A 70,358-nucleotide genomic window follows, 5' to 3' on the forward strand; every position below is an offset into this window, starting at 1 on the left:
AGAGCTGACCTTGGTGGACTGAGGAGGGAAATCTTTCCTCCCGCCCCAGCTAGCACGTTGGATCCTCATCAGTAATCAGGGACTGTCAGGAAAGCAGCCTCCTTGCTCATTGTTAATTATCCTTTTTAATTATACTGAGAAGGGCCTTTCCTCCGTGATTTACTCTTCAGCAGCACCAGAGGCCTGGGAAGACGCTGGACACACCTGTTGGCGTTCTGTGTTCTCCGGAAGCCCCACAGCGGCCCCTCCTGGAGAGCCGCAGAGTCCCAAGAGCAGACGGGGCAAGCCTGTCAAACGGTCTCGTCCACCCCCTTGGGTCTCACCGCACAGCGCTGTTTGAGGGAGCCTGTCTCAAAGGAAGTTCCCAACTCCCCAGGAAAGCAAACCCACATGGCCTCTTCCTCTTGTGTTGGCCAGGCTACCCCTTGGTGAGAGTTTGAATCACCACAGTCTGGGTCTCACCTCCCAGACTACCTCTCCCCAGGCACGCAGTTCCCACTGCTTCTCGCTTCTCTGCCGCAGGTGGGCCTCCTGAGTTTTAGCCTTGGAGTCCAGAGCTCTAAGGCTCCACACACATACCGCTCTCAGTTGGAGCTGGGGTGGAAGCGCCTTTTCTTGGTCTCCAGAACCTTGAACATACCATGGCAGCACCTCTAGGGTCCATCTGTCTTGTCAGATTTCCCTGAAACTCTGAGCGCATCACAGGGAGGGACCACATTTCTCTCTTCCTCTATGATTTCAGAAAAGGTAGTGATGCGCAAATGAATGAATGAGTGAATGGATTCTTTACGAGACTGGGTCTATCAGATGCAGGGCTATCCCTGCCACATACATCTCCACGTGATGGATTAAGGTTAAACCCTGTCTATAGAGTCATTGGTGGATGGGACTAATCAGAGGAACGTTCCCCCTGAAACACTGGGACAAGCCTACCCAGGTCGCTTCCTGATCACCCCAAGCCACAGACTGACCAGTGTGTACAGAACAAGAGTGTCCAAGGCTTACACATATCTTAACCCAGCAACACCTTCTGGTCTTGTGATCACTCTGGAAGTGACCATGGTGTGGACATTCACTGGGTTGACTCCATTCCCCCTTCTCCTAGGAAGTGATACCCATTTTTGGTTCATATGCCCACCCTCCTCTAACCCAGGCCAGCAAATCACCCAACTGCACAGGCCTTCATTTCCTCATCTGTGAGATGGGGTCTCAGCACCTGCCTCCAAGGTCCCACAGGCACGAATTGTCCCCCATGGTGACTGGTGATTCACAGAGCGTGTCCTCCCTCCCCGTCCCCCAGTCCATCACCTGCATCCCAACCAACCACCAGCAAAAAATGCCAGTCAGAAGGTTGAAACCACGGGTTGGGCCCGGGCCCAGTTAAAATTTAAAAGGAAGTGGTGGTCAGCAGGAAGTGGCCGGGCTGAGGGCCCATAGGGTGTAGGCTGTCTCAGCAGAAAAGTCAGACAATCTTGGCTCCATGACTTTGCAGACAGAAATGGAGGAAGACAAAAATAAACATAAACACACACACACACACACACACACACAGACACACTTCTGAGTGTTTTTGTCAACTTTTTGTTGGTTTCATTTAGTTTTGAACACTAGGATTTATTTTTCAAACAGCACACAGATGGGTCTGCCGGGCAGGGCCTGGCCAGGCTGGTGTCTGGGCCCGGAGGTCTCTGGACAGACACTGGCCCCCACCCACAGCAGCTGCCAGGAAAAGAGGCTCCTTGCCCGGGTGTCGTGGCCAAAGCTTCAGGCAAGCATGGTGGCTCAGCAGCCCCAGGCCCCGCCCCGCGGTCGGGCACACATGCGGCTGTCACCCGGCGGGGGGTGCGGGCAGGGCGGGACAGCCAGGAACTCAACTAGGGGACACAGCAGCTTTAGGGACACCGGCGACGCCACCGGAGGGGCAGAACCAGGCTCTTTGGAAACACCACTGAATCTGTAGGAGAACGCCTCTCAGCTTAGGTCTCGCCTCTCCATTTCCCTTTGCTCTTCAGAAGTTTAAAAACAAAAACAAATGAAAGGGAAAAAAAAAGAAAAAAAAAAAAGAAACACACATTTTTCGGGAGAAGTTGTTCTTCACGTGCCCGGAGGGCTGCCATCACTGCACCCGCTCAGTGAAGTTCTCAGGGAAGACGCCCCGGCATTTCTCCAGCTCCTTGTGCTGGTTCCAGTCGCTCTCCTTCACGCCCATGAGCCAGCCTTCATCCTGGGAAGGACAGAGGCACAGGCCTGTCAAGTTCCCCTTGAAGAACACTTCCTCCAGGCAGCCTTCCCAGCTGATACTCACGGCGGACCTAAGCCACGAACCTAAGAATATTCATCCCCAATGGTGTGCAGGTCTCATCACCTCCCCCTGCCCCAGGTCACAGGGCTTCTTTCCCACTGTTCCGGGGCCAGAGAAGAAGCTGCTGTGAGGCGACCCTCAGCCAGGCCTTCCACCTAAGTGCTCAGGACAGCCATGCCCATTCACTGTTTCTAGAGTGACCTAGGCTCTCCGCAACTCCCTCACTCTTCTCCCCTTTTATTTTTTAAAATTTTATTTTTATAAATTTGTTCACAATAATTTGTTACACTCAATATTCCAACACCAATCCCACCGTTACACCTTCCCACCACCATTACATCAAATTTTCCCATCACTACCCAAGCCTGCTCCAAAGACAGATGCCAAATAATTTATTTTGTATTGCTTGTTATGATTGATCCACTAAAGTAATTCAAAAAGGCTTCCTCAGAGGAAAGTGTCTCAAAATTGTTGGATCTCACCTTGAAACCCTGTATAAGAGATCACTGTTACAGGTTGAGCTTTGTGTGCTAATAATATACATACATACATACATCTAGATAGGACTGGAGCAATAGCACAGCGGGTAGGTCATTTGCCGTGCATGCAGCTGACCCGAGTTCGATTCCTCTGTCCCTCTCGTAGAGCCCGGAAAGCTACCAAGAATATCTCGCCTGCACAACAGAGCCTGGCAAGCTACCTGTGGCGTATTCGATATGACAAAAACAGTAACAAGTCTCACAATGGAGACGTTACTGGTGCCCCCTTGAGCAAATCAATGAACAACGGGGGACGACAGTGCTACAGTGCTATAGATAGATAGATAGATAGATAGATAGATAGATAGATAGATAGGTAGGTAGGTAGATAGGTAGATAGATAGATAGTGGCTGAGCACTGCAGGAATTCTAAAATTTTAAATAAGGTGCTAGAACTGAAGTTAAATTTTTAACTGGCTGGTGATTTGGAGATCGGAAGGCATCTCTGCAGCATGTTACTCCTTCCAAAATTTATTTGTGAGTCTCTGGAGAACAGCTCTTATTGAGCTATGTGGCGCCCAGAGGCAGGTCATGGGCACAACTGCGAGGCTCCCAGAAGCACGGGGAGAAGGGGGAGGTCACCCATTCCTGACTGTGAGTTTGGGAGGTTCAGTCACAAAACCCGCATACCTGAACTCTCTCACACTAACATGACTTTTGCTGATGACCCATCATGGGGGTCATGTACTCCATCCCTAACGATGTCTGCTCCTAGCCTCATGCACCTGTGCTAGCCACACTCCCTGCCCCTGCCATGGTGAAGCCCCCACGGCCTGAATGGCGGGCAGGCGGGCCTTGTTACTGTTACTTCCTCCTGCACTTTACCTCCTCCAGCCTGTCTGACCTGACAGCCCCCTGTGCCCACTGGAAACAACTCCGGTTGCTGGTACTGAATAACTAACTCCCCACACACACCGCCTGCCAAGGGCCAACTGACAGGATGACCTGGGGGTGGAAAAAAATGAGCTAGAGCTCAAATCGGGTGCCACTGCAGTCCCAGTCAGTCGCTGGGACCCCTAAGCTCCTGCCTAGGACCCCCATCCACATAAGCCTTATTCTGAGCCCAGAACACGCCCCCTTTCCCATGCACAGTGGCCCTGATGCTTAAGTCACGCACACTGGAGACTCAGTGGGTTCTCCAGAATCAGAAAGAATGCCACAGATCCTGAGCACGAGGCACACAATCCCCCCACACCCCAACCCTCCACCCCCAACCTCACAGAAGCAGTTTAGCCCTGCTCCATGCCAGCCGGGCTCAGGGAGCCCACACTGAGGAGTCACTTGCAGTCCTGCTGGGGGGCTGGGAAGCAAACTGGAGGGGCTTCATGAAGGGGCAAAGGGAGCCTGACAGGAGGCTGTGGAGGGGGCAGTGGCCAGCAGCTAGATTAGCAGGAGGGCAGCCAGAGTTCCCATCCCGGAGGAGGCAGAAGTAAGGGAGACGCTGAGAGAAGAGCCTAAGGAAAGGAAGATGCAGAGAGAGGGAAAGCAGAATTCAAGAGGAGAGAAAAGAAGGGAGAGCGGGGTCGTCCCCATGACAGGAGAACCAGAGCAGCAGAAAAAGCAAAGAGAGAGAGAGAGAGAGAGAGAGAGAGAGAGAGAGAGAGAGAGAGAGAGAGAAGGAGGTGAGCTGGCAGGTCTCTGCTGCCCCCTGCTGGCCACCGCTGCATGCACAGCCGGCCGCGCGGCCTCACCCAAGCTCACGCACCTGCTCCTCTGGGTTCTGGAAAGGGATCACCAGCACCACGTCCCCGGCCTTGAGCTGCAGCTCATCGGTGTCGGTGGCTGTGTAGTCGTGCTGGGCCTGCACCTGCGGGGGAAGAGGCAGAGCTAAACACCCCGCCCCGGTGGCCCCAAGCTCAGATGCCACATGCAGGTTGGGGCATCAAGGTGGGATGCCTGGGGGGTCTCATCCTTGGGCCGGCCAGCCTTGAGCTCACCTTGAACATGAAGCCCGGGGGCAGGTCCAGGCGGCCCGGCCCACTGCTGCCCTCCACAGTGCCGTTCACAGTCGCTGGGAAAGTCTCCACCACCACAGCCGGGAGGGAGCTCTGCAGAGGGGGGTGGGGGGGACACACGGTCAGCCCGGAGTGGAGAAGGAGGGAGGGGCTGGCAGGGCAGGAGAAGGGGGTGTCTGTGCCTGCTGCCACGTCCGCCTGGCCCTGGGGTTCCTCCACAGGAACTCGGTATAAACCTGGACCAGCACAGAGCAAGGAACACAGGCAAGAGACAGGGCTGGGCAGCCGCGGGCTGGCGGCAAACGGACAGATGGACAGATGGACAGACAGACAGCAGGGAAGAAAAGACAGGGCCGTGGTCCTGTGGTCTTACGGAGGCTGCTTCACTGGCTGCCGTCTCCCCGGGCTCCTGGGCTCCGGTCGCAGCTTGGGTGGCCCCCGCCACCTCCGCGGCCTCTGTGGGCTGCAATATAAACGCCGCATGGGGTCAGACAAGTGGCCAGGGCAAGGAGGAGGACCCAGCCTGTGTCTCTCCGTCTCTCTCTGCACGGCGTAGGGAGCCCTGGGGGGAAGGCGGGCCCTGAAAACAGGAAGCAGCTGGGGAAGCAGGAGGAGAAGGAGGAGGAGGAGGAGGCCTCGAGAGGGGCTCTGAGGAGCCGGGCACAGGCCTCGGGATGCCACCGGCCTCTCCGCACAGCCCGGACCTCCAAGCCCGAAATCAGGCCAGGCGGCTGCTGCTCACCACCCCCGGGGTCGGCCCGGGGCCTTGCCATGGTGGCTACACATGCGGGTGCCCCCAGCACCACTCAACTCAGGGCTGGCACCTGCTCCCCCCAGCAGAAAGCAGCAGAGCCCCGGGAAGCGGGTGGAGGTCGAGACTGGGCCCCCACGGCACCACCTGGCTGCCCCAAGCTGGGCCGACCCAGAACTCTGGGAGCTGCTACTTGGCCTCTGCGGCCTCTGTGTTCTTGTCTGGAGAGGAGGGAGTCCTAGGTCGGGGTGAGAGCTGTGCAGGGAGGGCCCAGGACACACCAGCCCGTGCTCCTCCTCCAGGCCTGGCCTGAGCCGGGGGGGCCTGGGAGGGGGCGGAGTGTGAGAGGGTGGCAGATGCCACCTCAGATACCCTAGCCAGTGACAGGCCCCATCCTGGCACTGCCCTGGGGCTGGTGGTCTCAGCCTCACCCTCAGGCCCACGGTGGCCTGGTCCATCCATCCTGTGCCCCTGCCTCTGGGCTCTTCATCGGATGCCCCCAGACACCGAGGACAGACGTGGGCGCTGGCGGGCGGGCACTTACTTGGGCAGGCCCCGGCTCGGCTGTCTGGCTGGGCCAGGCCACAGCAAAGGTGCCCTCGGCAGCGCTGGGCTCCCCGGAAGGCAGGCTGCCGGCTGAGGTCTCTGTGGACTAGGGGCGGGCCAGGGGGAGCAACGGGGCGGGAGGGCGGGCCGGGGAAAGGCGTTGGGCAGAGGCACAGACAAGAGAAGACAGCGTGAGCGGGCGCAGGGCTGAGGCAGGCTGGTGCGGGCCTGCGCGGGCGCCCTGCAGAGAAGATGGCTCCGCCTTGCTGCCGGGAGACTAGTCTGAGGATGGCAGCGGAAACCTCTCAGCGGGGGGCTCTGTGCACCCACCCTTTGACCGGGACCCCCGCCCACATCCGGGTGCCTGACCTCGCCAGCCCTTTCCTCGGCTTCTCAATTCACTCCTCTCTGCCCTACAGCTCCGGACGCCACTGCCCGGGTCGGGGAGGGGGTCACCACAAAAACACCAATTGCCCCCGCTTCCCATGAGCACGGTCCTGAGGCTGGCCAGACAGCCGTGAGGACAGCTGTGTCTCCTGGGCATCAGCTGGGCCCTGTTCTGGGTCAGCAGAAGGCCTGACCTCTGGGCGGCCCCCTAGAGACCCATCTCAGGCCAAACTGAGGGGCCCCAGTCCCCTGGGGTCAGGCAGAAGGGAAGGTGTCTCCTCAGAGGGGCAGTGGCCCAACAGCTGGATGCAAAGGCACAACCTGTGCGGTCGCTGGGCTGTGCGTGTGTGCATGTATGTGTGCGTGCATGTGTGTGTGTGTGTGTGTGGCCCCTGAGCACACAGGTGTGGGCAGGAGGCAAAGGCCCAACAGGACAGCGTGGCGCCCCCAGACGCCCCCCTCCCCCATACACAGCTTACCTCCCAGAGGTCCCATGGAATTGACTGAGGCAGCAGAGGGGGGAGAAGGACAGTGTTAGCGCAGTGGTTAGAGACAAGAGCGTGCAAGCGTCCCCTGGGATGCCCACCCTGATGCCCACCCCCATGAGTCCTAGGGACCGCCCCAGGGCTTGGAGGCAGGAGCAGGGCAGAAGTTGCCTCCTCCTGAGGAAGTCTCCCAGGCTTGCGTCCCAGTGGCAGAAGGCGAGACCAGATGCAGGGCCACGGGACACCAGGGCCACGACGGTCAGTGGGGAAGAACCTGCGGGGCCTGGACAAGCTCACAGGCCAGGCCAGGACGGGCAGGGCAGGGTGGGAGCCGGGCCTGGAGCCCTGGGCGGAGGTGGGCTCAGACCAACCTGACCGGAGGGCGTGGGCGCCTTCACGGGGCTGGCCACAGGCGGCAGGGGGTCAAAGTCCAGGTCCAGCAGGCTGGCCTGCTCCGAGAAAGGCCCTGGCGCCTCAAACTGGGCGGCGGCAGCGGAGGAGGAGGAAGGCAGTTAGTGAGGGAGAAGCGGTCACCAGGGGGCTCGGACCCGCGCCCCGCAGCACAGCCTGAGACATGGGCACCCACCTCCAGCACCACCCACCGGCCCAGCTTCATACCCACGGCTGCTTCCCACATCCAGGCCTCGTCTGACTCCCGTGACCACGAGTTCCTCAACACCCCCCAGCCCCGACCTGTGCCCCCAAAGTAGCACAGGCTGGACCCACCAGCTTGGCCCCCCTGCCCAGGAAGATACCTGCCACCCCCCCCCACCACCACCACTACCCAGACACTGCCCTCCCATGTTGACCTCTGGTGACAGGCCAGTCAGCTCCAGGCAGTGAAGACAGACAAGGCTGGGCCCAGGCACGCTGCTCAGGACCCCAGACAGGATGGAGGGGGCCCCGACACCTGTGTCTGCACGGTGAGGCGGGAGGGGGCAGCCCCTCCCCAAGTCCTTGGGAATGTGCAGGAGACAGAGCGGCCCCAAGTGATGTGGGTGCAGGTGCTTCATCCAACCATGCGGCCCCACCATGATGCAACAGACTGAGGTGGGGGCGGGGGAGGGGGAGCTGAGCCCACCCTCGGCCTCCTACAAGGGTACCAGGCCTCAGACCCGGGGCCTCCAGTCTCCTGTAGGGCTATGAGAGGGACCCCGTCAACGCAGGCAGGCTCGAGCTGTGGCTGGCACGGGACCTGCGTTCCTTGGGTGGGGTGACAGGGGGCATCATCCCAGAGTTGAGTCCATCAACAAGAGGAGAGCCCAGGCTACGTGGGCTAAGCGGATGTACATCCTGGAATGGAGGCCCCCAGGCCCTGCACCCCAGCCCTCCAGCCCTGCCTTCTTTATTGGCCGGGCCATGCCTGATGTGCATGGCAGAGGCGGGGGAGGTCACTGTGCCCCCCCCACAGTGAAGGACCATGCACGAACCAACGCAGGTCAATGCCCAGAACCACCAAGGTGCCCCCGCCCTTCTCAGAAGTCAGCCCCATCCGGATAGCTGCCAGACCCCTGCAGCTCTGAGGCCAAAGGGTGGCCTCGCCCATTCCTCATGCAGCGACACAGCCCGCACGGCAGTCCCGTCAGCACGGCCTCGGGAACGGGCTGGCCAGTCCCAGCCACAGGCAAGAGCACCCAGTGTCCGTCCCTGGCCCTCCCACACTCCCCAGGGCACATCCTGCTCCTTCAGGGGCAGACAGTGACAGGGAGGCATGCAGAGAGCAGAAGGCCACCCTGGTGCGTGCGGGCAGCTTGACCGGAGATGACACTTCGGCCTGGAGAGCAGCTAAAGAGAACAAGGGCCGGTGGTAGGCAGGCGCCTGGTGCCGCCCCGGGTCCCCTCATGCATGGGCATGCTCGAGCCTGGCCTGTCCCAGCAGCAGCTGCCCTGACGCTGTGCTACCGCTCATTTGCTCATTTCCAAGCTGCTCTGCCCGGGGCACCCACGGGCCACCCCGGTTACCTTCTCCAGAGAGCTCCTCCACACAGCACCCGAGCTGGAGCCAGGGCAAAACCCACTGGCTCACCTCGCATCAAAGGTCCCTGGTTCTAACCCCACACCCATCCCTCCCATCAGAGGACCCCTCACAACACGATTCAGCAGGGGGGACTGGGAAGATAAGTGCTCTGTGATGTCCACCGGCAGATCCCGGAGGGTGCCAAGGCCTCCGGTGGCTGTGCAGGGCCTGCTCGGGCCACCTCGTGTCCATCTGTGGGTGAGCGTGTTATGGCCTCCCCTGCTGAGACACGGTACAGCACTTGCCTTGCATGCGGCTGACCCAGGTCAATGCCCAGAACCACCAAGAGTGATTCCTGAGCACAGAGCCAGAAGGAAGCCCCGAGCACCACCAGGCTCAAAACAGCAGAGGAGTGAAAGAACAACAGCTCTGCTCTGAGGCCAGCACCGCTCCACCTCAGTGGCTGTCTCAGCTCTTCAAGCTAAAACCCAAGGCGCCTCACTGAGACATTCTCCAGGGCTCCTGTCGTCTCTTCACCTCCCCTCGGTGGCCGAAGTTCTCAACCCATCTTGCACCCTTCCTCCACCCAAACATTATCACAGTCCTGGCCAAAGTGCTGATGTCTGCTTGATGCTCCCAGGCAAATAAAGCCTCCTCCAGGATGCCTACCCGGACTGGCCCAAGCCCTGCATGTTCCGCAGTATTTGGGGCACAGGACTGATGGAACCTCAAGGCCACTGCTGCATAGGACCATTCTCTGGGGTCCCATCATCTGACCAGAAGACATGCTCCAAGATGCATAAAGGATGATGGATGGAGGGGGTGGATGGATGGATGAGCAAGAAGAAGGTTCAAGGGCCAATCACTCCTGCCAGGTTCCTGGCTCTCAATGCCCAGGGTGTGGGATGGAGGGAGAAGGCCATGCACGCCTGGGAGAGAGCAAGAAGAGGGAGAGAGAGCTGGGCCGCGGAGGCTGCGGCTGACCTGGGAGGGGGTGGTGACGCTGATCTCGGGGACAAACGTGTCATCAAACAGGCTGAGGATCTGCTCCTGCTTGATCTCCTTGGACGGAGTGTGTTTGGGAGGCGGAGGGACGGGTGGGCCTTTCCGGAGCTGTGGGTCGGCAGCGGGTGAGAGGGCCCCCGCGGGGAGGCACAGCAGAGCATGGGTGTAAGGGAAGACAGAGACAAAGCCACGGTTAGTCACACCCGGGCCGCCAAGAGGCTCGAAGGCACAGAAGCCCCACACCCCGGGACATAGACCGCGGGAACCTGGAGGGGTCCAGAGACATGCGCGGAGCGGAAGGCAGAGAAGAGAGAAAAGCGGAGAAGGGCAGGGCAGCTGGGGGCCCCCTTGCAGGGGGGACGGGACATCGGGGCTCTCGCCCCCACTGCGAGAAGCGAAAAGAGAAGCAGTGGCTGTGACAGACAGCCGAGGCCCCTCACACTCCCCGCCTCTGCTCTGCACCCCGGGGCACCCCATGTCAGCCCAGTCTGTCTCCCGTGGAGGCCGGAGGAGGCAGCAGTGTCCAGAGGCAGCCACACACCTGCCCTCTTGGGGACACTCAGGCCAGGCAGAAAGAGCCTCATCCCAGCAGCCTGACTATCGAGTTGGGCAAAGGGCGAAGGCACCTTCCAGAAGGCGGATGGATGAGAGCGGCAATCGGCCCGAGGAAGGGGCAGACGTGCGACCCGCCGTCCATGTGGCCGCAGGGCGACAGCCAGACACCAGAGCGCGGCCGGCAGGGGCCCACACGGGGCTGACATACGATGTGTGATGATGGAGCCTCCGGCTCTTCCAGCCCCACCCACCAACTCCACAGACCCTGGGGCGAGCCGGAGAAGCCCGGCAGTGTGTGTGGGGACACCCCCTTGGCTACCCCCAGCCCCTTCCTAGAGCCCCATCTGTAAAAGCTCTGCACTGCCCCATCTGGGGAAGGTGAGGAGAGCAGGGGAGCGGCGGCCGCCTCGGCATCCGGGATGCTCTGGGAGCAAAGGGAAACAGAGAAAGTCGAGCTGCGCAGAGGGATGGAGGAGGGAACACACAGTCGCAGACGCCTCTGAACGCCCCCCCCCCACCAGAGAGGGACAGCAGGGGCAGGGGAGGGGCCTCCAGCTGCAAACCTGTCCAGGCACCCCAGGGGAGTCAAGAGAACCAGCGGCGAGAAGGCAGGACAGCAGGAGCCAGAGGAGGAGGGCAGGAGGCGGCCCCTAGCCGCGGCGCCTACCTGAGACGGGGACTTGGGGAGGGCCGCCCCGGGCGTGGTGGCCGGCTCGGGCTCGTGGTTGACTCTGATCTCGGGGGTGGCGGCCGGGGAGCCATCTGGAGGCGGTGAAGGGCTGTTCCCTTTGGCAGGGGCGTTGTCGCTGTAGGGGTAAGAAGAGAGGGAGTGGGCAGAGCGGAAGGACAGGAGTAAGGCCCTGGTGCACGGCTGAACCCAGGCTGGTCCCCGGCCAGGAGTGAGCACTGGGCGCAGAGTCCCAGGAAGCCCTTGGCACCGCCGGGTGGGGCCCAGAAATCACAAAAGCGAAAAACGAGAGAGGAGAGCCAGCGGAGTGGGTGCGGGGGAGATGTGTGGAGGGGCCCCTATGTGTGCACGTGTGTGTAAGCCATGTGAGTAGTGTTTGTGTGTGTGTGTGTGTGTGTGCGTGTGCGCGTATGTGTGTGTATGTGTCCACAGAGATCCATTGCTAGCATGTGATGTCCCCGTGTGTGTGGGCCCTTGTGTGAACCCACGTGTGCCTGAGCATGAGAAGGGGCAGAAAGGGAGGAAAGGGACATGCGGGTGTCGCGGAGACAGGGACACCTCTGCGGTGTGGGCGGGCAGGTGCCCAGGGGACACTGTCGGAGGCGAGCAAACCGCCACAGGCCTCCGCAGGGCCCAAACCCTTGTCTGAAAGGCTCATCTCACACCACAAAGAAGCCAAACATCTGAAGAGGCGAAGTGAGTCACTCCAAAGTCACACGGCAGCCCCGGGGCTCGCAGGAAACCCCGTTCTTTGCCCTGCTAGACCCCCGAGGCCTTTCAGCTGGCCTCCACCCATTCACAGCAGAAGGCTAGCCACAGCACCCCTCCTGGGCCACACACGCCCTCTCCACACCACATGCACAGACGGGACAGCTCTGCCTTCCCCCAGCCCCTCCGGAGGGCAGAGAAGCGCACCCCGGCCAGGGCCTGCCCCGTGCGGGCGCAGGCAGGGTGCAAAGGTGAGGGCTCTATGCCACACTGTTCAGAGCCTGAAACACACTCAAGGGTGCTCCGAACACACACCTTGGGTGCCAAAGGGGCAGAGAGTAAGTGCCGGTATCTGTATGAAGAAACCCCACCTTCCCTTGCACCAAGACCGGCCCGGCCCGTAGCCGCGGGTGGCTGAATTAAGATTTAAACGAAACATAATGCGAAATGCAGCTCCCCGGGGTCAGCGGCAACTGTGGGAGTCTGGAGGTGCCCGGGGAAGCAGCACCTGGGGTGCCTGGAGAACAAAGGCCCCAGGCACCTGGGGGTGTCTGTGTTTCTCAACCAGGACCAACATGCCCCCACCACGGGCCCCCAAATATTCCAGTGAAAATGTCATAAGCGGGGCGGCACGGCATGAGAACTAGGGGCCAGCCGGTGGTCAGGGGCCTCGGGAAGGAAACAGAGTTTGGGAAAAGGTTACAACTGGCTCTTGGAGAGCACGAGACAAGGCTGGTGCCTCTGATCTCAGAGGCCATGTGTACAGGGACACACACACACACACACACACACACACACACTCACTCACACACTCACACAGAGCCTTCTCCGTTATTGGCCTCGCTCCTTCCATACGTGCTAATGCCTCGCTTCCGGCTGCTTCCGGGATGTGCACGATGCTGTGGGGCCTATTCTGGCTCTGCCCGGTCCTGCTCGCTCGCACCCCGTCACCCCTGTTGGTCTGCCACACAGCACACACACGCACGCACACACGCACACCCCCCAGCGCGGCGCGATGGACCCCTCCCAACAGCAGCCCCACACGCGGTCAGTCGGGTTAGGGTTAGTGGCGCCCTGGGAGCAGGGCACGAGGCGCATGCACGGGGTGGCCGGTGCCACCCCGAGGCCCCACACTGCAGCACTCACTGCCGGTACCTGCTCTTCTTCCTGCGCAGCCGCGAGAACAGTTTAGTTTTCTTTCTGCAGGGGACGGACGAGGAGGCCTTCATGCCGGCCCGCCCCCCTCCCCAGACCCAGGAGGAGGGCAGAGGCAGGGCAGAGCCCCCCCTGCCCCCCTGAAGGCCCGGCCTGCTGCTGAGCGCTCTGGGCTGGAGCGGACACAATGGACAGGAGAGGGGCCGCCCAAGCATGGCTGCAGGAGGCAGGACACGCAGCTTCCGAAGTCCACTAGCTACCCAGCTTCTGGGGGCAGCCAAGGGGGGGCCCTGGGAGAGGGGCCCAGTCTCTCCCCCGCAGGCCTGGCCCTTTCCCACACTGCCCTCCCTCCTCACTCCTCTGGGCCACACAGCTGGGATGCGAGTGGGGGACAGTCCTCCAGCAGGGAACCCCCCTCATCTCCACACCCTGGGGAATTCTGTAGTCACACAGATTTGATTTTCAGAAGAACAGAGAGGCAATAATTCTCAGCACATTATTTTCTTGAACCCCAGGCCAAGTGCCAGTTATCCCAAGAAGCAGATACGACTTTCTGAGACCAGAAAGGTCCATGGGACCCCATGTGCTGCTCTGCAATGTGCATCTATGCACAGGTGTACACACATATAGACAAGCACACGAGCACACACACATATAGACGTGTGCACGTAAGCTCGCTCACGTGCACATTCATACTGACATGTACACACAGATGCCCACATATTCATACTTGTGCACACACTCACAAAGACATCTCTGATACCGTAACTCACAAACACACACCCTCACATGCACACACATGCACACTCAAGCGCACAGACACACACAAACACACAGAAAAGCGGGGAGATCCCAGCTGCCTGCTGTTCCCCGGGACTTACACACAGCCCGAGAGGCGGGGTCTCCCACCTCTTTCCAAAGGGTGGGAGGTGGCCCAAGGTGCCAGGAATGTGGAACAAGGATGTCTGTGTGGGAACACAGAATACACCACCCAGGGAACTCCTTTCCCAGGAGAAGCCGGCCAGAGGACGGCCGGCCCTGCTCTGGCAGGACAGCCTTCCATCTGGAAGGTTCCGTGCTCCATGACTGCAGAGCCAGACTCTGCAGCTGTGCAGAAGGCCTGACGGGACACAGCAAAGGACTAGGGGGTGCCTCTGGCTGCTGTCCACAAAGCCCCCAGGAGACCCAGAATGAGCCTCTGTCAATAGGGGCGGGAACCTGGCGACAGACCCGCGCCCACACCAGCTCACGCCGGAGGCTCTCACCTGGGCTGGGCCTTGACCGTGAAGGTGTTGCTCCCGTTCTGCTTCTCCAGGCCCACCAGCACGTCGTTGAGGTTCTGGTTGAGCTGCAGGAGAGATGAGAGCAGGCGGCAGCTCTGAGGCCACACAGTCCTGTTCTCCCCATTCGGGGCCCTCGTCCCCCCACCCGCCACCCACCCAACTAGGCCCTTCCTGCAACCCACCCTCCCCCATCCCCACATCAAGTCCAGAAACCCAAGCGGAAGGACAGGAATTCGGCTGCTTTGCTGTTTCTTGGAACCATCTTTTTGCTATTTATAGGGATTTCCTAAAACGCAACATTGAGCTTCTCCTATTTCAATTTTGTTCATTGTTCATTTTGCAAGCTGCCTCTCCTACTCGTGAAGGTCACTCATCACGGTACTTTCAGGCCGCGCTATACAACTGTCCCCGTCCACTGTCGGCACCAGAAGTGCAGAAGTTTGCCTGCACTTGTGTTTGTCCCAGAGCAATCCTGGTTCTGAGAAACGCCCCCTCTTGGTTTCGGGTACCCAGAAGCTCACTTCAGTTTCCACACACTGTCTCAACTCCTTAAACGCAGGAGTGGAAAGAGGAGGACAGGGATGTCCTCAAAGGTAGGGCCTGGGTCTGCTCCGGGCCGGCTACGTTCCTGCTATCCTGCTGCCCCCATCGCTTCATGCCTCTGGGCCCAAGCGAGAGCATAAGGCTCACCCCCTGCCCAGGCAAAACCCGCAGTGTCTGCAGTTCACCCCCGCAGTCTAAGGGCCAGTGAAGTTCTTTTTTTTTTTTTTTGGCTTTTCAGGTCACAACCAGTGATGCTCAGGGGTTACTCCTGGCTCTGCACTCAGGAATTACTTCTATCGGTATTCAGGGGACCATATGGGATGCTGGGAATTGAACTCGGGTTGGCCGTGTGTGAGGCAAACGCCCTCCCCGCTGTGCTATCGCTCCAGCCCCAGGCCAGTGAAGTTCTAACGGAAACACGCAACATAGGGAACAGAGCAGATCAGACCCATTCTACCACCCGCGTCTGGGAGTAGCCTCTCTCAGAGTCTTAAGAAACCTAAGAAAAATTCTGCACTGACAAAATTCAAGTAATTTATTTTCTGTCTACATGCCTGGAAATCACTCATTACCATTTACTTGTTGCTGTTTGTTTTCTTTTGCTTTGGGGGCCATACCCAGCAGTGCCCAGGGGTCACACCTGGCTCTGCACTCAGGGATCACTCCTGGTAGGCTCGGGGGATGACATGGGATACCGGGTATCAAACCTGGGTCGAGTGCATGCAAGGCAGGTGCCTTACCTGCTGAACTATCTCTCGGCCCCAAACTACTAGCATTTCTGTCACTGAGCGCCCTGAGCCCGGGGCGGCTGCAAACACGTTTACAGCTGGAGGAAGCCTGGCTCTGGTGCTCTCGGGAGAACAGCACGGAAAGATCCACAGGACCCGAGGGCCTGCTCACCCTACCCAGGGTGGCCAGGATCCTGGAGGGGAGCCCCTGAGGAGAGATGCTTGCAGACGCCTCCTCTGGACACGGGTCTCGGAGCACCAAAGCCCAGAGTGGGGTCGGCGGCCCCTTCTGCACGGGCCAGGCCGGGGTGCGCCTACCTTGCTCATCTCCTTGTGGAAGTTCTCCTCCAGGCCCGCGATGCTCTGGAAGGTGTTGACATAGAAACCAACACGGCTGCAGGAGGGGAGGGAGGGAGAGCGGTCAAGTGAAGGCCCCGGTGAGGGCAGGGGAGCCGCCCACCACCCCCAAACCTCCCGGCCCACCACCGGACTCCTGCAGAGATACAGGAGGGAGCCCCACCTGTTCCACAGGGACGGCAGCTCCTCCTGGAGATCCACGTTCATCTCCTCAAACACTTTCTGGGCTTTGATGAGCTCCTCCTCGGCCTGAGGAGCAGGACTGGTCACTGCCTTCTGTGGGCCTCCGTCCCCACCAGGCCACCGGCCTGCCCCCCCCACCCCCACACAGCTGCCTCCTGCTGCCCTCTACCGGGTATGCTGGGACTGGAGGTGGTACATGAGGATGCACAGCAGGCAGGGGGCACCCAGGTATTCCCCCACCCCACCCCACCCCCTTCACACACACCCTCTCAGGCCCTGCACAGGAGCACTGTGAGGCCCAGAGGGAGAGCCCCAACCAGGCACAGAGGCGGGGAGGCCGGGGAGGAGCAGGGCACCACGGGGGCCTATGGGACCTGGGAGGCAATTTGGGTAGGGAGTCAGCCCTGAGAGGCAGCCAGGTGGGGCCCCACTCACTCGCACAGGAAACCCCCTCCAATGACGGGGAGCTGCTGCCCAGGTCTTCCTGTAACTCTTCTCCTTCCCCTACCCGGGACAGCCCTTCCGAGACCCACGTCCCAGACCCACCAGACTGGGCCAGAGGCATCACTGAGGCACAGCAGGAGAAGGCCAGACAGGAGGGGCTGGCATGGGGCCCCCCACTGAGGCTTTCCATCCCCATCTCCCCAGCCCCCTGTGTGGCCTGCCCGTACCCGGGGGCCAGCCCAAGCCTCCTAGTGGTGGGCTCAGGCCCCCGGAGGCCGTGCAGGGATCGAGGCAGCAGGAGGTGGAGGATCGGGCCATGGTGGGGGTGAGTCACAGGCCCCCCCCAGGAGGAGAGACCCAGCGGGAAACAGTGACTCAGGGGTGACTGGACTTGGGGTCTGAGTCACAGCCCTGGAACGTGGCAGGCCCTGCCCAGGAGAGACGTTCCCAGGAACAGCCGCACATTCTCAGGCCCCTGGCAGAGGCGGCCAAGCCCACAGAGCATGTGATTCCTAAGCCCACCCACTGGCCACTTACAACTTCCGGGCCAGCATCAGCCGAGTCAGCTCTGCGGCCCCCTCTGCCTCCCCACCCTCGCCAGGGGCTCCTTAAACACGCAGTGGAACCAAGCGGACTCGGCCACCCCCTCGGGCGACAGCTGAGCATCCGGAACCTCCTGAACCTGCCTGAACCTCCTCTGGGCAGCCCGAGGCCTGAGGAAGGGTCATCAGAACCCACAGAACCAGAGACTTGAGGCTGAGCACCTGCTCTGCACGCCTCCCCTCCCAGTGCGAGCCCCCGTATCACTCGGGTTCCTCCCAGCACCACCAGGAATGAGTCCTGAGCACTGTCACGTGGCCCAAGCCCCTCGCCCCTCACAAAAAGCAGAGGCAGCAGCTTCCCTTTGCTCCCCACCTTGCACCGTGACCCGTGCCAAGAGGGGCCCAGTCACCTGCCCAGCTCCCCTGCAGCAGCCGAGCTGCCGGCCTGCGGGGCTCCTGCCCCCACCCCTCACCCAGGAACACTGCTCCTCCTTCCCCAGATGAAGCCGTGTGACGCCCTCGTCACAGCTCAGGGCAGGGTGGCTCTGTCTCGGCAGTCTCCGGAGCCAGCCTGCTTTCCCAGGAGGGTCCACACAGTCTTCCTACTCGGAGGCTGCCAGAAGTAGCCGGGGGTGACAGGGAGTGCGGGGAGCTGCTCGGTGCCGCAGCTCGGCGGGCCAGCACCTGCCCACAGACGTGGAGACAGCCGGGAGCTGACCACTAGGCCTGCGCTTCGGGCCACAAAGTCACTGGTCAGCTGGCAACCGCACAGCCACAGCCACCTGGGGTGCAAGTGCCTCCAGAGAGGCCAGCCCCGCTCCCAGCCCGCCGGCCACCACGGGCACCTGGAAAGTTCCCAGAGTCCCCTGGTGTCCCCCATGCTGCCAGTAAAAGGGAAAATGGGGGTGGGGGTGGGGGGTCTGAGGGAGAGAACTGCCTGGACGGAAAGTTCCATCTATAAGGGAAAAATCCACCTGACCGGAAAACAGACAAAACCTCTGCAGCCCCCCGAGGTAGGAGCACAGGCCTGGGCCTCCCTGGCGGCTTCCCCAAGCCGAGGCTGGGAGCTGTTGAGAGCAGGGTCCCCTGGCACCCCCAGAAGCAGCCAGGGCACCATGCAAGGTGCCAGCGTCCCCCCAGAGCCACTCCCGGTCCACAGCAATGTTCATCCGGCCTCCAGCCACACTCACTTCAGACTGAGGCAGGAGCCCTAACTCGGTGGCCCCACACCCCTGATGGGCACCCCAGGCCCCCTGCACCTGCCTCCTGCAGCTCCCCAGGGCTCCCCACCACACACACCGGGGTCACCCCGATCTCTCAGCAGCCCACTCCATCCATGTGGGGGAAGCCCCCGCTGGCTCCAAGCCCACCACTTAGCCCTGGAAGGAGGCACAGTTCAAGGACGAGGCTGGAACTGGAGCCAAGGCCAGGCCCAGAGCACCCAGCTCAGGGCACTCCGTCTGCGCAGCCTGGCGAGGAGGCCATCGGGAGCAGCCCAGGGACGTCGGGGCAGCTGGCCATGCTCAGGCCTCCGTCGCCTGCCCCCAGCAAAGCCATCAATGGGTGCTGAAGTCACGACATTTCCACGACAGAAATAAGGAGGCCTCCTCGCCCCTGCGTCCAGGGGCCCCAGGCCACTTGCTCAGCCTGGACCTACTCACTCCAGGGACAGCAGCTCTTGAGAAAGCGAGGCGGGGGCTGGCCAGCAGCGGCTTCCAGAGTTCAAATCCAGGGCCTGCAAACTGAGCCAACCCCGATGGCCCTGCCCTGAGGGGGCCCGTGAGAAAGGGGCTAGGAGACGCACACAGAGGCTCAGGAGGCACCCAGCAAGTGAGACCACAAATGTGACAGTCCTGTCAGCGTCACAAGGCAAGGGGGACCAAGGAGAAGGGGAGGCTGGGGAGGATGCTCAGCGGCTGGGGGTGCAAAGCACCCAAGCCCAGTTGAAACCTCAGCACTGCAGAAGGGGGACCACCCTCAGGCCCTCACACTGGACCTCCAGCCTGGCGTGCCAAGTGTGGCCCCGGGCCTCCTGCACTGCTGGGGGGAGGGAGGGAGAGAGCAGGAGAGGAGAGAGAGAGACAGAAAGAGACAGAGACAGAGGAGAGAGACGGACAGAGAGACAGAGAAAGGCAGAGACAGAGACAGAGGAGAGAGAGAGATAGATACAGAGACAGAGAAAGGCAGAGACAGAGGGAGACACTGAGAGACATAGAGACAGAGACAAAGAGACACAGAGAAACAAAGAAACAGCGACAGTGAGACAGAGGGATAGAGAAAGAGACACACACAGAGACACACATACCACAGAGACAGAGAGACAAGAGACACACATACCAGAGAGGGAGAGAGGGAGGGAAGGGGGGAGAGAGAGAGGGAGAGGGTGAGGGAGAGAGAGAGGGAGAGGGAGAGAGGGAGAGAGAGGGAGAGGGAGAGGGAGAGAGAGAGGAAGAGAGAGGGAGAGGGAGAGAGGGAGAGGGAGAGGGAGGGAGAGGAAAAGAGAGAGAGGGAGAGAGGGAGAGGGAGAGAGGGAGAGGGAGAGAGGGAGAGAGAGGAGAGGGAGAGAGGGAGAGAGAGGAGAGGGAGAGAAGAAAGGGAGAAAGAGGGAGAGACGAAGAAGGAGAGAGAAGGAGAGAGAGGGAGAGAGGAGAGGGAGAGAGAGGGAGAGACAAAGAGGGAGAGAGAGGGAGAGAAGGAGAGGGAGAGGGAGGGAGAGAGGGAGAGGGAGGGAGAGAGGGACAGAGGAAGAGATGAAGAGGGAGAGGGAGAGGGAGAGAGAGAGAGAGAGAGGGACAGAGAGGGAGAGGGAGAGAGAGGGAGAGGGAGAGAGGGAGAGACAGCGAGTGGGGGGAGACTCCCGGGAGGCGGCTCACTCAGGAGTCTGCATGGTCCTCCTCCAAGCAGGAAGCTCACTGTGGCAGTGGACCGAAGATGGTTCGTCCCCACGATACCCCAGAGCCCAGCCTCCAGGCCCAGAGTCTGCGCAGCCCAGCCAAACTGAAGAGATCCCCCCAGTGTCCCTGTGGGGCTCCCGAGGGTCCCTCACCCCAGAAGTCCACCTGAGTCCAGCCTGCTGCGGGAGACCCCCAAAGCCAGAGTCAGGACCTGGGCACAATGCCTGAGTGGGGCGAGCTCCAGCTCAGCCACGCTCGGGCGCTGGCCCCCGGGCGGGCGTGGTGGTCTCTCTGGGCAGGATGTCTCTGCCGCAACCTCAGGACACATGCACGGATCCTATGAGGCTTGGACGGGAAGCCCAGTGGGCAGCAATGTGTGCTAGAGCCCTGGGATTGAGTCCCGGCAGCGCACGGTCCCCCTGAAGCACCAAGGCGAGAGTGCTCCCCAGAACACTGCACTGGGAGAAGCCCCAGACCACTCGAGTGCGCCCCCACACCACCCCCCGCCCTGCATAAACAAAACAAAAGAAAATGCTCGCAAGGACCAGAACACATCCCTCCCTCCCAACAGGACCCCCTCCCCAGCACCCCCTGCCACGACCTCCTGAGGCTTTCCTCCACTTCCAGAAACCAGGATTTTAGTCTCTGCACTGAAATTCTCTGTACCACCCCAGGCACGAAGCCCAGAACCGGGCACCGTCGTGATGAACCGGAGCCCCAACCTCTGCCCACCCCACAGTGGACCTCGTCTGAAGGAGGAGCTTCCCCCTCGGGAGAGGGAGAGTCCTCCCGCTGACCACCCGCCCACCCGGCGGCTGCGCGGACAGGACGGCCCCAGACCGGCAGGCGCCAGCACGTGCAAGGTTAGAAGCCAGTGTCACCTGATTTCGGAGCAGGTTAGTTTGAGCTACGAGATGCGCCTGCAGTTTGCCTTGGCACCACTGGGGGGCGGCTTTCTCAAGCAGCGAGACAGGCTGGGGGTGGGGAGGGGAGGTCAAGGCCAAGGAGAGTGGAAGACAGGAGGGTGGGGGAGAGAGAAACAGAGACACAGATATTAAACACCAAGTCCCAACACCCCAAACGTAGTGACAGACAAGCCGGCCGGCCCTCCGGGGGGTGGAGGGGTCGGCCTCCCACCACGAGGACAGGCCGGCGGGCGGAGGCGGAGAGGGTTACGGGGAGCCCTGAGCAGGGGGGGTGAGGGGGGTGAGTTCCAACTGCAAAGCAAAAGGTGAGAAGGTTAGCAGGGAAGAGGGTTCAGCAAGCAGTCCTGCCCCCACCGAGGGGCTGGGGGACCCAGGGGCGGATGGATGGCCACTCCCCACTCCTCCTCATCCCCCGCCTCCCTGCTGCACCCCCACCCCCACCAGGCCTGCTCCAGCCCAGTCCAGGGGCATATCAGATCCCAGCGGATCTGGTGACAAGATTCCACTCGGGAGCACTCCAGGCCAGGAGGGGCCATTGCGGCGAAACCCAAGCCCGCCTGTTCCATTCTGGAAAGAAGCCTCGGAGAGGGCGGAGGGGTTGGGGCCAAGGGGGCACAGAAGCGAGTCCTCACGGGGCGGTGGGTGGGGGGGGGCAACCACTGGGCTTCTCCTCCACCCACTCAGGCCCAGCACCACCCACACCTGCTCTGAGGCCCAGGGCCAGGGCCCAGCCAGCTGCGAAGGGTCACCCGGCCGCCCACCCGCCCCGCTGGAGTGGAGAGAACCCAGGGGGACAGCACTGGGGCCACGGCCCTCACCTTGGCAATTTTGGCTTCATCCTTCTTTTTGGCTGTTTGCAGGGACTCATAATGGTGCCGGGCGCTGTCGTAGTCCACCAGCTTCCGCCCTCGCTTGGCGATGCGTGACTGGGGGACAGAGGGCGGGCACCCACGCTGAGAGGCCGACTCCAGGCGGGGCCCGGGAAGGGGCTCACCCCGGGTCCCTCACGTCCTCGGAGCACATGCTAGGGGCATGGCTGCTCCAGCCCTGCTGGTGGCCACGACTCACCCCTTCCGGAGAGCCCAGGGGCTCCCTCTATCACACAGAGGCCGACGGGCGCCTTGGGACAGGAACCCATGTGCCTGCCGGTCACTACCGTGTCAGACAAGCCTCTTTCCAGCACCCCAGAGATGTCACTCGGCCCACACCATCAGCCCCCTCTCTCCCTCCCGGCAGCCAGCACGGCACCTTGGGGAGGCTGAGGGGAGCCGGCAGGGGCAGCGTGGACCTGAGGTCACCGAGCACATGCCCAGCTCAGCGGAGGCAGCAGCTTCCTGTGTCCCCACCACAGATGCACCCGGAAGATGCAGCACACCCCAGGCCACCCCCTCCCCACGCTGGCCGCCTCCCTTCCTGGCCACCCCCCTCCCTGGCCACCTCCCTCTGCAGCACGTGGCCTGGCCCCGGGAACCTCTTGGCACGTGTGCCCAGGCCCTCATCCCTTTGCCCACCCAATACAGTCAAGCGGTCACTCCACACAACAGGGACAAACATGTCCAGACACCATGAGGGTCCCTCTCCACAGCCTGGAGTTTCCAGAAGGCCCCAGTCAGGGGAGGTCGGGCTGGCTTGGGGCGGGGAGCAGCCCTGGAGGATGGGCGAGGCAGGCGGGAGGACGCTGGATGCCTGAGCCAGGCCTGAGCTGCCCGAAAGGGCCTTGCTCCCACAGTCCCTGGCCCTCAGAACCCCACGGATCACTGCCAGGCCAGACAGCAGGGCAGATGGTGGACATGCACTCCTCACCTTGATGTCAGGAAACTGGCCCAGGTATGTGTCCATGGTCAGCAGCGCCTGGTCCACCAGCTTCTGGTGGTAATCTAGCCAGAGCAGGTCATTGTTCTGCAGGAGGCAAGAGCAGAAATGGGGCCCCTGGGATAAGGTGGGCCATGCAGCCCCCTTCGGCCTCTGGCTTCCCAGAGGCTCAGGGTCAGCCCCAGCTCCAACACTCAGCAGCTTGCTGAAGTGTCTCAGAAACAAAGTTTCCTTGGGGCTGGAGTGACACTATAGTGGGTAGGGTGCTGGTGTTGCAAGTGGCCAACCTGGGCCTGGTCCCCGGCACCCCACATGGTCCCACGTCTGGTGGAACAGAACCAGAAATATGCCCTAAGCACCACTAGGTGTGACCCCCCAAAACAAAAACAACAAAAGAAATGACATTTCCTGCCCTAAGCAATTAACTCTTATTTGAAGGTTCACTTGGACTGGAACGACAGCACAGTAGGTAGGGCATTTGCCTTACATGCAGCCAACCCAGGTTCGATTCCTCCACCCCTCTCAGAGAGCACAGCAAGCCAGGAGAGTATCCCGCCCACACGGCAGAGCCTGGCAAGCTACCCATGGTGTATTCGATACGCCAAAAACAGTAACAAGTCTCACATGGAGACATTACTGGTGCCCGCTCGAGAAAATCGATGAGCAACGGGAGGACAGTGGTACAGTGCTACAGGGTGCCAGTTAGGATCAGATACCCCCCGCCCCCACCCCGCCACATACACACACCACACACACAAGCAGGTGGTTTTGGGGGAGGGGCTTCCTGAACAGTGAGAATCCAGCACACAGCATGGGCAGGGAAGGCTTATGGGATGGGTGCGGGGAAGGGGGGGGGAGGAGGACCAACACCCATCCCCGCCAGGCTCACCTCTGCAATCTTGTTGGCTTCGTCCCTGCCGGGCCAGTCAGGTTCATACACCTCCTGCAGACACTCGTTCAGCTTCTTGGAGGCCTCGTGCATGGCTGCGGGCGGAAGGGCCACACTGGAGCCTGCTCCCCGTCCCAGCCTGGCACCCAGACCCGGGGCCGGGCCAGGAGGGGCTTCACTCCATCCCGACCCACAAGCCAGCTCTGCCCTTACCTTTGACGGAGGCCAGGTAGGTGCGGAGATCCTTCTGCAGCCGGGTGCCCTCAGTCTGCAAGAGAAAGACCCAGCTCCGTTCCTCGCTAAGCCCGGAGCCCCGAGCAAGTCACTGAGATGCTCCGAGCCTTGGTCCTCCGGCTCTCGAGTCTGGGCTGAGTGAGGCCTGCCTGGAGCTTCCCAGCAGCGGGCAGCGCCCTCACCTGAGCCCTCTGCGCCTGCGTCATCATCGCCGATCCCCTTCAACAGGTATTTGTGGATGGCCGCGCGCTCCCCTCCCGTCCAGCCCAGTGTCCCCCAAAGCCAGACATCAACAACGGGACTGACTGGGAGTGTGGCTGCCACCGAGGGGGCGTGGCCTCATCAAAAGTGGGCGTGGCCTCATCAAAAGTGGGCGTGGCCTTCTGTCCACAGTGCAACTCAAGCCACTGGGGCCCAGAAAATGGGGGCCTGGGTATACTTGTCCCCATCCCCAAAGACCTCAGGGTCCCTGACTTCTCCCCTCCCCGCCAGACACCCCCAACAGGCCCTTTGCTCTCCTCCCACCACCCCAGAGTCAGGCCCATCCTAGCCCGCAGGTGTCCATAGCACGAGGCACACTGACGGCAGCGCTTCACAAGCTGGCACGTGACGAGGAAGCTGGCAGAGACTGGCCCGGGGCCTCCAGGGCCTCAGCACTCAGAGCCCTGTTTGCTGATGGGTCACACTGGGGCCCAGGAAGGCACGTCGCTATTTTGCTAATCCCAGACATGTCTCAGTGGGACACACACAGACAGTCCAGGGACTTTCAGGCAGTACCTAGATGTGCACAATGCAAGACAGAAAATGGGAAGCCCGTAAAAGCCCCAGGGGACCGAGCCTGCCTTGCAGAAATGAGATGGCTCAAGTTCGATCCCTCTCATCCCCGAAGGCAATCTTGGTGGTGATGTCATTAGGGGTCCACAGCTCCATGGTGGGGTTCGATCTCCCGCACGCGGCAAATAAGTGTGGGGGAGAGAGACCTCGTGGGGAAAGAGAGAGAGCGTGTAATACAAAACAAATCCTCTAGCACTGCCTTTTTGGCAGATTTGAGTGGTGGTGAGACTGGTGTGGAAATATCAAATGTAACGCAAGTAGAGAGAGAGAGAGAGAGTGTGGGGGAAACTGTCTGCCACACGGGAAGGGTTGGAACAGGGGTGGTGGTAGGAGGGGAATACTGAGGATTTTGGTGGTGGGAAATGTGCACTGGTAAAGGGAAGGGCGTTTGATGATGGTATGACTGAAGCTCAAACATGAAAGCTTTGTAACTGTAGCTTATGGTGAATCTAAAAACGGGGGAAAAATAATAATAAAATAATAAAATGAATAAAAGAGAGAGAGAGCGCGCATGTGTGAGCTCCAGCACCAAAGTGTGCGTGATGACGCCATTCAACTGTGTGTGCCCACCACCAAGCGTGTCCGGCCCCCCATCATGGCTGCAGCCACAAGAAAGGGCCAGGGATGCGGAAAATAAAACTATCTTTCTAATGAGCAAATAGAGTGGAGTGGCGAGGGAAAAGAAGAAACCAGAAATGTGTTCCAAGATTCCTCCCGCCCCGCGAGCAGTGGCACAGCCCTGGACACGTAATTTAATCAGACACATAATTCTGGTGCTGCTTAAAGATCAAAGGAAGGAACAAAAGGCCAGCCCCGGGCGGGCACCCCAGCTCTTTGGAATTTCATAGGGGTTTGAAAGTGAACCCCAGGGGCTGGGCAGTGAGTGTGGGGGTCACCCCACTCAAGGCACCTCCTTGGACCGAACAATGGAAGACTGTGTGGGACGCAGGAGGGTTCCACCGGCTGCGCTGTGATGCCACGGCAGTCATCTGATGTCACAGAACCTTCCAGACCTGCTGCTCTTCCTGCCAAGGCTCCGTCTCCCGCTCCCCCCAGGACATGTGCATACTGCACTCTGAGGAAGGGGTGCCCCCTGGCACTGGCCGCTGTGCCAGTCCCTCTTCAGGCCGTACCAGGGCCCCTTGTGTTGACCAAACAAGGCCCCGCTGTGAGCCGGCCTGTGAGGCACGGACACGGCCACCCCGTGCCAGCTGCAGCTGGGCTCCCCCGCCCGCCCCTCCTGCAGGGCAGCCTGGGCCCACCCGAGGAACAAGTGCATTCCCTTCCCAGGGCGCAGGACTGTCTGGAAACAGCTCTGGGGGTAGCTGGGGCTCTTCTGGCCTGCTCCCGCCATGGCACTCAGAGAGGGCCAGGAACCCGCGAGAGCCTCGCCATCCACATCAAACCGCTGAGGGTAGCCGGCGGGGAGGGGGCCGGTGCCAAACCACACCCCCAAGCATCTCCCTCTAAGCCCCATCTCTGACATGCCCATGGCCTGGGGCCCCCACCAGGCAGGGCTGGCCGCCTCAAAATGAACCCCCGTGACTTTAATGGACTCCTGGCCCCCTTGTGTCAACGCCACAGGGTCTTCCCTCCGTCCCAGGGCCCTGGGCAGGTCTGCAGAGGACACACCTATGCTACTTCCATAAGAGCCAAGCAGGCGGCGGGGATGAGCCCTGAGGTGCAAGGGTGCAAGGGCCTGGCCCCAAGGAACCGCCCAGCCGCCCTGACATGGAGGCCCAGGTGCCTTTGAAGGAGCCAGAATTGGGTTTATAGTATTGGGGGGGGGTCGCTGCGAGGTTCTCAGTGCAGAACAGAGCACAAGGACGCTGGGCGCAGAGGGCAGCAAACTGAGACCCTATGAGAGCTGGCCATAGCACAGTGACCCGCCTCTCAGGCAGGGGCAGAGAGGGGCTCCCAGGCTGGCCAGCGCCCTCCCGGGGTGTTCGCAAAGAAAAGGCGAGTGGTATCCTGCCTTCTCTCAGACCCACCAATCCCTGCAGGTCGGGGCAAAGCCTCCTGCTGCTCCCTGAATTCACCCCAGGCACAAGATGTCCTTCCAACCCTGCCACCAACCTGCAGCCCTGCCGCGTCCCCCCGACACACACACCCACACACCAGTCAAATCCCTAACTGCCGGGGAGGGTGACTCAGTCTCATGTGAGATGTCAAAGCCGCCCCCTCCAGGTCATCCTTCACTCCCATCCCGAGAGTGGACAGAGCTGGGGTTCAAGGGACTTCACAGCCACAGTCAGGAGCCACACCCCGGGGCTGCAAGGCACGCATCTGCAAAGATACCGAGATTCCTGCTCTTTCACAGGTCCTCAAGGAAAGACGAGGCAACTCAACGCCTTCAGAGCTGCACCGCCTGAGGACACCGGCTTCACGTGGCCCTCAGGGTCTCAGAGACAGAAAGCAGGGTCCTGAGACTGTCATTCAAGCCTCCACATTGCAGATGAGAAAACGGAGACCCAAGAGGCAAGGGGGTCACCCCGAGAGCGGAGACAGGCACATCATGGCACCTTCCTAAGCCTTGCAGGGGGACATGCAACCATGGGGGATACCCTGGTGGGTGCAAAGGGACCTCCCCACTGACCTCTGGCAGAGGAGGAAGGATACCACATGGCCAATTTCCAGTAGGCTCTCCCTGAGTCCTCCCTCTGTGCCTCGAGAGGGAGCACTCCTCCCTGAGCGCCATTAGCGGTGCAGAGGCGCCGGTGAGTGCTCTTAGTGTTTTCCGAGACATCCACCTTGGACACGGAGTCAGGAGAAGCCAGGCAGGCCCTGCCAATCAGTCCCCACCCTGACCTCTCTGGCCCCTTTCCCAGCGGCGTAGACCTTGCGCTCACTCCCCAGGTCTATCGTTTCGTCCGTGTGGCTGCTTCTGGCCTCCAATCCTGTCTGAGACTCACAGGAATTGGCCTCTGTAGCCACGGGGTCAAGGCCCAGCTCCCCCACCCGCTACCTGGCCCAGACGTGGTCCTTCAAGCGCCTCAAAGTCTTTGGAACCAGACAATAAAGGTTTATCTGCTTGGCCTTGGACAAATTCTTCAGCTCCTGAGCGCCAAGTTCGCCGTCCGTGCCAGCGACTGCACAGGCAGTTGGGGGGCAACCACGAAGCATCTTGCAGACAGCCTGGCCTGCAGCCTGCCCCACGGATGGTACAATCAATGCTCCGCCGCATCAAGCCAATAATATCAAGTCAGTCTGTTCACCCCACATCAGACCGTACAGAGGCCCCTCCCCTTAACAGAAGGTTCTGGAGTTCCCACATACTGTGACATTCAAGGTTCTCCTGAGTCTGACCACATCCAGTACAGTGCTAGTCAGACCCCACACCCCACCCGGCCCCACCACCCCTTCTGTCTCACCAGGGACCGAGGTGTACCCTGCCCCCCACTTCCTCAGTCCACACCCCGTATTAGACTTCCTGCAGGAAGTCTTCCCTGACCCCCACGGACCCCACCCCCAGGCTCTAGACGGCTCCCACCCAGCAGCCACACCTCCAACTCACCCAGGCTCCCTGAGAGCAGGGACAGCCACACTCACCAGCTGCTTGTTGAAATTCTGGACACACTGTTCAAACTGCTCGTCCTTTGTCTCATCAGCCTTCCCCAGTTTCTGGAGCACCTGCCGAGGTAGAAGGAGAGGGAAGAACGTTACCTGGAGGCAGAGAGGCCCACCCGAGAAAGGCCAGTCACGAGAAGCCCCCTCCCGGGTCCTTCCACCCAGTCCGGAGCACTGGAAGACAGCTGAGATGCCCAAAGGCAGGACTGAGGCTAGTGGGTCTCGAGACGCCTCTGTCAGTGCCCATGCAGCACCAGGAGGAGGTGGGGACCCGCTCACAGTCACGACCAGCAGCGCAGGAAGGGCCCTTCAGAGACACACGAGAGACTGGCATCCCTGCAGGGCTGCAGAAATGGCTCGATGGGCTGAGCACGCATTTTGCCTTCGAGAGGCTGGGACTCTATCCCCAGCATCACCATACAGTCCCCTGAGTGACCGCTGGGCACAGAACCAGGAGCATGACCGGCTGGGGTTCAAACACTCAAATTAAGAGACAGGCGCCGCTCCTTGTTGATCTCACATTGCACCTTTGGGTGTACCCCCCTGATCCTGAGGGCTGACAGCACAAGGAGCAGGGAGGTGGGCAGTGGTGACCCCACCTCCCCACATATGACCATTTCCTTGGCCCACACTCAGAACACCACAGGACAGCTGAGGTGCTGAGAGGTGGCCCAGCCCCCGAGGACGCAGCTGTCAGGGCTGGCTGTAGTCTCTTCACCAATATGACTCAGTTCCAGATGTGATGTGCTAGCCGCCCACACAGCCCTCCACAGCCCAGTTCCCCAGTTCACGCTCTGATCACACACACACACACACACACACACACACACACACACACACACACATACACACACACAGGCTCATGGGTCCATGTCAGCTCCCTCAGCTTTCGGGAGGTGGGGACGGGGCCAGTGCAGGAGCGAGTGAAGGCAAAGACGGGGCAGGGGAGTCCAGGAAGCGGAGGGCGCACTGCAGCAGTCTGAGAGGAAGCCCACCAGGGAAAGGTTCCCCCCAAGCCCCCCACACTCCCCCGGCAGCTTCTGCTCCCCCTGGCTCCAGGATGGGAGGGAGGCACCATAGAGGCCAGGAGGAGGGAGGGCCATGGGGGAGGGAGACTGACCAGTGGGGTCAGTAGAGTGCAGAGGCTTTGGAGGGAGAAATCAAGGTGGGGACAGACCAGCCCGGGAGGACCAGGCACCTGCCCTGGACACAGAGCGGCTCCCTGAGGCGAGCCCAAGCCCAGCAGGAAGGGCAGCTGCTGGTGTGTGCAAGGGGGACGGATAAGCGCCCACAAGCAGAGGAGCCCAGCAGGGGGCAGCCTGTCTGAGGCCAGCAGGTGCCTCAGCCGCGTCCTCCCTGCAGAGAGCCTGAAGTAGGGAGAAGGGGAGGGGACAGAGATGCCATGGCATGCCTTGTCAAGGGTGAAGTCGAGGGTGAGAGATATCCCTGGGGCTGCCCACAAGGGCCAAGGCAGGTCCGGATAGCTCTGTGGCCTGGGACTCCCCACCACTGCATACAACCCGGGTGTGAGAGCGGCGGCAGCACGGGGGCCCCACACAGCACCGCAGCTGCAGTATATGGGCCTCCCTGAGCACCCAGACTGCAGTGCATAAGCCTCCCTGAGCACCCAGACTGCAGTGCATGGGACTCCCTGAGCACCGAGACTGAAGTACATGGGACTCCCTGAGCACCGAGACTGCAGTGCATAAGCTTCTCTGAGCACCAAGGCTACAGTGCTTAAGTCTCACTGAGCACTGAGGCTGCAGTGCATAACTCACTGAGTACCAAGGCTGCAGTGCATGGAACTCACCGAGCACCGACACTGCAGTGTATGTGACTCACTGAGCACTGAGACTGCAGTGTATGCGCCCCACATGGAAAAGCATAACTAGATGATGCTCGGGGCAGCTGGAAGATGGCTCAAATGGTGGAGCACACACCCAGCAGATGAGGGGGTCCTGGCACCACACCCCACCCCAGCACCACCGGGCGTGCCCTACAAACTATGCCAGCACAGACGGGAGGGCAGCCGGCCTGCCCAGCAGGCAAGAGCACACGAGCAAGAGCCCAGAGCAGCCAGCACAGGCCCCAGCGCAGGTCGCATGGCCCCAGCTGACACTACAGCCACGAGTACACACCTGGTTGCGCCAACAAGCAGCGAAGGCAAAGGGAGAGGAGGGGGCACCCTGAGGTGAGCCCCCACACTGCCGGGAGCAGCAGCGCTGAGCACCCAGGGCCTAGGCCTTGTCCGGGGGCACTGGGTCCTCCTCCCCAAGTGCCTACTGGGAGCCCTGCCAAGCAGAGGTCTGGGGCAGTGAGGTGGGGGGCTGGGGGGTAACTGACCAGTCCATCCTCGGGCAGGGAGGCCGCTGGGCCACCAGACTCACACAGAGGGGGCGGCGTGCAGCAAGGAGACCAGAGAGAGAAGAAAAGAAACCCCCCAGAGAAATTCCAATCCCTCCCTCCACACAGCCAGAGGTCACCGAGCATGGAGGAGGCTAAGGGGGACAGTCTGGCAGGACGCCAGAGCCTCACTATGTGGGAGGGGGCGGCCCCACCCTGCTGGTCCGGTCCCACGCAGGTGGGGTGAACTTGGGAGGTGCCTACATACAGCCAGACAGAGTTCCCCGCACCCCACAGCCCCTGATGAAGGCCTGCCCGCCTCAGTCCCTCCTCCAGAGAGGGTGGGGGGCATCAGGTGGGAGAGAGCGTGCAGGATGGCACAAGGGCCACTGAGGCTGGGCAGAGAGGGGACCCCCACAGAGCAGGGCAAGGAGGGGACCCCACACTCTTCTCACTGGGCATCCAGCTCTGGCCTGGCTGTCAGGTGCCAAGGCCCCAGGTCACACCCACAAACACAACAGCCACCACATCCTGAGGCGTCCTGAGGACACGGGGACATCTTCAGGCTTCAGGCAGGGATGCCAGCACAGGCAAGACTCTGCCATGCAGTGAGGAAGGGACCCCCTCGTCTCTCTCCCTCCCCCACCCCACCCCCTTCCCCACTTTCCTCTCCCCCTCCTCCTCTCTTCTCCCCTCTTTCCCTCCCTCTCTCTCTCCTTTCTCTATCTCTCTCCCTCCCCCCTGGATTCCTCCCTCCCTTTCTCCTCTCCCTCTCCACTCCCTCCCTCTCCTCTCTCTCCTCTCCTTTCTCTCTCCCACTCTTTCTCTTCCTCCCCTTCCCTCCCTCTATCCCTTTCTCCTCTTCCTCTCTCCCTCCCTCCTTCTCTCTCTCCCTTTCCCTCCCTCCCTCCTCTCTCACTCTTTTCCCTCTCCCTCTCCCAGTCACCTGAAGCTCCCACCTTAAGCCTGGAGCTTGGTTACTAACCAAGTCACTTTTTCTGGTGTCCACACTGGCACTTGGGTAAAGAAGATTCCCCTAAGAGGCCTCCATTCACTCAGCGAGGAGCGGGCCTGACAAGCTAACCCACACGCCAGGCCCTGCTGATGACATCCCAAGACACTGGGCAGAAGTCAACTGCACACAAGCTACCCACGAGACACTTGATGCAGGATTAGCCAGGGGACACCCCCTCCAGGAAGCTGCCCTGACTGCTCCCTCCCCACACCTCTCTGTATCATGTAGGGACTGGGACCTACCCCTGACTGCTGGGCCCATGTCCCCATCACTGAAACCCCTGAGGTCCAGCCTCCAGCCCTCCTGTGTCCCCAGGTCCCGCACAGGGCAGACACACATGCTCATCTGAGCAAGGGAGCTTGAGGGCAGGCACGAGACTCTGACCAAAATACCCCACTCTCATGACCATCGGAAGGGCAGGACTCAGAAGCTCGCAGGCATCAACTCAGGGTGTGTCCCATGGAGGGGAAACTGAGCACCACTGCCTCCAGACAGGGCCTGGATAAACTTGGCCCACTCGAATCCCACCGGCCTCCTACTTCCCACCCTCCCTCCATAGCTGGGGCTCCGCCAGCCCAGTGGCTAGGGGACAGAGCCCTCTACCTGGCTTCTGTCAGGCCCAAAGCAGACCTCCTCCCTGCCACCAGCCTGAAAGATGTCCAGTCACACCTTTGTCACCCCATCCCCAGGGAGGCCCAAGACTGCTCTCTTCACACCCAAACCGTGGTCTGCTGGCAAGCGTGCACATGTACATGCATATGTCCCACGCATGCACATCTGCACCTACACATACGCACATCCACACCTGCATGCACACACAACACGCATCTGCACATACACACATGCACAGGAGCACGGGTACACACGAACACACGCACGCCTATGCACATAAACACAGACGCATACGTTAAGTCCACCACGCATGCACACACACGCACACACACCTGACCGCACACACAGTCTTCTACTCCTGAGACAGAGGCTATGGTCAGGTCCTGGACCATGGGGACACAGGTGCTCCCTCCGGGGGAAGCTTACAAGACAGACCACTGGGGGCTGTCAGAGGAGCCTGGGTGTGGGACGGGTGCTCCGTGGGGCTCGGAGGGTAGCAGAAGGCTGAGCTGCATGAGGAGGGGACCGGGAGAGAGTTGGGTCTCCTGCTCACTGGCCAGGTCCTGAACTGGCGCGGGGTGGGGGTGCCCAGATGCTTCTGCAGCCCCTTTATCGGCACGGCCCTCCTGTGTAAGAAATGAAGGACGCCTTTCTGCTGAGGTGTCCAGGGACTGGAGCAGACCCCGGTGCCATTCCGGCAGAGCAGGCAGCCCCGACGGGGCCACCCACTTCCTCTCCCCACCTCCGTGCTCAGAGAAAGGAGTGAAGAGGCCCAGGTAAGGCGGGGGGGGGGGGGAGGGGAAGAAGGTGGGGGGGAAGGATCCTACTGCAAATTACCACAGCTGGGCCCAGAACTGAGCGGCCGCCCCTCCCCGGGCGGGCAGGGCAAACTCCCGGAGATGCATGGGTGCCTCTGCTGCAGTGGGAGCCTCCAGAGACGTGGGTGCCGGGGCGGGGGTGCAGGGGGTGCGCCCCACCTTCCCCGGCCTTCATACCGGCTGGGGCCTTTTCCCCAGCCCAGAGCCGCCACAGGAGTCAGGAGAGGCCCGCTCCCCACTCCCATGACGACGGGCGGTCCTGCCTGTCCTCGCCAGGCCACCTCCAGCCTCGCAGGGGCTCCCGCAAGCCACAAGTCCACGGCACGGGGTCGTCAGCGGCAGCCTCTGTCAGCTCCCTCCCTGGGAAGGAACCACGAAGGCCCCCGAGCACTGCTCCCAAAGGCCAGAGCCACCCCCCTGCAGCCCCCTCTGCACGCACAGACGCGGGTACCCAGACAAGTCAGGACACCATGCCCAGGGTCACTCAGCAGCCAGCCCACAGTGCTCCCGCTCCCCAGGTCTCTCCGAGTCCCTTGGTGGGAGCTGTCCCCTGAGCAACCCCTCCGCATCCCCTCAGAGGATGCTGTCCTCTGCATCCCCACCCCATCGTGGGGGACACCACACCCCGAGGAAGGACAACGGTTCAGGGCAAGAAGAAGCACTTTCCAGAGCCCAAGGGTTGAAGGAAGAGCTGAAGGGTCCAGGCCCGGGAGGGTGGCGGAGAGGCAGAACCCGCCCTCCCAGCCAGCCCTGCGCCCCGGGAAGGTCAGGCCTTCTCCGCAGCTGTCAGTGCTCAGCAGAGGGCCCAGCCCCGCACCCCCAAACACATACGCTCACACACACAGGGTCCCTCCCAGCACCCCACTTCCCCAGCAGCCTTCACCTTCCTCATCTTCTCCAGCATGTCTACCACCACCTCGGCTCCCACCAGGGACTGGCAGGACTGGGGGACGGGTGGGAGGTGGCTGTCACCTCCTCCCCTCAGCGCCGTGTGGTCGGGGGAGGGGGAGCCCGGGGGACAGGATGCACATCCTCACACGCCCACACAGATGCTCCCCGAGTCAGGGCTGGACAGACAAACAGACAGACGGGCAGGCGGAAGTCAGTTTCTGCCCAGCACACACAGGTCCTGCCTGCGGGGAGGGGACACCCTGAGAGATAAGGAAAGGCCCTGGGCGTGGAGCCAAAGACCCCCTGTGGAGTGGGGTCCTCCCACAGGTAGACAGGCCAGGCTGGGGCACTGTGTCCCTCCTCTGGACCCTCAGGGTCCTGCACCCTCCGCCCTAGGCTGGAGCTGTCTCTCTGCGTGTCCCCGGGGCCGCCTCCATCCTCTCCCTCGCTGCTCAGCAGACCATGCCAGAGAGCAGCGGTGCCAGCCCCAGGCAGACTCAGGCTCCTCCTGCACGCCAGGCTAGCACAGCCTGTCCCTTGTCCCCGCAGGTAACCTGGGAGCCCACAGGCCCTGGGAGCCGGGCGGCAGGGCCTCAGCAGCTCTAACAGGGCGCGGGACGGAGAACAGGTGAGCCTCTCGGTCTCCCCCATTCAGGATGATGCACAGCCCCCTTGCAACTTACTTTAGAATATAGAGCTAAAGGTATGTGAATACAAATATAAAGGCTGGAGCACTAGTACAGCAGGTACTAAGAAGGGCACATGACTTGCAGAGTTCAATCCCCGGCAACCCCCAGGGCCCCCCTGAGCACCAACGGGAATGATCCCAGAGCACAGCGCAAGGAACGAGACTTGAACGCCCCTGGGCTCCCCACACTGCAAAAGTAAATAAATAAAACGAAAACCCCAGAGGAACTAAAGGGACAGAACAATCTCCCACACAGCTGTCATCCGACGCAGCAGTTGTTACCCTGTGCCTGCGTCAGCCTGCTTTGCTGTGTTTATTTTTTGTTTGAGTTTTTTTTTCCCCCCCCCATAGGGGCCTGCCCTAGCAGTGCTCAGGGGGACCAGGCCACCGCCTGGCCCATATCTGCTTTGTCTCTTTCTCTCTCTGCGAGGTTTGGTTTTGTGTGTATGTCAGCCCAACCATCAGAGTGGAAAGCTGTAGCCCATGACCTTTACCCCAGAAGACTTCACTCCTAACGACGTTAGGGGCTTTTCCTAAGAATAAACATGTTTTTTTTTTAAGTCTCTGTAGTGCCATGAGCATATCCAACCAGTATGTGTAGTACTTAATACAGTACCTGGGTTGTTCCCCCAAATGCAGCTTATGGCTAAGTCACTTGTTTTTCTGTCTGGAATCCAAGCATTGCTTTTAGTGAATGTATGTCTTAACTTTATTTTTTGGCGGGGGGATTGTTTTAATTAATAATTAATTAATTGAATTGAATCCCTGTAAGACAAACCCTTATGAAGTTGTTCCTGATTAGGTTTCAGTCACACAGTGTTCCAACACCCATCCCTCCACCAGTGCATATTTCCCAACACCAGTGTCCTCAATTTCCCTTCCATCATCTTCGCTTTTCTTTTTAATCAAGAAAGTTTCCACATACACTTATTTATCATGTACTTTGGGCTTTTGGTTTTATTTTTCATGATTAAACTTTGTTTGGTTTTGCTTTCAGGTGCTTGCTTCGGCAGCAGATATACTTAAAATTAGTTTTGCTCTAGGTTCTGGGGCCACACTTGGTGGTGCTCAGGACTTACTCCTAGCTCTGTGCTCAGAAATCCTTCCTGGAGGGACTCGGGGAACCCTCTGGGGATTGACTGAGATCGGCCACACGGAAGGCAGTGCCTTCACCCCTGTGTCCTCCCGGTGGCCCCTTAACTTAAATGTTAAGAATCTGCAGTTTCCTGGAAAGGATCCCACTCAGCAGTTTCGGCTAATTATTTCTTTGTGATCACACTCAGAAGAAAGACTCTGGGTAAGTCCAACACACAGGTAACGTGGCCCTCCACAGAATCCCACGGGGCTGAACCTTGGCCACTTGCTCAAGCAGTTTGCCAGCCCAGATCTCTGCAGTAAAGGTAATCTTTCCCTTGGAAATTCAGTGGTCAACAAAGGGACTCTCCATGGTCAAGCTGTGAATGGGAGTCAATAACTGGCACCCCACACCTTAACTCCCCCCATTCACTACTGTGCTCCTCAAACTGGGGTCCACAAACCAGCGACATCACAGTCACCCCAGAGCCTGTTAGAAAAAGAATTTCAGGTGCCACCCCAGATCTGCTGATTTCCGCTTTGCCTTTTTTTTTTTTAACTTTTTGGGTCACACCTGGCGATGCACAGGGGTTACTCCTGGCTCTGCACTCAGGAATCACCCCTGGCGGTGCTCAGGGGACCATATGGGATGCTGGGATTCGAACCCGGGTCGGCCGTGTGCAAGGCAAACGCCCTACCCTCTGTGCTATCGCTCCAGCCCCCCGCTTTGCCTTTTAACACGTCCCCTGGGGTCCTGCGCACAATAAATCTGAGAGGCCCCGAACCTCTCGCCCTTGCTTGTTATCCGGGCTTCTGTGCCGCCTGAACGGCCTGGCTCCCTGGGAATCAGACCTTTCCTGGCATGGCCGCCACAGCAGGGGGTGGGGACCGCACTGTGGACTCAGATCTCCAAAATCCCGCCTTCAGGGTGTTATCATCTACCAGCTGCTCTTTATATCTATAACCTGTTGACCTCTATCATCTGCTTCTGTCCGTGTCATGTGTTTGCTGTTCCAACTCCCCCAAGTTTGGCCTGTGGGAGCCTCTGAAGGCATCCCTGTTCCTCTGTGAACTCCCCTGGCTTTATGAGACACTGGGTACTCTGCATGCTGTTCCCGTCCCCCACAGAAACCTGGTTCCCCTTCACTGCTGCCAAGTGCAGGTGAGCCCAGGGGTGGGTTTCAGGCTGCAGGACCCAAGGGGGTGGTAGGAGCTGCCAATGCCGAGGACCAAGGCTGAGGATGAGGATCGGCTTCAAACTCAGAGCCAAACACACAAGAGCCAACTCCCTGGCCCCTTGCTGCATCTTTAGCTCAGGCCCTGGGCTACACATCAGGATGAGGTGATGAGGAACTGGCCCTGGAGTTTGGAAGGGGCAAAGGCAACACTCTGGCTTTTGGGGGGCCCTGAGCAAGTGTTGGGGGACCCTGAGATCTCTGTGGATGGAGAGCTGGACTGGGCCGAGCAGCGGTCCTCTGGGTCCGTCACCCAGCCCCACTACCCATGGGCTACATCAACCATGATTAACTGACCAATCTGCAGAGGCAGCGGGCATCTCTGAAATCCGGGAGTGCCCCATGAGCACACAAGAACTGCATGAGGAGTCGGAGGCAGGAAGGGTTGAGGTGACCTGTGGCTTGGCCAGGGCTGGAGCGAGGTCTCCGGATTCCTGGGTTCTTACCCTGGGCACTGCACCACCAGGCTACTTCACCTCACCCCACACAGCATCTCATCTCCCTCTCTCGGGCCCTGCTTAACACTGTCAGGTGAACCCTTACAGCAGCAACGCCAACCCCAAGGATGAGTATGGTGCCCTCATGGGTGAAGCGGGCAGTCAGGAGGGGTTCTGGGGGATGGCACTTGGCAATGAACTTCAGGACGGCATCACACCAGGAAATGTTTGCAAAGAGAAGGAATTACTTGAAAAAGGAGCTCCTGCCTCCAGCCTCCGGCTCAAACCTGAAGACAACTAAAAACCCTCACGAGCGCCCAGAACCCACAGCAGAAACCAAGACCTTGGTAAGACTCTGAATGAAGACCACCAGGCCTCAAAGACCTATTCCTAGAAAAGCTCTGGCCAGAAAGCTTCTGCTCAGATCATTCCAAACTAAGGCAGCTTGGAAAGACCCCTGTATCAGCCTGGCAGATCAATCTGGGGCGACGTCATTCACCCACATTCTGTTCGTGGTGGGCAAATTTCTTTGCAGGGAGGATCTCTCTTCTTTCTCTGAGGGAGCCCAACTTTTCTCTTGGCTGCATTTTTATTTCTCTTTAATGAAACTTTTCTACCTCACCGTCCCTCTTCTGAAACTCCTTGCTGCGAAATACACAAGGATTCTAGGAACTGAGTGAAACTGACTTTGCTCTTTCCCGTGATGAGCCTGACATAACTTCAGCCTGAGACCCACAACTCCCAAGTAATCTGGGTGGTAGGGACCAGCTCCCACGCTGCACAGATCAAATGATCTCAGAGGCAAGTGGGGATGGGCAGAGGGGTGGGGGTGGGCAGGGATGCTGGGACAAGTTGGGAATCTACCCCTGGATAAGCCCTTAGCATAGAAACTGGACTCATGTAACTAATGGCAGGACATCCTGAATGGGTGTCTGCCACTGGCCCCATTTTACAGAAGAGACCCAAACTGAGAGGTCACCCAGCCCCACTGGCAAGGATGGATTCCAAACCCCTGATTCTCAAACAGGGAGCACAGCGATGCCGGGGGATAAGAGGCGTGCTCTCGGGCTCACTGCCGATGATCTGCTCTCCATCTCGCTGCATTCCAAAGACTTAACAGCCCAGTAAAATCAGTCACATGACCAAGAGACTCTGCATCTGAACATAAAGTTGACAGAGACCTTTGCAATGAAACACAAAACTAGGGAAATACTTGCAGGTCCCTCCTAGCCAACGGAAGTGGCCTGCCCGAATCCGGAGCACAGAGTTTGATGACCCTTTTCCGAGGGCCTGATGAAAGTGGCTGAGGGAGGCAGGCAACTGGCATTTCCTGGGAGCTTGTCGCTCTAAAATCATCACCTCCATCTTCTTTGAGTGGTTTTTACCCCCTTCCTTGCTGAAATACTGGCACAAGTTTAAAGTGGCAGCTGGCTTTCCTTTTTACATCCTTAGCCAGCTACACCAAATCTTTTGCCCCCACCTAAATCACACACACATACCCCCCACCCCACAACAATGCCTTGAAAAAGGACTAGTTGGTGGGGGGGGGAAAAACAGTGCAGAGAAGTCATTGCCCTTCCTTCAGAGACCCCAGAACTGGGAGCCCAACACAGCTAGGGGTAGGAGCTCAGAGAGCGCCTATACCAGGTAAGGCACTTGCCTTGCAGGCAGACTGCTTCAAAACCCCAGCGTTCCATATGGTCCCCGGAGCTTGCCAGGAGTGATCACTGAGCACAGAGTCAGGGGTAAGCCCTGAGCACCACCAGGTGGGGCCCAAAAAGCAAAAACAAAAGGGAGGCGCATTAGGGATGTGGGGAACCTCCCCTCCTCCATACTCATGTCTCCAAATGTAAGTTTCCAACAAACTCTGAAGAAGTTTCTTCCCTTTGCCCCTCACCATCTCATGCCAGAAATGCCAGCCAGTTTAGCAGCTAAGTCTGTGACCTGAGCCTGGGGTGGAGCTGCTGGATCCCAGAGGACGCTGGGGTGGGCTGGGCTGGGCTGGGGTGGGCTGGGGTGGGCTGCACGGTCCGAACAGTCCAGAAGAGAGTACATGGACACAGAGGCGCCAGGGGCCAAGTCACGAGCAATCAGGCAAGGGCTGGGGGGTGAGAGAAGAAAGCACTGGCCAGGGATGAGGAAAAGGGCTCAGAACAGAGTAGCCTTGGGAGGAGGCCTTAGGGTGGTTCTCCATGTCCTGTGTTGGGGTTGGGGGTGGGGGGGCTGTGTCTACAGAGCAGGACCTAGGGAAAAAGGAGCCGAGATTCAAATCCTAACTCACATGGTCCGTGTGTGATTCTGGCACCTTCCACTGGGGCCAGAGAAAAGAAGCACTAGAACCTCAGGGTGTCCTGGAGGGGTCCAGGGGCAGTGGCGAGAGGTTCCCACGGTGAGTGAGGCCGAGTCAGCTGCCCCTACAGAAGCAGGTCTGGTCAGCGCCAGCCGGAAGCAGCGTAGGGACCCCTGTGGGTGGGAGGCATCTGGGAGGACTGTGACCATCCAAGCCCAGGGTGACTCCTCCTCCCCAAACCCAGGACCACCCCATCATCCACCCCACCCAGCCCAGGCTCCACGGAAGAAACTGCTCCAGCTTCTCTGAGTAGGCCCAAATCCCCGCCCCCCCATGGTCCAGATTCAAAGGCCCCTCCACGGTGCTGGGATCCAGGGCCACGGCCCCCCTCACCTGGGGGCGTGGCTTGGGTCCTCCCGGTGGCCCTCCTTCCAACAGACCTGGGTCCCTTCTGCAGGGTACAAAGAGAGGAAGCAGCCCTGAGGGCCCAGGACCCCCACGGGCAAGCAAATGAGCAAAACCCCAGCAAGGCATGGAGTGGGCGAGACGGTAGGCACAACATTTAAGGGGAGGCTCAGACAAGTGGCATCTCAGCTGAAAGACAGGAGCCAGCCAGCCAGGGGACTCAGCCCGTGGGAAGAGCGAAGCAGTAGGGAGGGCAGCAGGGGGCCCTGCCAGGTGCCCGGCTTCATGCACGGAGCCCTGAGTGACTCATCTGTAACTTCACAGAGGGAGCACCATCATTAGCCCACTTTGCAGATGAGGAAACTGTGGCACTACTTAAACACTCCTGGGGGTCACAGAGTCGGCTAGTGGAGAGGCTGGGCCCCGCCCTGAGGTGCTCTCCCCACACCTGAAGGCTCGGCCTCAACAGCCGGCCTGGCCCAACCCCCCCACTCCCCACCCTCAGAAACTCTGAGTCTGAGAATATTCCAGGAAGCCGGGTGGGACTCAGCCTTGGAGAGACACCAGAAGCGCAGGCAGCTGGGGCTGGGAGCTTGTCTGGACAGTGACTGACCAACGGCAATGACTCAGGTGAGAGGTGGCCTGGGCGAGGACAGGTGACAAAGAGGAAGTGACAAAGGGGTGCAAAGAGGAAAAGAGCTTGACCTCACCCAGGATGAGGATGGCTGAGGTGGGGGGAGGGCGCCCTGGGGTGATACTGAGTTGGGGGTCCCCAGAGGGGGTCAGGGAGGAAGTGAGGGCCAGGGAGTCTGGGGTGAGCGGAGATCCGGCCACTGTGCGCCGTGTCCCTCACCCAGCTGTCGCCTCAGTGACTCCCCACTCTGGTGCCCAGCTCTGGGTCTGAGCGGGACAGCTGGCTGAGGGCTGGGGGGCGGGGGCGGGGGGATTAGTTAGGAGCGAGTAGAGGGAGAGGCGCAGAGCAGCAGCGTCTGTGGGAGAGTGGCCAGGCCAGCGGGGTGCAGGGCGGAGGCCGGAGCCTTATCAGTGACTCCCAAGGGCCAGGCCCTTTTGGCGTGAGGTGCCTGGCACGGAGAGGGCGCAGCAGGGAGGGGGCTGGCTTCCTACCCACCTCCAACCTCTCCCCTGCCCAGCTTCCTCCTTACCAAGCCGGGAAGCACCCAGCTAGCCTCACCCCCCAACCCCAACCTCCAACACACACCTCCATCACGGAGCCCCGTGACTCAGCCAGCCGTGCTCAAGCTAACCCCATTCCCTGCACACAGCATCCCTGTTACTTGCACACAACACTCCAATTCCTTTCACAGGACACCCCCGTGCCTTGCACACGGCACTCCCATACCTTGCACATGGCACTCCCATTCCTTGCACACAGCACTCCCACTCCTTGCACACGGCACTCCCTTGCACATGGCACTCCCATTCCTTGCACACATATTCCTATTCCCTGAGTGGGGCACTCCCATCCCAGTGCACACAATACTCCCAATTCCTCTCCCCCGCAGCTCAGTGGAGACCCTGCAGGCCAGCCCAAACACCCATTAGCCTGGGCAAAAGGGTGCTCCAGGAACCTAAAATGCTCCAGTCCTCGCACCGAGGCCCAGCACTTGCCTCTGAACACAGCCCTGGGACGGGGCCTGACACAGGACGTGCTGGGCAGCCCGCTCACAGGAGGGTTCCGCGCGGGCTCACGGCCAGGCGGCCGCCTGAGGGGCCTGGGGCACTTGCTGGCCTCTGCAGAGGACAGGCCCAGCCCCCCACACCACCTGCTCCGAGCCGTCAGCACAGCCGCCCCCGAGCCCCACCTGTCCCCTCTATGCAGCAAGCATGTTATTCTCAGCACTGGCCGGACAACAAGGGGCCGGAGTCTGCCCGGCCCAGCCGCCTCCTCCCAGCCCTCCCCACCCCTCCCCACACCATCCCCCCTCCCCCTCCCTCCTGCCACCTGCTTCTAGGGCTGGTGGGGGAACAGCCTGTGCAGATGAGCAGCTCAGCATGGTCCCACCCACACCTGCGAGCACCCGGCCAGAGCTGGTCAGAGAAGGGGGACAGCCCGGCCTGCACCCACAGCCCAGCCCTGCCTCTTAGCCCAGCAAAGTTCAGACCTGCGTGGGGCCTCGGGCACCCCAGGTCTTCATCAGGACCCCCCCACTCTGCCTTCATATTACCTCCTCTAGGCAGCCTTCCCAGACTCACTGTGGGTGCCCTCAGCCCTTTACATGACATCTATTCCTGAGACGCTCCACCCCAATACATAACCCGGGATGTTCATTCCTTTCGCCAACTGGTAAATGTCGTCATCTACGAAACTGGAAATATTAAATAGCACCTAAAGAGGAGTGCGATGTTTTTTTCAACGTGTTGCTGTCATGATGTGGGGGTTTGTTGTTATTTTTGTTATTCCAAGCAGTCCATGCCTAGAATTAGCTTTAAATAAGCTCCACCAAGGGGGCTGGAGCGATAGCACAGTGGGTAGGGCGTTTGCCTTGCATGTGGCCGACCCGGGTTCTATTCCCAGCATCCCGTATGGTCCCCCGTGCACCGGCAGGAGTAATTCCTGAGTGCATGAGCCAGGAGTAACCCCTGTGCATGGCTGGGTGTGACCCAAAAAGCAAAAAAAGAAAGGAAGGAAGGAAGGAGGGAGGGAGGGAGGGAGGGAGGGAGGGAGGGAGGGAGGGAGGGAGGGAGGGAGGAAGGAAGGAAGGAAAGAAAGAAAGAAAGAAAGAAAGAAAGAAAGAAAGAAAGAAAGAAAGAAAGAAAGAAAGAAAGAAAGAAAGAAAGAAAGAAAGAAAGAAAGAAAGAAAGAAGCCCCACCATGTCCCCAGTCCTGATCACATCCATGCGGACACAGTGGCTACTGACGACGTGGAGTGGGGGTCAGCTCTCACACCTGCCCTGGTGGCCAGCCCCAGACTCCCCTCTGTCTGGGACAGTACTAAAGGCTCCCCTGACCTGCTGACTAGTGTCTGGCACCAGGAGCACGCCACCATCCTCAGACGGAGAAGCAGGATGCAGACCGACGGGCTCAGGGTCCACCGTAGAACAGAACCGCTCGGACGGGTCCAGGGCATTGTACTCAGGTCGAGGCTGGAGAAAGGCGGGTGGCGGTGGGGTGCAGGTGGGTAAAGGGGTGGGGAGCAGGTCACAGATGGCCATGAAAGGTAGTAAGGGGGCTATAGTACAGCGGGTAGGGCAACTGCCTTGCACGCAGCCGACCTGGGTTCAATCCCCGGCATCCTATATGGTCTCCCAAGCACTGCCAAGAGTAATTCCTGAGTGCAGAGCCAGAAGTAACCCCTGAGCATCGCTGGTGTACACCCCCCCTCCAAAAAAAGAGAGAAAGGCAGTAAGACCCGTGGTGAGGGGTGGGGTTCAGAGGGAGCTGGAAGGGATGATGCTGGCGGGGAATCGGGCAGCTGCCCCCCCTTATCCAAGAGGGGAGGGCCTGAGCGTTCCGGGGCCAGCCTGGCTGCTCATGCCACGCTGGGGTTCCTGTGCAATGTGTAGGGAAACGGGGTGGGCAGGGAGGCCCTTCGGGGAACACACAGCCCCCCACCACCCACACCATGGACAGGCTGCAGAGCAGCTGGAGCGTATCTCCCCCCTCTGGTCCCTCCCAGCACCCTCCTCTACAATCGGGGCCAGAGCAGAGGGAGCAGAGGGTTAGGGAGCACGACAGGCCCTTCCCTTGGGGCTGCCCAGGAGGGCCAGGCCCACCTGCTCTACTCACACCCAGGCCCTCTCCAAAGGCCCAGACAAGATGGCAAGAGATGGCATCCGGCATGAAAGCCAGCACAGACAGGCGCCCCCCCCCCCCCACCACCACCACACCTGCCCAGAGCCGCTGCTGCACCACGGTTCAGCAGCAAGGGGGTGCCAAGCAGCCCCCGGCCCCAGTCCCTGGAAAGGAGAGCCGGCCAAGACCTGGGGGTTCAGGCTGGGGCAGGCCACGCTCATGCCAGGCCACATCATGCTGTCCTTTCTCGAAGGACTCCAGCAGGAGGCGAGAGGAGAAGCAGGGCTGGGCAGGTGGGCAGTGGAGAGGGTCACCCTGCTACCCAGCCTCCATCCCCCCACAGATCCTCACCAGGACTTTCCAGCCAACCCCTCCCCCACCCACACCCCCAGGCCTCATGCTGTCATCTACACGTCACACCAGGACTCAAATGCTGGTGAGAACAGAGGATATGGGCACAGATGAACACCCAGAGGAGGGCTGGGCCCACACACTGACCCCCGCTTCGGTCTCCTTAGATGTGACCGAAACATACCTTTCTCCCATCTAATCCTCACAGATGGGGAAACCAAGGCTCAGGAGGGCTAAGCAATGGCCAAGGGCCCAGGAGGTGCAGGGCTGGCTGAGCTCCGTGCAGGGCTCCTCACCTCAGTGCACCCTCGAAGATGCACAGCAAAACCGCACCTCTCCTGCTCCACAGCACTGTGTGCAGTGCTGTGAGCCCCAGCTCAGCACTCTCCAAGACTCCAGTTCCAGCGGGAGGGTCCATCCCCTTTCCTCGAGGAAGGGTGCAAAGGCTTGTCTCATGAGCTGGGGGAGAGGGCAGCTGGGGTAGAGAAGGGATCACTAAGTCAGCAATGGTTGGAGGGATCACTCGGGATGGGAGATATGTGCCGGAAGTAGGTAAAGGACCAAAGGTGATGGCCTCTCAGCATCTATATTGTAAACCATAATACCCCCAAGTGGAGAGAGAGTATGGGGGAAACTGTCTGCTAGAGAGGCAGGGGGAGGGTTGGAAAGGGGGGTGATACTGGGGACATTGGTGGTGGAGAATGTGTGCTAGTGGGGGGATGGGTGTTCGATAATTGTATGACTGAAACTCAAACATGAAAGCTTTGTAACTGTAGCTCACAGTGATTCAATAAGATTTTTTTTTAATGTTTTAAAATAAAAGAGTGCAAAGGCTTGCTGAGCTGGCCCAGTCCCAGACAGACTGCCAGAGTCAGGATTCGGGTATGTCTCTGTGTCTGTCCATCTGTCTCTCATGGGGTGCACGAGGAGTCCTCTGCCGCCTTGCTCACAGTGCCGCTGCACCGTCTGCAGAGTCCTGCAGTGACCTACCCTTGAGGTGCACCGGGCAGTGTGACCCATGGGACGCAGCCTTGAATTCTGTGGAGCTGCTGACCGTGGGGTTCCCACCTGGCTGACTCAGCCCCACGCTGGACTGCAGGGCCCCTTCAGCAGTGACCCTCGTCCCCAGCCCGGGAATCTGGCACCAGAAGGCCCACAAGAACAAGAACAAAGCTGCCCCCAAGGTCCCCAGGATGGGCAGAGAGCACCCTCGGCTGCAGCCCCCACCAGCCCCACAGTCAATGAGGTGAGGAAGTCCGAGTCCTGCTGAGTCCTTGGACAGCTGCCTGTTTGTGCAGTGGGGGGCACGGCACAAATAAGCAAACTCCTGATTTAGTTCATATTTCAGAATATTTACTCTTGTTACCTCGGGTAACAAATGCATCTACTTCACTGCGGATTCTCAGCCTAGATTAAGACTAGCTCCTACTCCTCCTTTCTGACCATCCACTGGCCCTCAGTCTCCCCTCTCCCCACCCCAGCCCCAGCCCAGCCCACAGCCCCCACAGCTCTCTGGCTGGAAGGTGGGAACTGCAGCCTCCAGGCCAGCTTCTCCCTCCACCCTGAGGCGCCCTGGATTGTGCAGAGTCAGGGCAGCTTCACACAGATAGAACCTCAACTCTTTGGGTCCCCTGATTCCCACCCCTGCAGATACCGCAGTTCCCCCATCTCACTCAATGGAGTCATTGAGGACTCCAGGGCAACATGCCAGCACCCACACACTGAAGAGCAGATTCACCTTGGCCAATGCGCCAACATCCAGGAGCAGCCAAGCACTGATCTCATATCTCTCTCTGAGTGTCTGTCCGTCTCTGTCTATCTGTCTCTCTCTCTTCTCTCTCCCTCTCTCTCTCTCTCTCTCTCTTTCTCTCTCTCTCACATACACACACACACAAAGACACACACACACACACCAGCTGTTCTCCCCACAGAGACAGCCCACATGCTGATTTTCACTTGAAAACACTTCTGCATGCAGATCGACACACTAATGGTCACTTCAACCATCCACACCACCCTCTTCCACTTTGAATCCAAGGAAGGGGCTGACAGCTCCAGAAAAAAAGCCACACAGGGGCCAATTCTGATACTGAGGAAAAAGGAAATCTCAAACTTTCCCTGGACCACTGTCCTTGCCTGCCACATGGAACCATATCTCAGGTCATGCAACAAATGAGAAATGACCTGCCTATATCTCAGGTCATGCAACAAATGAGAAATGACAGGGGTGACGGTTCTGAGCACATGAAAAAAACACCACGGTGATGCCAAGGTTATCCCAGTCATGAAAAATCTAGACCCAGCTGGAGGCAGCAGAGTTGCAGGGTGAGACGCCTCATGGGCACCGACTTCTTTCCCTAAGAGCAAAAGCACTTCCAGGTCCCAGAGGTGATGTTGAGGCCCACGTCTCCCCATCCGTGCTCTTCCAATACCTATCAGCCACCCCAAATGAATGAGCATATGAACAAATCCCACATGGGATGCTGGAAATCGAACCCGGATCAGCCGCATGCAAGGCAAATGCCCTACCCACTGTGCTATCGCTCCAGCCCCTCAGGTTAACTTTTTCACTGGGTGTTTTCTCTTTCCTTTAAAGGAGACATTGCTGTGGTTCTTAAAGCTTAGAGCATTTTAGATTAGTCTCTAGTTATATGATTGGGGCAGAGTCCATAATACAGCAGGATTGTATGTGTCCCTGGATGAGAACCTTTCATTGCTCCTGGAAGAAAACCATCGTTGTCTCATGAACCCTGAAGGGCCTCTGGCCTTTTTGTTTCTTTACTGATGCTCTGATGCAAACTAATTTTTTTTTAATTTTTATTTTTATAAAGTTGTTCACAATAATTGATTACAATTAATATTAGAACACCAATCCCACCATCCTATTACACCTTGCCACCACCATATTTTGAATGTTTCCATCCCCAACCCCAAACCCTGGCCCCAAAAGCAGAACCAAAGTAATTTATTTTAAATTGCTTGTTATGAATAATCCACTAAAAATGATCCAAAAAAGTTTTCTTAGAGGAAAGTGTGTGAAGATTGTTGTATTTCACCCAGGAGCCACTAAGCCCTTCTATAAGAGATTACTAACATGTTGCTGAAAGTTGAGCCTTGTGTGCTTATTTATATATGTGTATATATAAATATATATTTATATGCATGTATATTTATGTATGTGTATTTATGTGTGTATTATATGTGTATACTCATATTTACATGTGTACATATAAATATATACATTTTATATGTGTATGTATGTAGATATATACGTATATAAGTAAATATACATATATATTTATATATGCATATATATATTTGCCTTGCCGACCCGGATTCGATTCTTCTGCTCCTCTCGTAGAGCCCGGCAAGCTACCGAGAGTATCTCCTTCACACGGCAGAGCCTGGCAAGCTACCCATGGCATATTCAATATGCCAAAAACAGTAACAAGTCTCACATTAGAGACGTTATTGGTGCCCGCTCGAGCAAATCGATGAGAAACAGGATGACAGTGACAGTGATGAATATATATGCATATATATAAATATTTGTACAAGGGTGATTCCCTTGCACGCGGCTGACCCGGGTTCAATTTCTCTGCCCCTCTCGGAGAGCCTGGCAAGCTACCGAGAGTATCCCACCCACATGGTAGAGCCTGGCAAGCTACACGTGGCGTATTCAATATTCCAAAAACAGAACAAGTTTCACAATGGAGACGTTACTGGTGCCTGCTTGAGCAAGTCAATGAACAATGGGATGACAGTGATGAACAAATGATGACATGCCCTCACTTTGTTCCTGGGCTCCACTCCCCCCATCTGTCATTCCCACACCCCATCCAATGGCAAGGAAGCAGACCACGACCCCAGCAAGGGAGGTGACATGATCACCTCCAAATTTTGCTTTGAAAGCCTACACACACACATACATACACACACACACACACACACACACACACACACACACACACACACACACACACACACACGACAGAGACAGACAGAGAGAGCATGAAAGAGCAAAATCCCTGGTTGCAGTTCCTTTTCAGGAGTCCTGTCAGAGCAACCAACTCAAAACTCAACCCGCTGCTGCTTGAAAAAAAAAAAAAAAGGCCCAACATGGAGTCAAGTCGGCTACCTTGCCAAACCCAGAACCCCAGACCCAGCTCTAAACAGACCAATCAGGAATTACCTCGGAACCGAGTGAGGTCATCTCTCGCCTGACAGACCCTTCCAGTCGGGAAGGAAAGTGACCTTGTCACAGGCAGGTGCCTTCCCATGCCACTTCCTTGTCCCCACTCCCTCTGCCTACAGAAGGCCTTCATCAGCGTGGCATGCCTGTGTATCTGCAGGAGTGGACATTTGTGAACCGCCAATAAAGTCACTAAGATCTTTAAAATATACTCAATTTGGGTCTTTATTTAAAAAAAAAAGTAAAGAAAAACATTTTTAGGGGCTTCTCAAAGGTGCTCCCAGGGAAAGAGCCTGAGTCAGCACCAACCCATTTCCCCCACTCCTACCCCCCCACCCCCCCGGGGTCAGATGTGGCCAGATGCCATCACTCCAGCGCAGACCCTGCCCTACCTTGGGGCTGGGACTCTCCATGCAGCCAGGGGGCAGGGTGAGGCTCAGAGAGGCAGCCAGGCCAGCCCAGAGCCCCAGTGTGTGCTCTCCAGGCCTCACTCCTCCCTCGTTCTGCTGGGCCAGTCCTCCTCCAGCACACACAGCCACCTTCTTCTATTTCCCCCTTGGGCCTCCCCCGTCCCCGTGCCCCACTGCCCCACAGTGTCCCGTGCCAGGGTGACTGCCCTCATCCCCGCACCAGCCCCGCACGGCCCTGGCGGGGAGGTGTGGAAGGGCTGACACCAGCTCCTCAGGGCACGTGGGGCTGGCGTGGGGAGCCTTGGGGGGTCTCCGAGGCCCAGATTCTCTCCCCGGCGCCCCACGGCAGGCCCGGGCCTGCCCAGCACCCAAGGCATGTTGGCACGGCCCTGAGGAGAGGTTCAGCTGAGCAAAAGGTCCAAAGAAAGTAGCAGCAGCTGTTGGAAAAAGGGGCCGGCCTGGCCAAGCCTCTCCTGTCACCCCATCCATCATCCCATGTCCCCTCTGGCCTCACAGCCCAGTCAAAGCACCCCAAGTTACAGGCCTACATGGAAACCCCAACTTTTCACGGGCCAGCACTATCCCTGTGGCCCCAGTCACATTAACTTGGGGTTCACTCTCCATCAAGGTGTCCATGACTAGAATCAGGCCCCCCTGCACCCCAGCTCCTTCTCTGAAGACCCTCCTGGGCCTGCCCCAGGTGCCAGGAGACTCACATATGACCCTCTGGACAAAGGCCAGGCCTCCACGGGGTACTAAGCCACCCATGGCTCCGCAGCCATCAAGTCCTTCAGATCCATCACCCCCTCCTCAGTGTCAGCCCACGGCCCTGAAACAGAGAAACAAGGATACCCACAGAAGGACACAGGACGTGGTCCCAGCCCCTTGAACCCAGCACTCACGGGCTGAAGCCTCCAGGTGGCAGCTCTGTCCCAGATGCTCTCATGCCTCCCTGGGCACGACCAGATGCTAAAGCGGACCCAGAACAAGGACACTGAAGCCTGGAACTGCCCAGACCTCACCCTCACCTGCAGCCTCTGACGTGTCATCAGAAAGCCCAAAAAGGTAGTACAGCTAAAGAGTGCAAAGTGCGAGAGACAGTCCAGCAGGTAGGGCATCTGCCTTGCATGTGGGCAAACAGGGCTGGAGCCCCAGAACCACAGAGGATCCCCCGAGCCCCAGCAGGAGTAAGCCCTGAGCACAGATGCATGTGGCCGAAAAACCCAAAACTTCAAAGAAAGCAAGAAACCCAGGAGGGTCCAGGATGGGGAGTGAGTCATAGACGAAGGGTCTTCCCTCTCAGCCCCTGGGGAAGGGCAAGTCACAACAGAGTCCCCAGGGTCCCGGCACCACTCCCAGGCCAGCTGGGCAGAGCACATGGGGGTGGTGGGGGAGGGGGGGCAGGCAGGGAACAGCCCCTTCTCCTCCCTGTACTCGTAGCACTGGGGCCCTCGGGCTGGTCCACCGCGGGCAGGCCAGACACACAGGATGGCAGTGGCTCAATACGGTCATTGAGGACTCTGGGTGCTCATTCGGCGTGAGAGGTCGAGGCATCTAAGCCAGGGCACCAGGGGGAACGCCCCTACAAAGGCATCCTGGGGGCTCCGGGACGCAGAGAGCAGCAGGGACCTGGGAAGCCCAGCAGTCCCCGCCCCCACCGGGTCCTAAGTGGCTGCGCCAGCCGCCCCCTCACATCCCAGAGCCACTCTGCAGGGCGGTGCAGTGCCGCCGTGGCCAGGCTGGGCACAGTGCAGACATACAAGGTTGCAGCGTGCTAGGAGGCTGCAGTGGGGACCAGCCATCGCCCCAGACAGGCCACATCGGGGAGGCATAAATGCCCACTTACAAGGGCACGAGGACAGTGCTCAGAGCCCCGAGACCACGGTCTGCACCTGAAGGCTGCAATCCTCACCTTTTGCTCTCGGCAGGGCCTGAGTCAAGCCCACCCATCTGCTGTGGCACCAGGATCTGCGCCAGGGGCTTAGTGAAATGGAAGGTCCAAAAGCAAAGAGAGGAGGGCGCACAGCTGAGAGGCCTGGCTTGGGAAAGGATCCAAGGACGGCAGCTCGCAGGCCTCAGCAGTGAGGCCACCCAGAGCCTCTGTCACTAAGGGCATTCTTGGGTAGGAAGGGGGCCTCTGGAAAGGGCCCAGAGCAAGCCCATTTAGCAAACCCTGGGTAGGTTTGAGCACTGCAGCCTGTAGCTCAGCCCAGAGCCATTTCACTATGCAGTCAACTCCCAAGACCCCAGAATGCCCACAACGGCCCAAGTCCTAGACCACCATGGGCCAGTCTTAAGCATTTACTCAGCAGTGAGCCAAGAGGCACACAGCAACAAATCCTAAGCCTTTAGATTCTGTACCAGGAAAATTGTGTGTGTGTGTGTGTGTGTGTCTTGTATTCAGAGCACAAACATTTCCTTCTAAGTTTCTTAGAACACTAAGGAACAACTAGTATAATAATCATTTCATCAAAGAGCCAATTTTGCAACAACATAAAATAGGCAGATACAATCTCACTATAAAGGAAGTTTCTTTATATTAAATAAACTGGACCTGACTTTGCTTATTTTGCTTATTTGGAAAGACACACAAGGTCTCTCTCCTCTCCCTACTCTCCCACACAAATACACACACACACACACACACACACACACACACACACACGCACGCACACGTGATCCACAAAATGATCCCTTGCATGCAGGCCTTGGAGGACCTCACTGAAGATGTGTCCCATTTGTGCATCTCAGGGCCTCCCTCCACCCCCACCCACCATCAGTTTATCCACCACCTGAGAGGTGGTAATCTAGACAGCCTAGGGGCCAGTCACACGCCACTCTGAGCCTCTGTTTATCCACCTGCTGAATGGAAATCATAGTGACTGCACCTAGTTGCAGTGAGAAGAATTTTTACCAAATGCCAGCACTCGGCAGGCAAGTAATAAACCAAAACTACGGGTATCCTCTGGGACAGGAAGAAACTTTCTCCTCTCCACTCCAGCCTGAGCCTTGTCAGCCCCTGGTGGGAGACCCCTCCAGGCCCAGCCCACTATGGGGGGCCTCTTAGGAGGGGGCTACCTTTTCAGGCAAACGCTGGAAGGGTCAGTGCCAGAGGCCTGTCCAGGCGCTCCGTTTGGCCATCCACATCACATTCTACAGAACTTACACTATCTAGTTTGAGTGCAGAAACTGAGGTTAGGATCAGCCAAGGTGACTGGCCCACAGTAGTAACATGTGGGGACAAATTCAAATCCTCTACCACTGGATTTGCTACATGGCATGAAAAACCTTAAAAGACCCCCACCCCAAACTGCCTTAAAAAGGACCACTTTTGATCAACATGGAAAGTATCAAGCCAAGTGAAATGTGTCAGAAAGAAGACAGACATAGAAAGATTGCACTCATCTGTGGATAAGTAACAGAATGGGAGACTGACACCCAAGGGTAGTAGAGGTAAGTACCAGGAGGTTTGCTCCATGGCTTGGAAGCCAGCCTCACATGCTGGGGGAAAGGACAGCTCAGATAGAGAAGGGACCACCAAGTAAAGGGTGTTTAGAGGGCCCGCCCAGGATGGGAGATGCATGCCGAAAGTAGACCACAGACGGAACACGATGGCCACTCAATATTTGCACTGCAGAGCACAAAACCCTAAAGGAGAGAGAGAGAGAGTAAAAAGAAATGTACCTGTCACAGAGGTGGAGGGGGGGAGGGATACTGGGAACACTGGTGGTGGAAAACGGGCACTGGTGGAGGGATGGGCACTCAATCCATTGTATGACTGAAACGTAAGCACGAAAATTTGTAAGTCTGTAACTGTATCCCACGGTGATTCATCAAAAAAAAATAAATAATGGGAAAAAAGAGGGACCACTTTTCGCAGCCCTCTTCTCTTAGTAGCCCTTCCCACCTCCCCCAGGGACATCCTGGATAAGAGCCCCAGGTCCCCCTCCCACCCCTGCCAAGCCGTACCTTCACCCAGAACTTTACCCTCTCAGAGCCCCACGGAGTGGCTTAAGCCCTTGTGTCCGTTTCTTTGCAGTTTTAATCCTAAAAGGAGGCTTGCCAAAGAGGCAGCTTGAGAGAAACACAGCATACCCAGCATTCCAACAGAAGCCGGCCCCCCGCCGCCCTCTCACCTGAGCCCAGACGCTCTGCTCGGCCTCTCCCTGCCCAAGCCCTTGTACCCAGAGAAACCCCTGCGCTGCGTGAATGCAGCCCCAGCTTAGGGCGCTGCCCGGCGTGCGGGAGGGCAGGCCAATCAAAGGTTCCCAGGAGAAAGGCAAAAGGTGGAAGGCCACCTTGCCTGCCACAGGGTTGACAACCTGCCTTCCCAGAGTCACCCAGCACACACTGCTGCCTTCCGGTTTGTCCCCCTACCCCATCGGCTCCCCCAGGATGCAGGCAGCTTTGGGTTCCATCTTCGCCCCCTGTCCCTAGAACAGCAGCCAGAACCTAATGGGGGCTCAGGATTCATTCTGAGAACAAAGGAATGAATGAGCCGTCTCCACCATCACTTTACTAAAGGACAAGGTCAGGTGCAAAGGGGTGGAGGGACACACCCAGGACCAAAGAGTTTTTAGTAAAACAGTCAGGATGTACCCCCAGAATCGTCCAATGCCTGAGTATGAGGGGGCTCCCACACAAAACTGCACCCCCCCACACACACACACATCAAACAATGCACACCCATGTGAACATACACATGCATACACATTCCCTGCCCGGATCTAGGACACCCTAAACCCTGATCAGCGAAGACTCAGCAGGGATTAGCTGTCTGTGGAGGCCTTGACTGCATTCCCAGGGCTGGGCTGGAGAGAAAGGACTAGGCTGGGAGGGGGGCTACCGTCTGGACTCTTCATTCTATTCTGCCCCTCAATGCTGGCATTTAATGAGCACTTACTATATGCTGGGCACTGGACTGAGGCTTCATGCTCTCTCACAAAAAACTGAAGAATGACTATTGCTCTCCATTTATAGATGAACAAACAGGGCTCCAGAAGGCCCCGAAACTTGCCCAGGCCCCGAAGTTTAGTCAGGAGCCTAGTATGCCCCACCCCTCAGAGCCCACATACCTCCCGTGTCCCCTTACAGCCTACTACGGTGACACAGAGCAAAGCTGTATCAGGTAGGACCCAGAGAGTCTAGTTCTCAGAGGGGAAAAAAAAAGGAAAGGCCTGCCTTGGGGTAAGGCCAAAATTGGGATCTGAGTCCGCTCCTCACATTGACCAAGTCACAGGTGATAAGGTCCCAGCTGGGCCAACATGACATGTCCATCACAGGTGTCTTCAATGATCTGACTCCAATGGCAAAGACAATAACAAGAATAAACAAATGGGATTTTGTAGCTATACCAAGTTTAAAAGGCTCTATGCAGCAAAAGAAACTCTGGCAAAAATAAAAAGACAACCTTCTGAATGGGAGAAAATAGTTGCACACCATTCATAAGATAAAGAGTTAATTTCCAAGATATAGAAAGGATTTGCAAAACTCAACAACAATAAAACCAATAGCCTCACCAAAAACTACGAAGCTGAGATGAACAGGCACTTGCCCAAAGAAGACAAATGAATGGTTACTCTGCATTGTCACTTAGCAGAGACATGTGAGTCAGAATGACCCTGAGCTCTCACCTCACACCAGTGAGAATGGTCTCTCTCAAGAAGACTGGAAAGAACCAATGTTGGAGGGGATGTGGTACAAAAGGAACCCTCTTACTGACGGTGGGAATGTCCTCTGGTTCAGCCACTAGAGAAAGCAGAATGGAGAGTTTTTCCAAAAATGTAAGAATAGATGATGCAGCAATTTCACTGCTTGGACATCTACCCCCGCCCCCAACACAAAAATAGCACTGTAGCACTGTCGTCCCGTTGTTCATCAATTTGCTAGAGCGGGCACCAGTAACGTCTCCACTGTGAGACTTGTTGTTACTGTTTTTGGTATATCGAATACGACACGGGTAGCTTGCCAGGTTCTGCCATGCGAGCGGGATACTCTCAGTAGCTTACCAGAAAGGCAGGCTCTCTGAGAGGGACAGAGGAATCAAACCCGGGTCGGTCGCGTGCAAGGCAAATGCCCTACCAGCTGTGCTACTGCTCCATTCCAAACACAAAATTTTTTTTTAAAAAACACAAAAATACTAATTTAAAAAGAGAAACGCACACCATGTTCATTGTAACACTTAGCAAAATAGCCAGGATATGGAAGCAACCCAAACGTCCAACAACAGATAAACAGATACAGCAGTGGTCTATATGCACAATGGAATACTACACGGCTGTAAGAAAAAATGAAATCTCGTAGTTCCCTTCAACTTAGATGGAACTGGAGGGCATCATGTTTTGTGACAGAAGCCAGAGGGGGGACAAAAGGCAGATGATCTCACTTCTCTGTAGTAAAGAGAGAAACAAATTGAAGGAATAGACAATATTGAACAATGAGAATCTTTGGGACTTAAATTACAAAATTCAGATCACCAAGCAGAAGCCAGAGAGACAAAAGAAAGATGCAAACTCAACATGATATAAAGAGTCTTCGACACGCTGGTGTCAGTGGGTTTCAGTAAGTTTATACATCAAACCTGTAAATGTTAACACTAGTCTAACCATGTTACCTAAATAGGAATTTAAAAGCTTCTTTTAAAAAAAAAAATGTTTAAAGATGACCTGGCCAGAAGCAAGAGAGACACCGGAGAGAAAGGGAGAAAGGGAGAAAAGGAGCCCTGATGGGGTCACTTACGAGAAGAGTCCAAACGGCAGCTGCTCTGAGAATCCATGGAATTCAACTTCCCTGACACTGAAGACCGGGCGAACCTGGTCCGCACTTGCACTTATCACGCCACCACCCTCCCCACTACTGACACAGAACATCCTTCTCTTCAGGTGAACAGGCCTGAAGATACCAGGCACCCAGGAGGTCCTGCCCCATGCAACCTAAGGCCTCCTCTGACAGGTCCTGGGCAAGATCATCTTTGTTTCTCTCTGTGTCCCCTGCCAGGAGCCCACAGGTGTTCCCAGCCCCCAGGCTTCAGAGATGTCTGGAAACCATGCTTCCACCTACCCTCGCTCAGATTTTTTTCTTTTTTGTTTTGTTTTTGTTTTTGTTTTTGGACCACACCCAGCGATGCTCAGGGCTTACTCCTAGGTCTGGGATCACTCCTGGAGGGCTCAGAGGACCATAAGGGGTGCCAGGGATCAAACTAGGTTAACCACACACAAGACAAGCCTTTCCCTCAGTGCTATGACTCTGACCACATGATCCACATTTCTTAGCCAGGAAGTCCACCTCATCCCCATAAGCACCCCACTGAGGAAGAGTGCCCCCTCACTCCCACCCAACACACACACACACACACACACACACACACACACACACACACACACACACACACACACGCCCCCCGGCCCCATCCCTCAGGAGCCTCGCTGAGTTCAGCAAGGGAACTAAACCACCTGCATAAGTAGACCAGAGTTCACGGAGAAGTTAAAACAGAAACGGGACAGGCACAAAAAGGCTGGTGCAAATTCACGGGAAAGAGACAGACATCAGGGGGCTGGAGCAATAGCACAGCGAGTAGGGCATTTGTCTTGCACACGGCCGACCCGGGTTCGATTCCCAGCATCCCATATGGTCCCCTGAGCACCGCCAGGAGTAATTCGTAAGTGCAGAGCCAGGAGTAACCCCTGTGCATCGCCGGGTGTGACCAAAAAACAAAAAAGGAAACAACAACAAAAAGAGAGACAGAGATCAGGGGGCCTCACCGAGACAGGAAAAGACAATATCGGGGCAAGAGAAGAGAGCAGGCGGAAGAAGTCCTCAGACACCCCAGAACAGAAACGGACACTACCATGCCATGCCGGGAAAGAGAAATAGCAACTAAGGCTGAGAAAGCAACTGGGGATCGAGGCCGGCTAGGGGGGAGGTGGGGCGAGGCTGGGGTCTCAGATAGGCCTGCAAAACCTGGGGTTCTGGAGAGGCCACGGCTTGCTTCCTACTTAGGAGGCCCCGTGGCTACTTCTGGGGAGTGGCCGTGCCCTCACCGATGAGCAGGCGCCATCACTGCCATGTGTCAGGGTCCTAGAAATAACTGCCAGTGCCCCTTCCTTTCAGGGGCATCTGCGCCTAGAGCACAGCGCTGCCAGCGGGGGGCACCGGCCCCTCCTGCAGACAGCATATGGCCCACCCCTGCCAGCAGCGGGCCAGGCCTCCCTTCAGCAGGCACCACCGGTGCTGCTGGACGGTGGGTCTCCAGGGCCAGCAGGCCATCCTCCACCCCTGCCCCCAGCTGTCCCATAGCCCCAACCTCCCCTCCCCCAAGGAGCCCAGCCTGCCAACTGCTAATACTCTGTCATCCGATCCTGGCTCCACCCAAAATTCTCTGCCCAGCCACCCTTCTGAGGCCCAAAAATGGGCACAGTCATTTATAGAGGGTCCTACAAGCCAAATGCAATGGGAAGGTGACCTCATAGCACCCCCAGGCCTGGGCTCCAGGCACGCACTCTGCAACCCCGGGCACTCCGGGGGTGGCTGGGCACTTGGAGACAAGCACCAAGGGAGGCTGGCTAACAGATACTGGCGACCCTTCCTGCGTAGAGCCATGTCCTCCTGGGGCCCAGAGAGCAAGCGAGTGTCTTGCCTGACCCAGGACTGGCATAGGCCTACAATCAGGTAGGATTTGCTAAAGAGAGGGAACTCAAGGTATACCTACAGGCCTGGGCCAGGGTGATGCCATCAGGGCCCCCAATGCCCTGTTTGTTCTTCATGGTCTTTAGTACGTGCACAGGCCACATGAATTCCCTCTGAAGCAGCAAAACAGTGTGGAGGCAGTCAGGCAGCTGCACGGGTCATGCAGAACCCGCTTAGGGGCAGCACAGCCCTTAAGCTGGGGCACAGAGCAAAATGGGCTTCCTTCCCGTGATCACCAATTCCTGGTGAAGGGTGTGGGGGAAACTAGAGCAGAGGAGAGGCGGTGGGGGAGGCCTTTGGGGATGTTCTGGAAGCCTCCACCAGCACCCTGCTGTCCTGGGTCAGGAAAGGGTCTGAAGAGCCGGCAGGGCTGTAGCGGCAGGGCTGTAGCTCGGCAGGGCTGTAGCTCGGAGGGGTCATCAATGACACGGGGACAGGGCCGGAGCCTAGAGGGCCTGAAACTACTGCTGGCTGCAGGGACCAAGCTGCCAGAGCAAAGGGAAGGAGACAAACGCCTAGGGAGCCAGGGCAGCAGGACCTTCGTGGGTGGGGCGGGGGGAACTGGTCTCTGCTAACCCGCGGCATTCCCATTCATCTTCCTCGGGCTCAGGAGCAGGAAACGGGCTTAGGCCGAGGGCTGCCCGGAGCCGGCGTCTCCAGGCACCTCGAAGGATTTACCCGGTCATGAAAGAGCGCGAGGGAGGGAGGAGGAAGCAAGGGCAGCGCATCTGGCCCCCACCCCCAACTAGCCAGTGGCTCACTCCCTGCCCCCAGTCAGCTATCAGAGGTTCTAAGCCTCCTCCCGCCTGGGATGGGGGCGGGGGCGAGGGGAGGGACGGGGCAGCTGGGCCACGCCAGATCCGGCGGCGAGATCCGCGCTCTCCCCTCCGAGCACGCCCACCGGCCTCCCGGGGGGCGGGAGAGGCAAGAGCAAAGGAGCAAGAGCAGCCGGACTCCCCCAGGAAGGCTCCCGGGAAGCTCCAGCCGCGCACCCCCCACCACCCACTTTTCCTCCATCACGTGGCCGCATCCTTAGGGAGCCCGCAGGTCTCGGCTGCAAAAGTCATTGTTTATAAACAGCCACCGGCCCAGTCGGGATGCTGGGGGGGTTGGGGGGATGGGAGAGGCCTGTGGGTCCCCGTGCCCACCCGGCCTCGCGACAGGGTGCCAGACTGGGGAGGGGGAACTCAGGCTCAGGGGGAGCCACCTGGGCCGGCGCACAGATTTCTGCAATCTCAGATTTCAGAGTCGGAGTCGGCGGGGGAAGTGGCGTCAGCAGCAGGCGTGATCCAATTCCATAAACCTAAGGTGGCTCCGGCTGGAAAGCAGAGTGGGCGCGGACCCCCGCCCCCAACCCGGCATTTGCAGCAGGGTCCCAGGGGACCACGGGGAGCGAGGACTCCATCCTCCCCCCCATCCCCCCCACCACCACACAAACACAAACCGCGCCTCCGACCCCAGGTCGAGTTTCCTGCGGCGCCCTCCACGCCCCCAGCAGCTGGCCGTCGCCCGCAGCTCCCCATCCCGACCCCCCCAGCTCCCCAACCCCCACTCCCCAGCCCCCGCAGCCCGAGCGCCACCTCCCCCCACTCCCCGGCCTCCGGAAACGCAGAGCCCAGGCTAGGGTCAGAGCACCTCCCCAGAGGGCGAGCGGGGCTCAGTTCCCGGGGGCCAGGCCGCAGGGTACCGCTCGGGAAAAAGGGAAACCCGATCCCGCCTCGGACCCGCAGGGACAGCGGGAGCGGAGGATGGGACGGAGAAGGACCGGCAGGCGCAGGAAGCGCCGGGGGACCCCAGGAGCGCGCCGGCCACCCGGGGGTTCTCGGAGCAGAGCGGGCCCCAGGGGACCCGGCGCCGGCTCCTTCCCTGCGGCGCCCGCCCGGCCTGCGTCGTCCGCGTGGGCCCGCAGGGCTGGGCAGCCACATGTCCCAGTCCCCTGGCCCTCGGCCTCCGGAGCCAGGTTAGCCCCGACCTCACGCCCCCAGAAGTGCCCGGAGCTGAGTGGGGCGGCCACCGCTCCGCCGCCGACGCGCCCAGGGGGGTACGAAGACGTGCGGGCGGCGGGGGGCTGGCAGCGTGGGGAGAGGACAGCTGCTCCCTCTCCGGCCCCCGCCTGGGGCGGGGAGGCAGAGGGAGCACCCGGGCAGGAGAGGGCGCCTGCAGCTCCGGGGTGCGCAGCCTGGGGGACCCTCGAAAGCAGCGGGGCGTCCGGAGGTGACAGCGCCCGACTCGGATGGAAGCCCCCCTGTCGGGGAAGGGTGCTGGGTCGGGGGGGGGGAAGGGCAGGTGGCCCCGGACGGGGCGGCGGCCGGGGCTAGAGCTGGCTCACCTTCTCCTGGGCGCGCGTGAGCTTCTTCTGCACGTTGCTGGCAATCTTCCCCGCCGTCACCCCCTTGCTGCCCATCTCGGCCATCGCGGCTCAGGCTCGCCCCCCCGGGCGGGCGCGGATCTCGGGTCCCGGCCCTCAGCCCCCCGGCCCGGCTCCCGCTCCACGCCGCGCACTAGACAGCCCGGCCGACTGGCGGAGGCGGAGCGTGCGCCCGGCGAGCGAGCGAGCGAGCTAGCGACGCGGGGACCGAGGGAGGGCCGGGCGGCAGGCGGGGGGAGAGCGGAGGGGCCGGGCTTCGGGCGGTCAGCGCCCCCCGCCCGCCCCCTCCGGACCAGATCCGGCCTATTAAAGGGACACCCCGGGCGCCGGAACCGCCAGCGGGCGCCTAGGGAGCGGCGCGAGCGCGCGCGCGCAGGTGCCGGGGGCTGCGGCGAGCGGGACTCCCTGGACGCTCCGGTGACACCGCCCAGGGGCGTGACTAACGCGGCGATCCCGGAGCCGGGGCTGGGGGGAGGGGATGGCGAACGGCTCTCCCTGGCGGTGGCCTCCCGCAGCCTGGTGAACAGGCCCGAAAATGAAGGGTGCTTGCGAGAAACCAGAGATAAAGTGCAGCGGCCCTCGGGGTGCGCCCCTGGGATCGAGGAGCCCGGCTGGGAAGGTGCGGTGAGCGCCGCCTCTTCCTCCCACGCTGACCTCCTGCTGGACACGGGGCGCCCCCCAACCCCCTCCGCAGTATAGACTCACCGGTCTCACCACCTGCATGCGCTGATCGTCGCGGGGCCATGTTCTCTCTGCCCCGCTGCTATCCGGTGCTCACCAAGCACTTGGTTTTCCATTTTGTTGGTAATTATTATTATTACTATAACCTAACATTACCGAGCGCTTACAGTGACCCGCGTGCGTCCCGGGGCATGATCGCTCTCAGATTCCTGAATGCACCACTAAGTGTAAACGCTGTCTATCCCCAATTTCACAAATGGAGCACCTCACCGAGAGTACCACGGACCAGACCCCTGCCCACACGGAGGCTAGAAAGATGATGTGTTGATCATCTTTCTCGCCAAGGGATTGTTAGCTGCCTTGCGGACAGATCAATAACACTTGTGCCCAATGAATATGTATTGAGTCTACGGATCCCACCTCCCGCCCTCACCGAAGTCAGAGCAGGAAGCGTGAAAGCTGCTGCAACACTTGGCTGCCCTGGAAGATTTCTGGGGACTGGGCTGGTGAGAAGGGAGAGAGGAGCCCTGGAAGAAGGAGGCCTTTGAGGTGTGCTGCCAGGGCGGAGTCCCTGGGAAACTTCTCGAGGTCACTTGCAGATCGTATGCCAAACTCCACAAGCAGACGGGGAAACTGAGACCCTGGAATGAACAATTCAGCCTGGTTCACACAGTCAGTTTTCTTCCCTTGGTCTGGAAGACCCTCCTGAATGTATTTTCTGGCTGTTCCTGTAGTTGCTCAGCACTTACGGACCACGATCTTAATCAGCCCCCACACCTGGCCTCTTATTCCTACTTTGCCGTTAGAGACTGAAGGTGACGAGATAGCGATGGTCCAAAGGCAAGACCTGAACTGATAAAAACTACCTTTCAGGGGCTGGAGCGATAGCACAGCAGGTAGGGCGTTTGCCTTGAACGCGGCCGACCCGGGTTCGATCCCCGGCATCCCATATGGTCCCCCAAGCACTGCCAGGAGTAATTCCTGAGTGCAAAACCAGGAGTAACCCCTGAGCATCGCTGGGTGTGACCCAAAAAGCAAAAAAAAAAAAAAAACTACCTTTCAGAAAAAGCACCTTACATTAATGGATACATTATGTATTATACAATAATTATTGTACAATAATTGTATAATACAGTATAATTGTATAAAATTGTATAAATTATTTATTATACAGTAACTGGTCAAAATTATTCTCAACTTTTGCACAGTCCTTGGATTACAAAAGCAAAGTCGAAGCAGCGAAGTCTGTATAAATGAGTTTCCAACTAAAGCTCAGCATGCTTCCCCTCCCAGTCTCTGTCCTCTTGATTTGATACTTGGCCTTGGACTGATCATTCTCTAAGACTCCTCCAAGGAAAAAGAGGACTGCTCACCTGTCAAGTCTTGTTACAGACAGCCACCTGCAAGAAGTGGGGCATTCGGTTTCGCTGGACTTCGGTGCTTCACAATACCACATAACAACAAAATTGGAGAAAATTCCCTTGGTTATCTGTAGGATAGCATCAGCCTGGTGACATCACTACCCGGGGATCTTTTAGGGGATCATTTAAAATAGTCATTCCAAAGATTATGTAGCAACATGAAACAATGCAGATATTATTATGAGGTATTATGAAGACAAGAAATTGTGTGCTATCCCTGCAACACATTAAAATAAGTGCAAATATTGATGACCAAATCCTCAAAAGAACCATGCATAAAGCAATAGATGTATTAAAATAAAAGCAGTATGACTGGGGGCCAGAACAATAGTACAGCAGGTACAGTAGGTATTTGCCTTCCACGAGATCAACCTAGGTTCGATCCCATATTGATCCCCCAAGCACTACCAGAAGTAATTCTTGAGTGCAAAATTAGGAATAATCCCAAAATGATGCTGGGTGAGCAAAAAATTTTTTAAAAACAGTATGACTATTTTCCCCCTTAATTTCCTAGGTAGTCCATAAAGTGGTATACTACCTCCATAACTAAAAACATATACAACTTTATCTTTAATAAAATAGCTCTTATCTGCTCTTGAAAGCTTGAAAAGACTTAGCACAAAAACCTTAAAGGATTTTGAAATTTTAAGATGCTAATTTGATGATTCAGTAAAACTAGAAATTTTTTAACTAAAAGTATCATCAACACACACTGTAAAATTATGAAAGGAAATGTTCCAAAAATATTAGTCAGAAAAGGAGAAATGTAGGAGATTTTCACTTCTTTGTGATTTTCTACAGTATCTATTTTTATTAATGCAATTGCCCGTTTATTTTATGATCAGGAAAAAAAAGGAGTTATTTCATTTTGAGGCTCAAAATGACTTTTTTTCCCTGGTAGGATGAACTTTTAGAACCCATTTCATTGTAAGAAATAGAAAATATTTGTGAAAATAATATAGAACTCACAATTAATCTTTTAAAAATTAAGGTCCAAACAGGCTAATGACCAAATGACATTTACAACACTGTAGGTTTAAATGATCAATAAATGGATTCTAAAAGTTTATCCAACCAGGGAAAAAAAGTTCATTAAATCTATAACATGCCATTTCTTCTCCCACTTTCATCAAATCTGAATTTATTTTTTAACTTATGTTAATTAAAAACAGAAAAACAAATACTCTTACCTACTGCTTATGAGATTATAACCAATACAGAATTTCTGAAAATTAATCTTGTGCTATGTGTAAAGAATTATTAAAATAGCCATATTTTTAAATCCCGCAAGTTCCAAATCTAGAAACAGATTCAAAAATTTAGCAAAACCATATGAGGACTAGAACACCTGCCTTGCAAGCATGTGGTCACAAGTTCAAGTCCATGGTGTTACCCATGCACTGAAATTGCAGTCTGGAATCTCTGCTGGTCTAGCTCTGCTGTTCACTGCAAAAAAAATTCTGGCTGTACCACAGCTAGGTATGTGTAAGTACGACACAAAGGAATAGCATTCCTGGCAAGCGCTCCTACTAAACTGTGAGAGCACCATGGCCAGGAAGGGCAACTCTCTGGCAAACACCTATCAGAGCACATGTGTGCACTGCAAACTTTGCTGAGCACCGCACTCAAGTGTGCAAGCACTGCAACCTAATGTTCATTCTCCTGTGAGCATCAGAACTGAAAAATCTGTGTGAGTTCCATAACCAGGCAAAGACAACATCATCAACAACAACAGAAAATGGGGGCGGGTGGGAAAAAGTTTTTTATTTTAGTATAGTCACACATATATCCATCACATTGTTTACGAAAGTACAAAACTGGAAACGGGAGTGTTAACTTCTTCAGTGTTATTCATACTCCCACATTCCCTCAGTCCCCAAACATTTTGGAGCACTTGCTAGGCACTTGTTTTGTGCTGGGCTCTGCAGAAACAAAAATGGGTGCTCCTCACAATGCAAAGGACTGAATAGAATCTGGGAGGGGCCAACAGGTGTTCTTTGAGGAAGCTCATCTGTGATATAGAGATGCACATACTTTAGAATATTATGGAAACTATAATATATATACATGTAACATTCCTGTAATATTAAATCTGACTCTATAAATTGTGACTAACTATATATAGTAGATGACAGATGCTGTGGTTTTTGTCTGTCCAACTAATCTTTCGACTTTCTTTAAGAACTCCTTCCTTGTTTAATGTGGTTGATTTGAAATCTTATTCCTTGAACCTTGATGCACACCAACCCTACAGGAGCCATTCCCAAGCAATAACAGTTTCCTGAGATGATTAAAGGACTCAAACAAGTTCTTAAGAGTCTTCCCTAGACTGCAAGGAGTACATACCTGTAGGTCACAAACATTCATCTTTCCACTAAAGTGGGAAGGTGTGAGCCTAGATTCATCAAAGGCCAACTTGCATATCATGTTAAAGATCCTGCCTAGAAGAAGAAGTCAACAAGGTTGGGGGATAGAGACACAGAGAAACAGAGACAAAGAGAACAACATAATAATATTTGAGAACTAAGTTCCAGTCATGCCTGAGTACTATCCACTTCCTAACTCTCCAGCTACATAAACTAGAATACATTTTTCTTGCAAAAACAAGTAATTTGAGGTCACTTGAAGTCAAGCATCAAGACTAATGAATTATAGCCACTTCCTGAGAAACTATCCTAAGGAATCCCCAATGCTACCTTTTAAGTTAGATTTAGTATTTTGAAGTTATAGTTTCTTAAGTGCCTTTACCTGACTCAGCAGAATTAATTTCAGCTAGCCAAATGATAGTTTTGATTGAAAGGAGGGAATAATTATTATACCTATCATCATCATCATCATGATCATCATCATCGTCATCATCATCCCATTGATCATCGATTTTCTTTTTTCTTTTTAATTTTTTTAAAATTTTATTTATTTATATATATATTTTTAATTAGTGAATCACCATGAGACAAAATTACAGATTTACAGGTTTTCATGCTTACGTTTCAGTCATATAATGATTGAGTGCCCATCCCTCCACCAGTGCCCATTTTCCACCACCAATGGTCCCAGCATGATCATTGATTTTCTTGAGCTGTCTCAGTAACATCTCCATTCATCCTAGCCCTGAGATTTTAGAAGTCTCTCTTTACTCGTCCTTCCCAATGGTGCCGCATTGGAGGCTCTTTCAGGGTCAGGGGATTGAGACCCATCATTGTTACTGGTTTTGGCATATGAATATGCCACGGGGAGTTTGCCAGGCTCTCCCATGCGGGCAGGAAACTCTCAGTAGCTTGCCAGGTTCTCCAAGAGGGAGAACTAGGCTATAAGATGTCCGTGAGCTTGGTTTTATAGTCTCTGGATGTTGGCCATTGATGGGATTAGACGGTGCCATGGCAGGGTGTTGTGGGGAGCAATTCCTGGGTGTCACCACCTAGCTACTGGAAAATGGGGAATCTGGGTAGAGAGGCCCAGTCCCGATCTGTGCAGTTTTGGAGGTCTCAGCCCCGGGTCCCACACACCGGGGTTCCTCTGCCAGTTCCTTCATGTGTGAGGCTCGTCCAAACGTGTGGAGAGGGGCCTTGAGCATGGCTGCGTCTGGGTTCCAGAGGTCTGCAGCTGTGGGGGCTCTGCTTGGGGCAGGGAGGCGGAAATCAACCCAACCCCTCCAAGGGGCCCTGGTGAAGACAGCCAGGCGCCAGGGCAAGAGACTCTGCCCCTGAGTATTCCCAGGAGTAATTCATTATACCTATAAGTTTCATAAGCCAGGACTGCCCTGCACAGATGGGGTCATAAATGTTTGGGTTAAGAGGAAGGAGTTTAGAATGATGATTAAAATGTTGTTCATAAGCTGGTTCCAAATACTGATGTCATCAGAGCTTGTCCAGCTGTCTTTTAGGGAACCTTTGCAGAGATGGGTTAGCAAACCTCCTAAGAGTTTCCAAAAAAAGGGATCTCTCCCTCCCCAGACTTCACCTCCTGACTTCCAATGTGCTGACCCAGATGTATAAACACTTGGGTCTTGGTCCTAATTTTGATCCAGTTTAACTAGTCTCTACCAAGGAGCACCAACTAGATCCAGGATAAAACAAGGCTTGGAGGGTAGGAGGAATATTTTCAGAAGAAAAAAATATTATTCCCTTTTCCAGCAATAAATGGCATCTCTAAGAGAAAAAAAAGAGAGACACTTGTGTTTCTTTTCCATTTCTTCAGACAGTATAATGTGTGGTGCAAGGTGTGTAGACAGGTTGAAGGTAGTAGACAGGTAGAAGAAAATAAAAGCAACATAGGCTCCTGGACCTTGGGCCTGTCATAATTTGCTTTTTTTTAGTTTATTTTAATTTTTATTGATTTTTAGATGGCACCTAGTGGTGTTTAGGAGTTACTCCCACCTTGATGCTCAGGGGTGCCTCCCAAACACTCAGGAAGCTTGCAATGCCAGGCATCAAACCCAGTTTCTTGCTTTGTATCCAGCCTGTTGAACTCGCTCCAGCTCTACCTACTCTTTTTAAATAGATCAGCAATAGTCAACTGATCTAGGGACTGGAGTGATAGCACAGTGGGTAGGGTGCTTGCCTTGCACACGGCCGACTCGGGTTCAATTCCCAGCATCCCATATGGTCCCCTGAGCACTGCGAGGTGTAATTCCTGAGCTCAGAGCCAGGAGTAACCCCTGTGCATCGCCGGGTGTGACCCAAAAAGCAAAAAAAAAAAAAAAAAAAAAAAAAAAAAAATAGCCACCTGATCTAGCAGTTGTTTAAGACTGAAGACAATATGGATGTCCTGGCCCAGGGCTTAATGGTGTTGGTAAATGGTAGTTAGTGCTATGACACCTATCAGATGATCAGGACTAGGGTCTGTAAGTCAATGTGAATTTGTGGCTTCTTTCCTGGAGACACACTAAGCTGACTTTCTGGAGCTCTACAGATAGGTAAATAGGCACAGAAAAGCAAACAGCCCTTTGCCCAGAATTCGTTCCTTAAATGGCTTTGGAAATAAAAATTCAACCTTTAAAAATGTTTTCTGGAAATTTACTATCTTTGACTTGTCAGTGAAAAAAAAAACTTAACCAAACAAAATGTGGCAGCAAAATTCCACACTAATGCTTTTTAAGCATTTCTAAAGTTTCACTTATCTATAAACAAACTAACAGACTATATGAATAGAGAACTGGCCAGTTCCTTGAAGCTGCAGTTCATTTACAGGTTATGAGTTACCCTTTAGGAAAGTGATTTCAGAATGTGTAACAAAGTCTTAGAAATGCTGACACACTGAGATACACCTGAGACCATCCTTAGCTATAAGTACAATGGTTGATATGCTTCACAACTGAACAGTGCAAAGGTTGGAAACAAACTCAATATCCAAGCATCATTTGGTTAAATGTTTTTTTTTTCTTTTTAAGTTTTGGTATAAAGTTGACCTTTGAAATACATTTTGAATTGCACAGGTTCACTTAAACATGTATTTTCTTATAAACAGATGACATAAGCTTATGGTAGGTATAAATATAGTAGAGCTAGAAATGTGCTCCAGTGGTGATTAACTGTCTTTCATGGGAGAGGACCTTGGTTCAATTCTCAGCAGGGCCTCCCCGCCCCATACACAGGCACAATTCTACAAATATACTTTTCTCTTCATTATGATATTGTTAATAATGTCTCCTTTCCTCAATATTTATTTTAAGAATTCAGTCTCTAGTGCACATAGCATAGAGTGTGCATTAGCTGGCTGTTTAGGTTATTAGTAAAGCTTCCTGTTAGCAGCAGGCTATTGGTTAAACCTGGGAAGAATCAGAAGTCGCACATAGATTTTCAACTGCAAGTATGAGTTGATACCCCCTAACCCGCGAGTTATTCAAGTTGCCAAGTGGATGTTTTTGAATATTAAAAATGTTTAATTTAAAACCATTAAAAATTAATAGGGTTTCTTGCAAACTTTAAAAGTCTGCTCTTTCAAAGATACCAACATAAAAATGAATGAGTGATCTACTCAGACAAACACTACTCATGATACATATCTATAAAATGATCTGTTTCCCAAGTATATAAACAACAGTCACTCAAAAATAAGAAGGCAAACAATTTATTTCTTTAATATTTTAATGGACTGGAGCAATAGCACAGCGGGTGGGGCGTTTGCCTTGCATGCAGCCTACCCGGGTTCGATTCCTCCATCCCTCTCGGAGAGCCGGGCAAGCTACCAAGAGTATCCTGCCCGCACAGCAGAGCCTGGCAAGCTCCCCGTGGCGTATTCGATATGCCAAAAACAGTAACAACAAGTCTCACAATGGAGACGTTACTGGTGCCCGCTCGAGCAAATCAATGAACAATAGGACAACAGTGCTACAGTGATACAATATTTTAATAGGTAAAATGATTGTAAGATATTTTCACCAAAGTAAATGCTTCGCCAAAAAGAATATGAGAAGATGCTAAACTTGTTAGTCTTTAGGGATATGCAAATTAAAATAATTATAAGTTAACACTATAAAACCTCAAAAGTTGGCAAGACTGACAACACCAAATGTTGGTGAGGCTATGCAGTAAGAGGAACTCTACTCAGTGGCACTTGTCCACTTTATGCCAGTTTATTCCTGGTGAATTTTTAAGAACGTTTCTCCTGCCTGTTCTATTCTAGCTAATAATTTTATCACTGAGATCTAAAAGTGGGCTCAGCTAAATGTTCTATCCCCTGAGCATCCTCTGGCTGTACATCTGAATGGAAAAGAGCTGACCAATTCCCCCCCCCCATCCCACACATGCTGGGGCATTGAATATATCCTCCATAAAGAGATGTGAAGACATGTGCAGCTCTCTTCCCACCTTTCTGACTACATTGCCTGGCCACATGGCAATCACTTCTCAACCTGTAGGCACAGCTCACCTCCTCCAGAGAGCCTGCTTCCACACATGTAACTCAGACATTGCTAAGTGGTCCTCCTCTGTGACCCCCAGAATTTTGGGCTTACCTTGCACACATCCAGACGTACCATCCCCCTAAATAAGTCATTCTGTGATAGTGGTGGAGAGACACTGGGGATGTGAGACCATCCTTTGTGGTGCTGGAGAGACATCAGACGCTCAATTGCCAGGAATAGAACTTTCCTCCTTGAATATGCTAGACATGTGCTGCCCCACTTGGATCATCTGCCCAGCCCCTGGGACCTATCTTATCTGTGACACTGAGGGTACAGCCACCGTGTTTCTCCTGGCCTGCTAATCAAGTCAGGCAGGTGGTTTTGTTCATTTGAGAGGAAGAATCACTTCCTGCTTGGACTCCACATTGAGAAAAGACAAGCCCTTGTGGTTGCCATGAGTGAACAGGAGGCCCTATTTAAGAACCACAGTTTCCACCTGAGGCTGCGGAGATGCAGGGACTAGATCTATTAAACTCCATGTTCCCCGCAGATCAGGCATTCAGAAAACCCATGCTAGTAGTGCTTTTGCACCCAGCTCTTGGCACAGTTCCCCCAGACCTGGGCAGGTACTCAGCACAGGAGGGTGGAGACCTTCCTGGATCTGGTATCTGGGGTCAGATGGACAAGCTACATTCTCCAAATCACCTGCCTTTTTTTTGTCTTTTCACACACGTCCCACTCTGGTCACCTCCTACTGACACTCGCTTAAGTATGTGTGTGACATTGTGGCTCTTGAAGCTAGGGGCCATGGTGACTCTTTTATTTCCTGCTGACCTGGGCTGCTTCTAGAGCCAGCTGCCACCACCGTCGCCTCGTTTCTGGGAGTCAGTGGAATCCAGAGGCTATGGCTGAGCTCTGACTGGTGGAACTCAGGGTGATGAGATATGGCAGGCCAGACAGTAGTGAGCATTCACAGGATGCAGGTGGCCAGCATCTCTCATGCAATGATATCATGATTCTCGCGTTTTATATTTTACAGAGTTGAACACTGAACATAATAATACTTTTTGTTCATTCTAAGTAAACAGCTGACAATGTCCAATTCAAAGACTTCTTCCCCTACACACACACACACACACACACACACACACACACATTCCAAATATAACAATTCTTCCTTAAATCTAAAAAAAAAAATGGAAGAAGTGGCAGAAAATATGGGCTTTCGTAGGTAATAGAGACAGACCTCAATCTATAGAACAGGCAGTAAACATCAGACATCCTTTACTCTTCTCTTCCAGACCCTCATTTCCAGCTTGTCACTCATGCCCGCTCCTCTCCTTTCCTCAGGCTTAGAAAGTTCTGGTGTTCCATCCTCCTCCAGTTGATTCTCTCCTCTTTTCATATTGCTCATTCCTGGTTGTGCCCAAGGGACCTGCAATGCCAGGGCTCCCTCACACACTTCAGACCTTTCAGTTATCTCCTCAGCCCCGTCCCAGTTGGTTTTATAAACCATGGTGCTCTCTCTCCCCCTCTCCCTCTCTCTCTCTCTCTCCATTCTGGGTCCATTGAGTT

The 70,358-nt window shown here is 56.7% G+C and overlaps 1 protein-coding gene across 8 annotated transcripts; it reads right to left on the bottom strand.

The window, feature by feature from the left end:
* Positions 1–1,757: 1,757 nt before the first annotated feature.
* Positions 1,758–60,229, bottom strand: BIN1 (bridging integrator 1). Of its 8 annotated transcripts, XM_004608129.2 has the most exons (19): positions 59,799–60,228; positions 28,252–28,332; positions 23,848–23,902; positions 23,635–23,729; positions 22,737–22,832; positions 21,752–21,859; positions 20,889–20,981; positions 16,108–16,193; positions 15,906–15,981; positions 14,299–14,381; positions 11,150–11,288; positions 9,907–10,035; positions 7,337–7,444; positions 6,960–6,983; positions 6,092–6,199; positions 5,170–5,259; positions 4,779–4,889; positions 4,547–4,648; positions 1,758–2,224 (listed from the first exon to the last, which is right to left on the bottom strand). In XM_004608129.2, exons 1-19 carry the CDS (start codon positions 59,880–59,882, stop codon positions 2,117–2,119), a joined length of 1,776 nt encoding a protein of 591 aa, XP_004608186.1. In that variant the 5' UTR covers positions 59,883–60,228; the 3' UTR covers positions 1,758–2,116. The 8 variants fall into 8 exon arrangements, with proteins under 8 accessions (XP_004608186.1, XP_054979364.1, XP_004608187.1 ...); XM_055123389.1 differs by lacking the exon at positions 20,889–20,981 and having other exon boundaries at positions 59,799–60,229; XM_004608130.2 differs by lacking the exon at positions 9,907–10,035.
* Between the last annotated feature and the right edge of the window lie 10,129 nt (positions 60,230–70,358).

Source organism: Sorex araneus, chromosome X (genome assembly GCF_027595985.1).
Source record: "Sorex araneus isolate mSorAra2 chromosome X, mSorAra2.pri, whole genome shotgun sequence".
NCBI lineage: Eukaryota > Metazoa > Chordata > Mammalia > Eulipotyphla > Soricidae > Sorex > Sorex araneus.

Coding starts and splice junctions, on each gene's coding strand:
- BIN1 (XM_004608129.2), bottom strand. CDS start 59,882: ATGGCCGAGATGGGCAGCAAGGGGGTGACGGCGGGGAAGATTGCCAGC. Junction 16,194..20,888: donor CTAACCTGCTCCGAAATCAG/GTGACACTGGCT, acceptor CCTGCTCCTCAG/GCCGAGGAGGAGCTCATCAA. Junction 6,200..6,959: donor TTCCATGGGACCTCTGGGAG/GTAAGCTGTGTA, acceptor GCCCGCCCCTAG/TCCACAGAGACCTCAGCCGG.